This window comes from Pocillopora damicornis, chromosome 3 (assembly GCF_964200805.1).
Source record: "Pocillopora damicornis chromosome 3, jaPocDami1.2, whole genome shotgun sequence".
In the NCBI taxonomy this organism is placed as follows: Eukaryota; Metazoa; Cnidaria; class Anthozoa; order Scleractinia; family Pocilloporidae; genus Pocillopora; species Pocillopora damicornis.
In genome coordinates this window covers 9901262-9962209 of record NC_142672.1, presented here as the reverse complement: position 1 = coordinate 9962209, position 60948 = coordinate 9901262, and the positions used below count along the sequence as shown (strand labels likewise).

General features: G+C 37.1%; 6 protein-coding genes across 9 annotated transcripts in view; 4 read left to right on the top strand and 2 right to left on the bottom strand.

Moving 5' to 3' along the window:
* Nucleotides 1-1434: 1434 nt before the first annotated feature.
* LOC113667563 (ras-related protein Rap-2a) lies at nucleotides 1435-3537 on the bottom strand. Of its 2 annotated transcripts, none has more exons than XM_027183408.2 (2): nucleotides 3341-3537; nucleotides 1435-2834 (listed from the first exon to the last, which is right to left on the bottom strand). In XM_027183408.2, the coding sequence occupies exons 1-2, from the start codon at nucleotides 3343-3345 to the stop codon at nucleotides 2111-2113; spliced, it is 729 nt and encodes a 242-aa protein (XP_027039209.2). In that variant the 5' UTR covers nucleotides 3346-3537; the 3' UTR covers nucleotides 1435-2110. The 2 variants fall into 2 exon arrangements, with proteins under 2 accessions (XP_027039209.2, XP_027039210.2); XM_027183409.2 differs by lacking the exon at nucleotides 3341-3537 and adding an exon at nucleotides 3033-3313.
* Nucleotides 3538-8247: 4710 nt separating this feature from the next.
* On the top strand, nucleotides 8248-17525 carry LOC113667569 (ankyrin repeat domain-containing protein SOWAHC). The gene is made up of 10 exons (XM_089201778.1): nucleotides 8248-8485; nucleotides 8586-8647; nucleotides 9951-10253; nucleotides 10657-10782; nucleotides 12121-12145; nucleotides 14575-14609; nucleotides 14997-15098; nucleotides 15363-16395; nucleotides 16806-16892; nucleotides 17320-17525. Exons 1-8 carry the CDS (start codon nucleotides 8359-8361, stop codon nucleotides 15399-15401), a joined length of 819 nt encoding a protein of 272 aa, XP_089057904.1. The 5' UTR covers nucleotides 8248-8358; the 3' UTR covers nucleotides 15402-16395; nucleotides 16806-16892; nucleotides 17320-17525.
* Nucleotides 17526-17752: 227 nt separating this feature from the next.
* Nucleotides 17753-30341, top strand: LOC113667541 (uncharacterized). Of its 2 annotated transcripts, none has more exons than XM_089201780.1 (6): nucleotides 17753-17904; nucleotides 18026-18109; nucleotides 18689-18721; nucleotides 22525-22676; nucleotides 26819-26910; nucleotides 28832-30341. In XM_089201780.1, the coding sequence occupies exons 1-6, from the start codon at nucleotides 17859-17861 to the stop codon at nucleotides 28944-28946; spliced, it is 522 nt and encodes a 173-aa protein (XP_089057906.1). In that variant the 5' UTR covers nucleotides 17753-17858; the 3' UTR covers nucleotides 28947-30341. The 2 variants fall into 2 exon arrangements, with proteins under 2 accessions (XP_089057906.1, XP_089057905.1); XM_089201779.1 differs by lacking the exon at nucleotides 28832-30341 and adding an exon at nucleotides 27376-28164 and having other exon boundaries at nucleotides 17811-17904.
* A 7612-nt stretch (nucleotides 30342-37953) lies between these two features.
* LOC113667568 (interferon regulatory factor 1) lies at nucleotides 37954-47134 on the top strand. Its single transcript, XM_027183413.2, has 6 exons — nucleotides 37954-38598; nucleotides 43342-43493; nucleotides 44099-44144; nucleotides 45103-45155; nucleotides 45721-45873; nucleotides 46418-47134. The coding sequence occupies exons 1-6, from the start codon at nucleotides 38181-38183 to the stop codon at nucleotides 46427-46429; spliced, it is 834 nt and encodes a 277-aa protein (XP_027039214.2). The 5' UTR covers nucleotides 37954-38180; the 3' UTR covers nucleotides 46430-47134.
* Nucleotides 47135-48991: 1857 nt separating this feature from the next.
* On the bottom strand, nucleotides 48992-55134 carry LOC149048154 (uncharacterized). The gene is made up of 11 exons (XM_089199422.1): nucleotides 54829-55134; nucleotides 54701-54742; nucleotides 54284-54361; nucleotides 53807-53854; nucleotides 53575-53678; nucleotides 52930-53012; nucleotides 52698-52725; nucleotides 50029-50067; nucleotides 49821-49853; nucleotides 49635-49679; nucleotides 48992-49125 (listed from the first exon to the last, which is right to left on the bottom strand). Exons 1-11 carry the CDS (start codon nucleotides 55031-55033, stop codon nucleotides 49105-49107), a joined length of 726 nt encoding a protein of 241 aa, XP_089055548.1. The 5' UTR covers nucleotides 55034-55134; the 3' UTR covers nucleotides 48992-49104.
* A 3095-nt stretch (nucleotides 55135-58229) lies between these two features.
* LOC113667555 (galactose-3-O-sulfotransferase 2) overlaps nucleotides 58230-60948 on the top strand; it is a 6971-nt gene continuing 4252 nt past the window's right edge. Inside the window, exon 1 of one of the 2 annotated variants that reach the window (XM_027183401.2) lies at nucleotides 58230-58579. In XM_027183401.2, coding sequence (XP_027039202.2) covers nucleotides 58440-58579 — 140 coding nt within the window. In that variant the 5' untranslated portion in view covers nucleotides 58230-58439. The remainder of the gene's footprint in view (nucleotides 58580-60948) is intronic. The other variant, XM_027183399.2, reaches the window with a different exon arrangement.

Sequence of the window (60948 nt, the reverse complement as noted above, 5' to 3'; positions counted from 1 at the left end):
ACTCCTCTATTGGTACCGAACAGCTTCCCATACTATGGCGCTTCCATTTACCAACTGAACGCTTAGAACATGCTATTTTCTACACGATCTGACAGGAACAATCTCCTTGTGTTAAAATAGGTGGTGAATATCAAAACTGTCCTTATAATGCATTAGATCCATCGTTTAGTCCGCAGATTTAACTTCGGTGGGCTGACTACCCCTGCAAGGTTTTTTTTCCCCTCGAGATCAGATGTAAGGAATTTTACAACTTCCCAACAGTCCCTGGAAACATTGACCTGCGAGCTAGCTCTCCTGGGGGGTACTGTCCCGCAAACAAACGCCCTTCACGGAGGGGGCACGGTGCTACTTTTGTCTTTTCGTGGTCTCTCGCGCGTCGTGTTCGTTCCTCGAGATCTGAGAAACGCGCGAGGAGACGGCGGCTTTCTTATTCCCATCGACACTTTTCCACACCTTTTTAAGTGTATTTCATTTTTTCTGCGTAAATTTAACTGCGACCTCTCGACTTGGTCACCCCTAGCCAGGAGAAAAGCCACCCATAGTTGATGTACGTTAGAAGAAGTACCTCCGTCGAACCCTCTTGATCTCTTCTAGCCTGCAGTGCAGACGTCTTATTGGGGTGAGTTAACTTTAAGAAGCTCGCAGTCGTTCATTAAACCAGCCATGCTTGATTCGGAAATAGAGGCAGTAGCAGTAGGGGGAGGGGGGGGAAGGCGAGATTTTCACCCCCACCCTAACACTTCTCCTTATTTTTAACCGTCGCTCACCCCCTTGACATAAATTTCTCTCTCTCCCCAGCCTACCGCTGCCATTAAAATCAAATAAGGCGGCCATAATTGTCGTTAAGAAAATATTGAGCACTCGCTCGCCAAAATTACGCCTAGGCTAATTTGGGCTAACCCTCTTATGGCTTTGGAGCTGGAGCGACGCACGCGACCCTCGCCTTCGCGTGCGTTCTCAAATTGCGCGTGTTATTTTCTCGCTCTGTCATGCAGTGCGTTATCACTATGGATTAGCGCAATGCTATAATGACCCTCGACTGCAAGGCTCAACTTTGACGGAAAATGGGGCTAAGAGAAGATATGAAATCACGGCATCAGAAAGCTCTTTTTGAACGTGCATATTCACCATACCATTCTCCATAAATCCCCTTAGGTGCTGACAGTTAGTGTTCGTTTTACAATCAATGGCTTCTTCAGTTGGTGATCATTTCCCTTTGTTCCTCGTGACCTTAATGAGTAACTCTGGAACGATATTGTCAGAAGATATGAGATGCTAGTTACTCGTAAGGGCCAATTGGCGAAACTAGCTATTGGCCGAATAAAAACAACCGGTAGGGCAAAGTATGCTCTCGTGCGCGGGTCTCAGCATGGAACCTCTGATATCAGATTAGATAAAAATACCTCTAAAAACATACCACGAGGACAATGTCCATCACTATAAAAAGCTTATCTTTAATTTCAGTATAATTCATATAAACAACTGTCGTTCAAATTATATTATTTTCAGTCATAATTTGCATCAATTTCGGGGAAAATAAACTTCTGAGAAATTGATGATTCAATATTGTTAATTGATTAACACACTAAGATGGCTAGGATAGTATTTGGCTTGTTATTTGAAATATGCTTCTGAAAACTGCCTTGATTAGGATAATGACATTTTATGAAAAGAGCGAGTAGATTTTCAAACGAATCAGGGTAATTTGAAACTCTAGATAGTCAACAATGATTTGTCTTGAAAGCATTTGAAAAAGCAACAAATAGCTTAATTTCTGTGCATCCACGAATGCAGCAAACCTTAGGGTTATGATTAGGGTTATGACATTTTATGAAAAGAGCGAGTAGATTTTCAAACGAATCAGAATTATTTGAAACTCTAGATAGTCAACAATGATTTGTCTTGAAAGCATTTGAAAAAACAACAAATGGCTTAAATTCTGTGCATCCACGAATGCAGCAAAGCGTGAAGCCAAAAACAAAAATATCATGCATCGTGAACGACGCTCCACGCAAGGAAAACAAACATTTTAGCGACGGAAATTCATATCATACAGTTGTTGAAAGCCTACTCGCAGAAACTAAGTGAGACCGGCAGTCATTTCAAAATTTTACTTGGATTTCCGCCGTAAGCTGTTAAGTATAGGACTCCTTCTTAACCATGAGCTACCTTTAGTTGGCAATGTTTGTGCTCTTCGGGCGTAGAATGCATCAATGAGTCCATGGACCATGTCCTCGATACCCCACGCCATTTTGGCTGAAGTTATCGTCCACAATACGTTCCATTCCTTCTCAGCGACATATTTAGTGTTCACCAAAGATCCATCATTCATTTTCATTTCTAAAGCATGTCCATCTATGACGACGTCTGATTTGTTCGCTACAACCATAACAGGCAAACCAATGCCTCGTTCTTGAAAGACTTCCTCTCTTAGCTCACGAAGCCGCTCAAAAGAGCGCGGATTGTCCAGAGAATACACAAGCAAAATGGCGTCTGCCTTGTTGATATCCACTTTCCGCATGGCCGGGAAATTCTCTGTACCACAAGTGTCTATGATATCCACTTGGTAATTTTTGTCGTTGTAGACAATCTGCTTGGAGTAAAAGTCTTCTATGGTCGGTTCATAGTCATTTTTAAATGTCTCTCCAAGGAAGGTCCGAATTAAGGATGATTTTCCTGTCCTAGCTTCCCCGAAAACTGCTACGGTGAATTTTTTCAAGTACGTTGAACTACGTTTCTTGACTGCGGCTATTCTCTCTTCTTTAACTTGTTTCTTCATTCTCAGTAACGTTCGTGGAGCGTTATTCTGTTCCTCTGGATAGGCTTGAGCTCGCCTTGAATAAGCAAACAGGCGATGCAACAGTTTAGAATATTATGATTTTGATTACACAACACTTGTCCTATTCGACCGCGCGATAATCCTCTTAAATCAGCTGCCAACAATTTCGTCACGTGCAATACTACTCAACGGGGGCAATCTTAACTTGGTAAATCCTGATTGAACTGTACTGCTGTATCAACAGAGCATTTACCTTTATGTAGGAAATACGGCGACGACTGCGCCAGATATACAGGACGTGAAGATAGTGACGACAATAGGGTTAAAATTTCATGGCATTCTAGAATAACACGAAGGAGATTATTTTTCATTTCTGCGCCCACAATTTGTAGACCTCATGCATTGCAGGAAGTAGGAGCGGTTTTGGACCTGACAAGACTGTTTGTGTAACGGCTTGTCAATCTAAACCACCTAAACTGACATGTCAATTCAATATATACTTTCAAAGGAGGCGAAAAAAAAAACAAAACGAAACAAAAAAAAAACTGATAACAAATTTACCACATACTGCCGCTCCCTCCACTTAAGACCGGTGTCTAAAACACGCGCGACCTTATCTTAACTACCTACAAAGATAATGGAGCTGTTAAAGCTTTCGAAACGCACTCAATTCGATGAGTCATGATGGAGTTGGTAAAAATTTGAAAAAATTTCCATAATTCCAGCCTGATCTAATGGCATATCTCTATAGTTACGTCTGTCTGTGTTTTTGAAGATTATTTCCTCAAGCGTGACGTATGAATGTAGTCGATATATGGAAAACAACCAACGATGTTATTTCAACCATTTCACCCTTGTGAAATCTCCGTAAGAGGTAAATGCGGTTAAGCTTTGGAGCAGCCCAAATCAATTACAGTTAATTGACGCTAATTTCGAAATATCCTGGTTAAAATTGCTGAAGAGTAATGAGTTACAAACTCTCGGAATCTGTCAGCTATTCGCAGAATTTTAAGAATCTTATCATGAGGCCATCACTTGAGAGGCGAATAGTGCTTTTTGGGTTTAATTTTGACCGTGAAGTCAGGCATAGTGTGTTTATTTTTAAACATCATTTTCAGTCATGTACAGTTCATTCCAGAGAGCAGATTATGTTGACAACTTTACTCTTGATTGGAACTCGTGGTCGGAAAACGGAAAAATTGTTTTCAATAACTGTTAAAACGTTTTTAAAAATCCCACAAACACGGCATACGGAAATCCTTGAATTCTAGTCTTCCTATACCGAGCCCTCGGTAATTCTTCGGTCGTAACGTTCGGTGTTCGATAAATTATTGCAATTTCCGATCCGAAACATGCCGAAGCTGAGCCTTCTCCACGCGAAGTGTTTAGTAAATTGGACAAATTTTCGAAACCACATTAATGACTGAAAATAATGCCCAAAGTCTCTCCGGGAAATGTTTTGAAATTCTGGACTGATTGATTACGACAACACCCTCATGCGATAAACTTTATTTCAAAATAAACTTGGTACACAAACGGTGATCAAGTTTCTAAATTTACAGGAATCCAGGATTGATTTTACAACTAATAAGGTTACTATGAGAGCAAAGTTTTACTCAATTTTTGGTAGAAAAACGAGATTTAATCAAGTTTGGTGTTTTTGCTTCATAATATGGATCAGACATGAATTGAAAAAAAAAAAAAAAAAAGTAAAATTGAATCAAGCTCCTATTGATATTTTTAGGGTTTTCAAGAGTAATTAACCTAGGTCAACTTCTCTCGGGAAACGACATTGAATTCCGAAATAAGCAACAAACAACCACGTCCCGGCCAGCTTCCTGTAAACATCTTTCTTAAATTTGCTGACGGGCTTTTCGAGGTAGGCCCCAGTCTTGCGCCGAAGACTCAAAGTACGCAAAAAGCCAATTGTGTGGCCATGATCGTAAACAAACTTGATGAATTTTTTTACAAGTGACTATCGTCCTCTGAGACACACGATCTGGTTCCAATATTTGGAGGTTTTTGTTGAGGACCTATGCTAAATTTGATATCTACTGTTTTCAAAAAATATACTAGTCGACTCCGGACCCTAAATATGGTCCACAGACCCCACAAACAAAATAGGAAGCGTGTGGGAGATCCTTTGACTGTTGAGGCAAAGAGCGTGTCATAAATAACTGAAATAGAACTTAAAAAGGATTTACATTTAAGTATTTCAGATCAATATCTAAATAATAGAAAGCAGATTTAGATCAAAGCTCCTGCGACATGCACAGCTGACTAAAGGTCTCGTTAACCTGACTTCCTGACGCCACGTTCTATTACTTATGAAATACCGTCCTTGTCCAAGAGAGCGAAGAAAAACTTTAGATGTAAAGAATTGATTAAAACAATTTTTGCCTAAGATATATGGTTTTCGGAGCTCGCCGGGTGACGATGATCACCAATTACCTTGTTAACAAAACATCTGTCATGCATACGTGTCCCGAGTGTGTCAAGGTATCGATAGATAATCCTGTCAGGCAATAACGAAAGTCACGTTACGTAACTAGTAACAAAATTCAGGTTGAGTGGAACTATAAGACTTCGTTTTTTTAAAATCTAATTTCCATTTTTTCTAAGTGGGTTAACTTTGTAACAAGATTCTAAGATATTGATTCTTCATGTTGTTATCGATAACAACAATAACGAAAGTCACGTTACGTAACCAGTAACAAAATGTAGGTTGAGTGGAACTTTAAGGCTTCGTTTCTTTTAAATATAATTTCCATTTTCTCTAAGTGTGTTAACTTTGTAACATGATACTACGATATTGATACTTCTTGTTGTTATCGTTTTTGAATTCACTGCAGTCAGAATTGAATTACCAGTAAGACGTTAATTATAAGGATTTAAATGTGGAGAAATTTGTGTTTTGAAAATACTAATCTAAAACTGGAAAAGGTTTGTCATGAGGATTTACATCTCAGTACACAGTACAAAAAGACAATCTCTTAAAAACGCGCTGAAACGAAACCCTCGCGTCACTTGTTAAGCGGTTTAAATTTATGATATTTGAACGGAAAAAAATAATGATACAGAATTATAGGTGTGCATTCATGATAAATTCGATTACCTTAAATGCCTTTTAGGCCAGTTTTGAGTTCTATACTTTCATTAAAACTTCATTATCATACGTTATAAAACTTCGATCTTAGTGTAAGGAAAACAAGCCAACATTTAGCCAACCTAATAAACTATTGCACCGACTGACTTAATTTTGTTTTTCTTTTTTCGACTTTACAGGTTGACGCTTGGTTTGATCGCCCATGATGTGAGTACACTGGCGCGTTTTCCGATGTTCCTCTTGGTTGTGCGTGCCCTCCAGTCCATACTCATGCCACCCATCACGCTTGCATACGCCTGGCCGAGAGCTAATAATCATTGAAAGATTAATCGTTTGGCATCGTTCGGGCATGAGGAATAAAAGGTTAACTGCATGAGTAATTTGTTAAAAAAAAAGGAAAAAAAATCGAGATTCCTGACTTAATGATGGAGGCAAAATGAATCACAGATGGCACAAAGACTTTTCCTGTCATAGCCTCGTGTCATTAGTCACCTTGTGTTTGTTTCGTTTTCATACCATTCAGGCTTAGTTTCTGATTTATTTTTAGCGAGAGGATCCAGTTATCACTCACTTTTTTGTGTCTTCATTCATTTTGATTCGATCTAATGCCTGATTTCAAGTTATAAGATCTTATTTTCCCTGAGTATTTCAATGAAAAAATGAAACAAAAACAAAAAAGAAAAAAAAAAAGATCCTGAAGCAAAGTGTTTCTGCTGACTTATTCCGCAATCCCGGATAAAATTGCACTGATCATGTTACGATCGTGTATAACGATGATGCAACAATTTGTTTGCCTCGCAGCGCAAATTCTCAGCCCGGCCAAAAGTGTACCCCTTGAGTTGAGATCGCCAACTCATGTATGTATGCGGTGATTGAAAGAGGTAAAAATTCCAGCTGTCAGGTTATGAATTATATCTTAAACATTTCCTGGCGTCTTCCTTCAAGATAGCGTGAGTTACATTTTTTACGCATTTGGATCAGCTGTTCTATAGATAGAACCACCCACGGGCTCACGAAAATAAATTCCGTTGATGGGCGAGTTCAGCCGACAGACTATCGATTCACGCGCACCTTTCCGAAATGGTTTCCGACTCTCTGCTCGGAACCGAAATCGTGAAGTGTTTAAATTTTGGCGGAAATCAAAGGGAAAAAGATCGAGTAAAAATTTTGTTATTCCTGTGATTTGTTCATTTTCGTCATGTTTGGTATTTTTGGACGGGAAAAGCGAAAGCTTGCTTGCAGAGAAGTTTCAGCTAAATCAGACTTTCGTGCGAAACATCACGTAGTAGTTTGTCCTGGCTACTGCCCCCTTCTAATGAAATATAACAAAGGTCCTGTTCGCGGTTTAGTTATCGCATTTATCATTTGACCCTTTGGCACTAGGAAGAACTTTTGGTTAAGTTTATTTCCAAACGTGCGAGCCTTTAGACATCTGTTTTCAGTTGAGCTGATCCACGTACAAGTTTTGTCTTAGATTTGGACACGTAGGTGATCTTGGGCATCGATCCCAAATCAGGCGTCTGCGGTCACGTTTTGGGGAGATTTTTTCTTTTTTGCATTTATGTCAAATAAGTTGAATATTGTGTTAACCTCTGAAGGCGAATGCAATCGTATTGATCAGTATTCTTACCGTCTCCGAGATATAAAAATTCCTCTTTATTGATCGAGAATATCTTATACGAAACATCTTGCATATTACTCAACATGAACCGTAATCAAGGAGATTTATAGAAGGGTTGATTCACTGAAAAGACTTGAGCGTGATACAGTAACTGCGTCACAAACCGAATTTTCTCGAAAAGGCGCCAAGAGGGCCTTTCGGTCAACATTTGTTATCTGAGCTCGATACGTCTGAAAGGAACCGAACTCAGGTTCACGTGAGTTGTTCATAAAGAAGTACTTAAAGATATCGCTATGTACTTTATAGACCGAGGAAAATGTGTTTCAAAGCTCCAATAAAGCAAGATTCGAGTTTCCGAATTCTAACAGTCTTAGTGCTATTTCGAACTCAAGGCCATGCACTCCCCTTATCAGTTAAAAATGCATGCCATAGTTGGGCTGCAATAAAGGAAGCTAAGGGAATGATGATGGTGTAGATGTTCATGATCATGATTTACCGCTTGGTACGGGAAGGTAGGTGGGAGAAAAGCGTCAACCGTGTAGTACCCTTCTCGCACAAGGATTCTCTTGTCCAGTGTGCGCTAGTGTCAAAAGATCTTCCCCCCTTTGATGCTTGGATCTCTGGAACTCGGAAAAGAACAACCATCCCCTCCGAAAAGGTACACCAAGCTTCTCAAGATCGAATGTATCGCGCGAGTAAACGCGCGAGGCAACTAGGAGAATCGTGAGCTCCCAGTATACCCTTCGGCATGCAAAAGTTATGATGGCGGAAAATATTATAGATATTTGGCATTCATCGGTATTTATAATGACACTCGCGAAATAATCTTTCCTTGCTTCGAACAATTTAACCATGTCCACTAACGAAGGAATATCTCTCGCCTCGGTGCGGGATTTTTTAGTTAAGAACGACGGAAAAGTGAAAAACACAGATTTAGTCCATCATTTTCGACAACAGCTGAACGATTCAGCAAACAAAAGTGAGTCGAATAATTTGTTGTTTTCCGTTTCGATTCGACGGAATATGTATTTTTTCGTTATGTATGTCTCATTATAACTGAAACTGATACTTTCTTTCAGGTAAAGTGCGAGTTGAATTTAAGGAAATTGTGCATACTATCGCGACGGTACAAACTATAGATGTAAGTGCGGAATCGAAGTTGTTGACTGCGGCGTACTTGTGAATAATTATGTTACCCGTTAATGTAAAGATTGATCGGTGTATTTATTTCTTCGAACAATTCAAGGGAGAATTAAAATTTTAATCCTAAATTTGCATTACTAGTTTCATTACCTTAGTAATTAGAAAGTGTCTTCAATTTTATTGTCGCATATTGTTAACATTGGAGCTAATTCGAGCTATTAAAGCTTTCTTTACTTTGTAATCGTTATTTTATACGTGATAAATGTAAACTATTATTTTTGGGCTTCATATAAAGGCCTATATCGACTCAGTTAGTTAACATACTCGCTGAAACCACTTTTGCTAAATTATGGAAACCATTTTTAAGAGTACTTCAATATCAGAGGCATTTTAAGAACTTGCAATGGGAATTAAATACAGAAATTATACCATTTAATGATGTTGAAACTTTCAGTTCTCGTTTATTGCTTATATGTAGTTTGTTTTGCCATTAGCTTTTAACAATTATTACTCTTGCTAGTTGTCATTTCGATGTTGGTTAATACGATTTCAAGTCAAAACAAGTTCAAATCAGTACTATTTGTGTTTTCATCGGGGATAGTACATGTCTAAACAGAGCAAAATGAAGAATAATCGAACCTATTTAGTCCATTTAGTCTAACTGCAACAAGTACAATTAGGTGATAGTGAAACTAATCAAAAGCAGATATAGGGCTGAGTAACTGACTCTATCTAGAGGAGAAGTTTGAGTGGTCTGTAAATGAAGATGTAAATAACACTGGCAGTTGGAAGGTAAAACTTGGCCCTATAGAGAAGGTATTCACATCTCTGACGACATCCTAAGAGTTGGTTTTAATACATTGTTATTTGGTAAACAGCTATATGTACACACCTTTCCACAATATCCTGAGCTTATCAGGCCTATAGTAAAATGACACAGAGCTTTTATTATTCTTAAATTAATAATAATAGTAATAATAGTTTATGATTACAGCTTCACCTGGGAGACATAATGTTTGATTTAGGAAATGAGATAATTTAACCATTAATGATTCATTCTCCAGACCTGTTTCTTTGGTGAATTGGATATAATTTTTATATATTTAAGAATTATTTTTTCAAAACAAACCCTGAACTGAAATCAATTTGTTTGATAAAGTTGAAATAACATTATTTCTCTAAACATTTGTTAATTTTGAATTTGCAGGCATCATCCTGTTTGATTAGATTCTTTAAGATTAAGTCAAAATTTTGTAAAATGCTTGACAAAGATTATCCTTTTTTTCTCTGCACAATAACAGGGAGAAAAGTACTTTGTACTCAAGAAGCCTAAGGAAGCTCCTGCAGTGCTCCGTAAACCGCCTAGGCCAGCTAAGGCACGACCTGTATCTGGTCCCCCTGTTTTCCGAGGAGCAAAGCTGGAAGAAGTGCCATTAGGCTCAGGGGCACAATCAAATCCTAGAAGACAGTCAACAACAGAGGATGAATTGCCAGCCCTTAGTCATCCAAATAAAGAAAACAGACCCCTAGAGAAAAGAGAGGGAACAGATGGTATAGGGCATTTGGTGAGCGTAGAATCTGTGGACAGTGGTCTGGAGTCCAATGTGAGTCCAATCACATTTTTTTTCTAAATGGTTCTCTTTTGTGAATTATTTGGGTCAAATTGTATTATTTAAATTTTATGCATTTAATTGTATGATTAAATGTTTTAATACATCACATGGTTGTAAAAGGAAACTGAGGCTATGGAGATTGCAGTCAATTCTCCAGTGAGGAGTTTAGAGTTTAAACAAGTGTTAAGGTGGAATTTGTTGTGTCCATTAATTTTCTAAAATGTGCCTGTTTATTTATTGTTTCAATATACTATATGCATCATACATTTATGTAATTTGCACTATACAAATTATTATTGTTATCATAATATTATTAGCTGTTGTATTATCATTTCAAAGACTGGAAACTGAAGTTGTGAATACTGAATTACATGTATGTAATACTTGTTTTTAGGGAGGTTCAGTGGGAAGTGTATCTACATCAACTTTCAAAATGCTGCAAAATCAGTTTCTAAATGGTGGGAGTGGATCCACTACTAATGTTCAGCCAGAAAGATTGTCACGAAGCAATGATGACCTGGTGAGTAGTCAGTAGTTGGTAGTTGTCACAGAGTAATTGAAAATTTACATTTACAGTGTACCAGTTACTTAATAATTTTACACACTGTTTTAGTCAAGAGCTGTAAGCCAGCAAAGGCTTCACCAGTTACCAAATTGGATTTCAAAATTTAATGATTTTGACTGTATAAAAGCAGCTTAATGCATCCAAGTAATGTCAAAGTTTGACAGCCGAAAGTACTAGGAAATGCATTTTCCAGCATTCTATTTTCAAAAATTTTCTGGGTGAGCATGCTCCCACACCCTCTTGGAGAAGAAGGGCTAAAAGGCCCACAACAGTACACTTTTCAGAAAACTCCAGCTACTAAAAACCTTAAAGAAAACCCTGCTTACATGTATGTATACTTTTACATGTAGTTGATGAAACAAAGCTTTAGTAAGTAATTTACAGAAATTGTGATAGGCAGCATAACTATGAAGGTGTAGTAGTTTGAAAGCAATTTCCAAGAATTTTTGCCAAACAATATAATTATGGATATGATGCAATAACAATTATAACATGGTAAACTGATATTTGTTGACTACAAATCCTTGTTAAAAATAATCTCCAATGTATTTGCAGAACAATAAATGTTAACAAATAATTGTTTTTTTTTTCAAGGACAAATTCAACCATTATTGTTGAGAAATCAATGAAAAAACAATACAAAAAGAGTTGCTTTCTTAACATCCCTAATTGTACTCTGCACTTTATTAAGGGCTTTTCGCATCTTGCCAAAATTGTTATGAGAGGTCATGTACCAAGAGTGCTATGAGTCATGCTGAGGGTGTTTCAGACTTATTTCCTGTGCCTCCAATTCTTTCTTTGAAGCCATCTTTATGTACTTATAAAATAAGTTCTAAAATTTTTTCATGTGAATACTTTTGCATGCATAATTATGTACATGTGCAGTGTTCTCCCTTATTTTCAGCATGACAGGTAAAATAAATTTTCAAACCGGTAAAGCAGTCCTTTTACCTGTTGAATTTTCAAGAATTCCAAGCAATTTTAAATGGTGATGAGAGGTACTACAGGTGGTAAATGTTACCGGTTACTGCCTGAAAAGGAGAACACTGCATGTGAGTTGACTCTGTTGTGGTTCAAATATTTCCTTCAAGTGTTATACATTTGTAAAAGCAGTTTTTTTGTTGTCTTCAGTCATGATTGTCACAGTGAGCACTTCACAAATAAAACAATAGATCAAAGTGGTATAAAATGATTTTGAACAAAGGATTAATTTGAACCACAACAACTAAATGAAGTATATCATAATACACAACCTTGTGATGAATTTGATATATAAAATCATCTTTTCCTTAGGATCGAATGGATGATGACGCAGAAGGTTAGTGTCACACAGTGTATTATTTATAAAAAAAGATTGTTGATTCTAGCTACTTTGTTAAGCACTCCCTGAGGTGTACATGTCTATAATCTTCATGTTTCTTGGAGCTGATGTTGAATTTTAAGTTTTGTCAAGACAATAAGTATGGTACTTTACTCTGATGAAGACTGCTTCCTGGGCTGTCAAAATGTCACTGCTACTGACTAAAATCCTTCCAGGACTCCTTTCACTGAGACAATCAGACTACATGTTCAACTTAAGCTGTATTCCTGAGCAAAAAATTAAAACAAATGAACAAGCCAACAAACTAACCAACCTACATAGTATATAAACAAAGGAAAAAAACATGAAAAAAATTCAAACCAAAGAAGTTATGTTGACAAAAACTCAACTTTCTAGTGGTGACATGTTGAGACCAACAAATTTGAGAAAATAAATGAAAGATATTAATAGCTCTGCTACATTAGATTATTTGTCTATTTTGACATTTTTAATCAAAGAAGGATAAATACATCATTAGTACCATAACACTACATGCAAATGTGGTATACATGAAAGAGTCATCTGTATTTTTTGTGGGGTCATTACCCCCTTTAAACTGATATTTTGTGTTAGTGAATATTAATTTTGAATTGTTTATTAATATCTAAAAAATCCTTCATGAAGATGTTGTGTATTTATTTTACACTTAAGTTCAGGCAGTTGATTAATTTACAATGAAAATATGTAATGTTAATCTTCGCAAGAAGCTTCTCTGTCACTAGATCATGAAGTTTAGATCCACAGACTTTGAATTCTGTTAATCTTTTATTTGAAATGGATTTTGTGGCATGTTTGATCCTGTCTTTTAGGTACTGCAATAACACTACAGCTTTACAGAATTTTGATATATTTTGTACTCCTTCTAAGTTTAATGAACCCAGTCATTTTTTTTTTTGTGTGGCAAATTTCATGAGTCAATGAATTGCAAAATTTTCAATTTCTAATTATGCTAATGGAAGTGTTTCATAAACTGGGTATATTGATTTCTTTCCTGTTTCAATAATTGATCATGTATTCTTGGCACCTGCTATGACTGCTGCTACAAATGGATTGAGGCTCACAACAAGGGTTTTGAGGTTTCGTTAAAAGATTTGAATGCATTTACTACTGCAATAAATCACAGTGGGACCCTAGGCACATGTGCTGTATTGAGATCAAAAGCAATTGTTGAATTTAAAGGCTTTAAATCTGTTAGTTATGGTGGTTCTTTCACATGGCCAAACATTTGAGGAGAAAAACTAGTGAGTGGTTAATATTTATATATTAACTTTGAAATAAGACTTTTTCCTATGAAAACTTTTCATAAAAATGTCAAATCTATCTCAGATTTCCCTCTTTCTTGGGTATTTGCCCAAATATATTTATTTCTTGCTGCTAATCTGTGCAGAAACTTCAATTTAGATGTAGAATTTCTTGTAATTTTGAATTTTAATGCTTTGAACTCTCTCTTGATTATTTGTTTGGTGAGCAAGCATGATTATTTCTGGACTGTTTACTTCATGTGAATTATAAAGATTACTGGATTAGAGTCAGTAATAACATAGAAAAATGTAAAATGTGTTGGCAGCCGTGTGAAGATGACCCAGTTTTCTTATGTGAAATCATTTTTCCCAGCTGTGAAATACATTTATAGACAATCAACTGCCGTTATTAGAGTGGCCATTCATTTTATAATTTATAGAACAAGAACTTCTCAATGAGCACTCTTTGCATGCTGTTCAGCTCCCCTTTAAGTCTACGAGTAGATAAAAAATAGAAAGAATTGTAGGAAATAATCAACAAAGTTCAAATTTTAGTTTTTATGTGTATTTCATGTGTATATATTAATTTTGCTGGTGGCTATCACTTATAGTAGATAATGAGTATATGAGTGTCAGGACACGGAATTCTGGCACCAAATGCTGTTATGGAATAATGAAAATGGGCTTCTGTGACCTACAGTGTAGTCTTACTGTCTGATGCATTCAATTTCCATCACTCCTTTCTCTTCTCAAAAGGGAAAAATAAAACAATTTTTTGTAACATTTATAAAAAATTCTGGTGAGATTGTTTTGTTGATCAGTATTTTATTAAATAACCTTACCTCTCTGCAGATTTAGGTGACAAAGGGTTTTTTAATTCTCCATGTTGGGTAAACCTGAGGATTTGGTGTCAAATGAAACGTTATCCTCAAGGTGATATTTTTTGTATCACATATTCCTTGCACTTGGAATTGCATTGATGTTGGAAGTATATTGTTTGTTTTGGTCATTCCTGGGGGTTCAAAGGGTACACTATTTGTGCATATTGAAAAATATTTATTTTGAGCTATTTGCATGAAGTATGATGTTGTTAAGGTGGCACTCTAAATATTTTGCATAATTATAATGTCTTTTTGTATCTAATAGGGGATGACTTTTTAATGGGAGGACCAACAGCACATGTAAGGTTTCATTGTACTTATTACATGTATGTTGTAGTAAGTTATACTCTGATGAGTATAAGCCTTGTAGCCTGTTTCAGGATCTCAGCAGTTTGTGGAGATGAGCAAAGGGAGGGATCAAAAGATACATGAGAGAAATGATTGGGAATCAATGTAAAGAATAATGCAAAGCCTGAAATAATTGCTGTAAATGGCTCATTCTGCCCTCTGATCCACCCACTACCACAAGAAACTTAATACATGTATCAATGTACACTGCTGAGTCTTAGTTGTTTGAGTATTACTGCAATTTTTGTATTTCACAAACAGGTACTTTCTCGATACCTGATTTATTTTTCGTATCTGGAATTTAGTTGATAGTGATTCTTTGGACTTAATATTTTGTAGCTGGAACCTCTAGAGAAAGAGTGGCTTGTATCAGCAGCTAAAGGAAATAGGGCACAGATCATGTGTCTCTTGGAACAGGATCCTAACTTAGCAACTAAAAAAGTAAGTTTCACCTGAATCACAATTTGATATGGTTATGTATGTGTAAAGGTTCTTATGGCTGCAAAAAGATTGATACAATATTACAACAATACTACACTGTAATTTCTCACACTTTTTGGCGGAGTTGGGTTCAATATTTTCTAGTCCTTAAAAATATTGAAGCTGAATTATTTCTGACATGACAACAGAATGGAAGAAGTAGTTCTTCATGGATGTATTTTATTGTCAAACTCTGAAAGTATGCTATTTTCTTTATTGTTTTAGGACTTTATGCAGGTATGTAAATATATTTGTTTATTATAAGTATGATTTTTGTTCTTTATTTATTAGAATTTTATTGTGAAAATATAATTATGACATGTACAATACTTTGTTACAACATAGCTAGTAAATCTGTCTAATCAAATTCAATTGTGCGAGCATGCTTCGTATTCCTATTTTGTAAGCTCATGACATCAGAAAACAAATCCCTTGAGAAAAAAATTTTCCATTGGGTTGAAAATGTTATAAAACAATTGGTTCATACACCAGCTGTGTGTTCATTGAGATATGAAGCACTTGGGAAGTTAGGAGAAAACTGAAGAAGCTAGAGTTGCTTGAGGTGTAGCCTCAAGCAACTCTTATGCATCTTTCGTGCTCTCCAAACTTCCCGCATGCTTCATATCTCAATGAACGCATGCTGATGTATGAACCAATTGTTAATTATTGTTGTTTTTAGATGATGTTTGTCCCCTTTGCCAATTTGTAATGTATAGCTGAGTGATATTTATCTTAATGCTAAAGTCAGGCACTAACTCTTCTCTGTTTTCTCTTTTCATCGCATGTTTAAAGGGGGTGAGTACAATGCAAATTTGTATTTTGGAAATTTTTGTGTGTGGAATACAAAGTCTGAACAGTGGTGTTTCACATACAGGTTTTGATCAAAGTGCACTTTTTTGAAGGATATGTAAAGGATTATATGAAGGATATTTAAAGTCAAATGTAGCTCATTGTGAGAAAGAATTCATTGCACATGCATTGAAACGAAATGATGGAAATATCTGATTAAGATAAATGTCAATCAATTAAAATGTGCTAATATTACTGAATATTCACTTCAAAGTATTTTTATAAATCATAATCATCAAATTGAAGAAAATTCTTTGCTAGCCAAATCATGAAGCTGTCAATGAACTGAGGCTATTGTGTTATTTGTACATGAATTAATTATAACCTTTTTTTTTTTCTCTTTCGTATGTACATCTCTCTTTAAAAATTACTTGGATCCTTCCCTTGCTGGTTCATTAAACTATAGTATGTAAGTACATTACATATTTGATATAAATTTTGAGCATTTACATTAGTTAAAGAATAGTAACAAAACCTCTCCTTAAGATGTACTGGTACATGTCACAAATGTAATGGCAAAAAAAAGTAAAAAAAATTTGGGAACATTATTTTTACATGTTTGTGATATTTGTATTTGTGGGGCATCACTTTTTCTTTGTGACTTCTCTCTTTATACCAGCTCTCATTGTAATAATTATTTCCATCTCTATTAATATATATATTTTTAAAACTGATTATGATTATTTTCAAACTTCGCTTCAAGTTAATAAAGCTTTACGGGTGTACGTTCTCATAGCAAGGTTCTGGTAACTTTATAAGTGTGGGATTGGACAAAAGAGTGAGGGGAAATGCTGATGGAAATTACTCGACTCTCTATAGAGTGCAATCCACTGGGCAGCCAAGCATGGAAGAGCCGACATTGTGAAGCTTCTCGCTAGTACAGGAATTGATGTGAATGTTAGAACGGTATGGAAGTTTTTTCTCTCTTTTGGTCTTCTATATCGAAATGATATCAATTTTTATAAAATGACACGATCCTCAATCAACCAAGGTGAAGCAACGCTTTTTTCTGATTGGTTACCTTACTAGATAAGATTAAGCAAATGCAGTGTTCTGATTCGTTACTCAACCGGGCAAGGATTGCCCGCAAAAAATTTTAGTTTGTAACTTGTTGGTAAAATTTTTTGTTAAGGAAAAACCTTTGAACGATATCTTTGTTTTTTTTTTTTTTATCATTTGGAAGAGTAGTCAAACTAAACATTGTGGAAAAAAACGATTTTTATTAATCCTGTGTTATGCGTATTTTAACGTTGCCTGAATGGTTGCATGAATAACCGGGATTTTTTCTTTTGATATTTTCTTTCATAATCCTGGTTATTATCCTGTTGAACAGAACGTAAGTGACAGTCGAGTTATTCTTAACCATCTATTGTTGATTTCCTAGCTTAATGATACTTTATATCTTAATCTTTTTTATAGTGTAGAAGTTTGATTTAGTAGAAATTGTAATTGAGATGTTCCACGAATACTGATGTGGTGCTGTTTCTCTCTCTCTTTTTTTGTTTACTCCATGGATTACTTCAACATATCTCTCAGGGGGTAAGTCATTCTCTTCTAACTGTTAATCTATATTTATTAAAAAAAGGCTTCAGTTTTTGTCTTCCTCTTGAACCTGGAACCAAAATGTCTTATTGTGTGATTTACATTCTTTTCTTTGATCCTCGTCATCCTTCAGTATTATCCTTAGTCTTAGTGAATTTTGTCCACTTAAGTGTTTCTATCGCACCAAACAAACTATTGGGTAGCTTCTTTTACTTAAAGGTGATTTCGCCCTTTATTCGAAATCGCGCGGCGAATTTTCCAGTACAGTAGCCAATTTTGTGATCATTGTTCCTCCTTACTCAGGGATACACTCCACTTCATCTCGCTGCCATGCACGGACGCGACGCTGTCATAAAAATGCTTGTCTCTGAGTATGGTGAGTTAAAAACTTTTTATTTTTATTCTACCGCAATAGTAGTATAAGCATTGAAACTTTCACATTATCCGCAAGGTTACGACATTTGACTGACGGTGATTTTGAATTTGTTATCGCACAGAAGCGGATATAAACTGTCGTGACTTCAGTGGCAAGAAACCGAAACAAGTGGCCAGAGTCGAAAACCTGACGATTGAAGCACAAGGTACATAAAGATAGAATTGCAATAAATTCAAATCAGAAGCAGTAAGGATGATATGCACAAATATAGGATAGGAATAACAGAAACGGTAAATTTTGATAACGGTCTTCGAGTAAAGAAAGCTGTTATTCGTGTTCAGTGAGCGCGGGACAGAGAAGAAATCCGAATCCCAACATGAAAAGAGTTATCCATCTACCGTCGCATTATTAAGAAAGGCTGCCGTTTGCAATTCGTTGAAAGGATTGGCATTAAGTCACTCTGTAATAGCGGAGCTCGCAGAGCGTAGCCCCCTAGTTATACAAAATAGTAAGAACCCATCAAGCCGAAAAAATTGGATGTACGACCGTACAAGGTGCTACTTTTAACATGCGTGGTCAGCTGTACCGCCAACGCCACGGCTTTGTTCAGTAGTCCAGTGGTCAGTGCACTGGGCTCCGAGTCGGACGACCCGGGTTCTAGTCCTGACCGGGGCAAGGCGTTCTGCCCTTGAGACGTGCGGGGAAAAAATGCGAGCTCCGCTTTTAGGCTTGGCTGTAATCAATGTATCTAATGACTCATCTTGCTAGTATGCTTTATTTTTAGCGCTCCTAGAGGATCAATTTCGAAATTATTCAGGTAACTATATGAAAAAAAGCATCTTTTTTAATGTATATTTGAACGTCGATAATTTTAAGAGAGATGTTTGATTGAGTGTGGTTAAACCGAAACCAAAATGCGACACAACACAAAGGCCTTCAGGATCTCTAGAGGCCTGTGAGTTATCAAAGAAAATGACTATAATCACCCATTTCTGAAACGCGGCAAAATACGGGTAACCAGACTGCATTGAGCATCTGATTGGTTGAGTCGAAGGTGCGAGTTGTTTTTTTTAATAAATCACAAAACTTAGAAGAGCAAAAATGAGGGTATCCCGACAAGTCTCGACACTCGATCAGAAATCTCTCACATTGTGGCCACTAAGTATCAGTGGTCAAAATGTGAATCCTTACTTTTCTTGTAGTGTGCCTTTTTTTGAGAGGTTTTACAGGCAGCAGTAGTGCTCATTTAGAAATTAAGTCTCACACAGTCATGTTATGGCACCGTTAACAATTCGTGGTAATGGCGTGTCCTTTTTGTGAGGGGCTGGCCATAAAATATGTTTTGGAAGTCTTGATACAGTGTATCAGCTACAGGTGAGACAAAAGGAGTAACAGTCCTCTACACACTGAGCGTTTGAAGTTGCATTTCTTTTTCTTTTTCTTTTTTGGGTCCTAATAGGAAGTTCATGTAGACATGGTACTGAATGATGGACAGGAATAGGAAAGGGGGGGAGGGAGGGGAAATGTGGGTGGAGGGACGTTAGGGGGGAGGGAGGGGGAATGTGGGTGGAGGGACGAAAGGAGGGTTACTCTGGCTCAGATAAACGGGGTAAGTTTCTAAAGAAACTGTGGTGCTGCGTCGGTGGGAGAGTACAACAGGGTAATTTAGTATTATCAACTGATTTGATAGCGTAAATTGGCCACCGTAAAGAGTTCCAAAGCTGACGTTTCGAGCGTTAGCCCTTCTTCAGAGCGAATGACGAAGGTCTGACGCTCAAAACGTCAGCTTTGAAACTCTTTACGGTAGCCAACTTACGTTATCAACTCTGCTGATAATACTAAATTACCTTGTTGCTCTGGCTTGGTTTGCTTGCTTGGTTGATTTGAATTAGATGATACATTATGGAAGTTGTCAGGTAATTATGAAATAACGATGGAAGGAACAGAGTACAAACAACTTTAGTATTGTGTTTTTTGAGAGTCTTTTTATCCAATGCTACTCCTGAACTCAGATGAGGTTACAAGTTCAAGTATAGTCAGAAGGTATAGCGAGATCTTCCTGGCTGGAATACTGCGACTGAGCGGACGGGGCAAGAAGGACAGCAACAATAACTCAGATAAAGCTACCAAATAACTTTATTGAATATCTTCATGCTAGCCTTTGCAAACTGATCGCTAACTTAAGGCTTGGAGAAGCAACGTGTACGCATTTGAATTTGTAGAGTTATAGTTAGGCTTTATGCGAGATATCTTTGCGTACTGCAAGCTGCTTGTGAAAAGTAGGGATAGTAGATTTTTTCAAGGATATAACATTCAACTTAAGAAGGACATGTTATTAAAGCGGATATGTGCAAAGTAAGGTAACATGCTATTTCTAAGAAGATGCCATCGAGGTGGAAGATATATGATAATTTAAAGCATTTTTTAGTGACGTACTCTCCTTTTCCGAGGGTGAAGATGCTCTGCGTAAGCAAGAACTTATTTTAGATCTTTGTGCAAATATTTACAATTGTACTAAAAGGTTTGGCCAGTTTTTTACTTATATCCGATAGATATCATTTGTTATTTTGAACTGTACCGTTGTAACGACGATGAGTGGTTATATCTCCATCTTCTACAAAAGCAAGGAAAACTATTTGACATTCAAAAGCCTAGATTTTAAAAAGTTTTGTCTCTCCCGTTATAAGGTTAAACAGAGTAAATAATTTAAAATACTAAATGTAATCAGATTGTTTTGTTCTGCAACCTTCCAGTGACTCTCGCGATCGATTTCATCCTGTCACAGTTTCGTGGTTGTGTCTTAAATCCTATTTCAATTCTCGTTTTCGCTTGTTTCTATGTGTTAAAACTTATTTTGTGAAAATATACCTCTGCTAGTTTGTTCGTTTCATAGGAGTTCGTCTCTATCTCAAAAAGCATCTCAATTTGTGAAACATTGTTTGGAGGAGACGTACATGAAATGCGTAATTATAGCAATGAGAAAGGTACTCTCCTCTCCGCCGGTACTAGATATGTCCAAGCAAGTTTAAAATCTATTGAGCTTCTCTTTTTAACAACATTTTAAACAGCATCTTCGATATTCACTAGTCTATCAAGAATTCAAATGTGGTTTTTTCATTTTTTTTTTAAGTTTTTGGCGGCAGTTATAGCAGAGTGGACATGATATTGTTGATGTTTTATCTCTTAATATTCCAGTATTCTCGGTATTGATTTACTTGCCTTGTGAAAAAGCCTCACCTCCTTGCTGTTGGAGCTGAAACTTTTTAAGCACTCAGGTGTCTGGACAAGCTAATACTTAAATTTTTACCAAGGTAGTTTCTGAGTAATGCGACTTTGGCTTGACTTGACACATTCACGTGAAAACATCTCGCACTTGCTGTTTTTCTTTAGATAGCATGGAATAGGTCAGTGTTGCTGCTTAAGTGTGCTTCTCGTTAAAATTAGCAAGTACTACCACAGCACGTTGCTGGTTTCAATAATTTGCGTTCCATGTGGAAGGTAATTTTTGTATATGTTGCTGGACTTGGAACCTTGTAATGATTATTGTAGCCCTCTGATGACATATTTAAACTTATGTAATTAACATAGATCTCTACTTACCTTGAGATGGTGTGACATGTAAACGTGATGGTGTAACGTAGACATTTCAGCAAAGCGGAAAGTACCTACCGTCTTACCAGGGAAGAATTCGCTATATCCGGCTTGTCTCTCATAGCATCGCGTTTGATTTTACTTGATCGTCACTGATTATTTTTTATTTTGTTTTTGTGTTGGTGTAGTTATATGTTATTTTATTCTGCCTGAAGAGGCGAAGGCAGCGTGGAGAAGGGGGTTTTGTACGTTATTGACCAAGAAAATTCTGGCTCTTTAGTCAGTTGTGGGAAAGAGGTTTTGCGAAATTATTGAAACCGTCCTCACAGTGAAAAAGCGCATCGCAATTCATTGCTCGCGTAGGGCAGTGTGTCCTATTCAGTCTTTTGAGGTAGCTTAGTTTGATGGATAGATGGAGAGAGGGATGGGAGTAGACGGTTTGAGACTTCAGTCGGTTGTCAACGCCCTGGTTTATGGTTTTTTCTTGAATTTGTACTTTTAAGCCTTGGAGTTATTTTGCATTAAAGATACACAGCTAGGCATTTGTTTTCTAGGTTTTGTCCTCGTGAATGTCTTTATCACGATCGTCATTACTGGCTCGTTCTTGCGCTGTTAGTTAGACGCATGTGTGATGTACGACTGGATTTTTTACGCAGACTCAGTGATGCTTACAACGTTTACTTCGCCCATCAGAGCCTCACTGACTTTTATGTTTTCGCAAGGATTATTGCTCACTTTCTCTCAACCAGGGTGTCTAGAAATGCATGGAGAGTAGTTTGCAGTTCTCGAAAAGTTTTTGCTAGACAAGTACCTTAAGTTCACAAAACTGATATGCTTGTTGTCAATGTTAAATTTGCTCGTGTGGATGTTTTGGTTAGGACAACTGCAGAGCAAATTTTAGAGGGGTGTTTGGGAAATTTTTATTCCAGCAAGGCTTCAGGGAAAAGTGTATCTACCAAGGAAAAAAACTTAAAGCGTAGAGAAAGCAAAGCAGTTGTGTAAATGGACCTGTTTGTGCTTGTTTTGCAGATACATCATCTGAGTCATCAGGCTACGGCTCGCTCAGTAAATACGGCTCCCTAAACTCCAATCCGGGAGTGGTGATGTCCAGTCACCACAGCAACAGCGAGAAGGGCAGTGGTAAAAACGAAGTGTCCGATGATAAATCCAGGTCAAGATCGGTAAGATGTGTTCTTTTCCTTTCACAATTGTACAGGCCTCGGTCAAAGGGTGGATAACGCTGTCCACTTGATAAATCGCTATCAGTTGTTCGAAGTTCGAATAAAACTATCCGCTCGATACATCTCTATCCGGTGGATAACGCCATACCTTTTGCTATCACTTATTCACTGGATAGCGATTTATCTGTTGGATAACGTTAGTCGACTTTTACACAACTGGACCCAGGCGGATAGCGCCGTACGTTCTGTAACAGCTGCCTTGGATTCATGCGTAAGATAGCGTTATCCGTCCTTTGAGCACCTGGGCCCAGATCCTTCCCCCAACCTTTCCTTTCCCACTTCGACCGCTTCAGTCACCCACGTTCCCGTTAAGGTTTTCAAAGATTATGTCGCAGTCGGACTGTTGAGTCTGGTACAGTCGCTGTTATTTCAGATTTCTTTTTAAGCCCGTTAATAATTTTAACTCGCAGATGTTACAAAAATTCCATCAAAAACAACAAACAGTCAAACAAAACAGATCAAAAAAGAAAACAGCAACAACAATCACAACAATGGTTTTGAAAAATTCCCGCGGATTTGTGGGACGCTACTCAATCCCTCTTTCTTTTTTCTGTCGCTTTCTGATTTCTTGAAAATCAGCTAGGCCCAATAGTACATGCTGTAAAACATTTCACACACTCAGTCAAACCTAGGATTGGAAAACCACGTGGAGCGATGTTTGGGCCTTTTGCAGTTAGGAGAGGAGAGTTTTAGGATGTTACATGTGTGAATGTTACAGCAGAAAGACTGGACGTTGTGTAAACGATGTCTGTTTTCTCTTTTTACATCTCTTATATCAACACCCATAGCCCCGGTCTAGACATATCTAATCAAATGGCTGCTGCTTCCCGCTCATTTCTTCCTGGTGTAACATTATGTCAACCGGTCACCATTGGCGCGTCAAAACTACTTGCGCGTGGAAAGGACTCGCGCGTCACGAGCTGCTGCGGTAACTCATGACTCGCTCGATTGTGGACTGTTTGCGTGCATGTAAACAATCGTGGAAGAATCACGTGGATGCGTGCAAACCCAAGTCTAGACCGTTTTCATTTTTTTTTTTTCATTCGGGTTTTACGTGCACGCGTGGACGTATGCATGGATAGAAAAAACAATCTCCTCCCGCTTAAAGCGCTAGACCCATATCCAAAAAATAAGAAAAACAAGAAAAAGAAAAAAAGAAAAGCATTTTACCCTACGATTGATAGCCATGTTCCAGAAAACCCGAGTGTATGCGTTCGCGAGGAAGCGAAAAGATAATTGACATCGAGTAAAATCGCTTGGGCTTAGAGAAGAATAAGCTGAATATTTAGGCATTTATGTTTAAAAAATCTGCCCTGGTTAACTGTGATGTAAACTTTCGGTCTCCCTATTGCGAATGTCTCCATCCGTTGTAGTTTAGGTTAAAATGGTACCTTTTTTCTATTTGGTGCCCCTATTCAACGTAACAATCACTGGAGAAATAAGACATCGCTGATAGTAAGTTGCTTTTGAGCAGATGTTCTATTTATGCCTGTGACTTGGAAAGGGAATTTTAGTTTTAGATGGCTTTGCCGAGAAAAGTTATCTTACAAAGTCTAAAAGAGCACTTGGCAATGCTATAAAGTTATTTTGGTGATAGGTGTTTACGGTTGGCTGCTCGAAGTGTAAAACGCCCTGTCTTGAGAAAACATCTATGAATACAAATACATGCCCTTTCTATCTACATGTACCTACGTGTTTCGCGTTTAAGTATCGAAAATCTATGAGAAGTGCTGTTATTTTTAGGAGAACTTTTCTTCAGTCATGTCTGTGGGTTATTCTATCACATGCGTGAGATATTTTTAGAAATAACCGTTGTTTGCAATATTGCCTTAGAATATTATGCAACATTGCCTTATTGCCTTAAAATATTCCCGAAGGTGTATTGCATACACCTTCGGAAATATTTTAAAGCTGCTCTTAGACATTAATTTAGAAACATGCCTCTCGGCTGTGAGAATTCTGAGAACATTTGCGATCTGCGAGTTTTCATTGGTAAAATGAATTCCATACTTAACGTTTTGTCAGGTGTTTTTTCTTTGACTCTTTTAACCTTAGACTGCTTTAGTTTTGAAAGCTTTTAGGAGCGAAAACAATTTTTGTTTTTCCCATGTTATTGCGCGGATGTTTTGAATTTTTGTAAACACTTAATTCATAGCTGTACCATGATAACATGCTGGATATCAGTGTTTTTAGAATCAATGAATTAATTCCTGTCATTTTTTTTTTAACCTCCTTCTAAAATAAGAAAAGGGCATGTTTTTTTGGCGATTTGGAGGCCTTTGATGCATCTAAAAGTCGTTCATTTAACCGGAACAGATAAGCGTATTTGATAATATCGAAAAGCGATTATCGACACAAAATGTGTGTTTGTTATTATGATCGAAAATGACAACCCACTTTTCAGACTTCCTATTTAAACTCGTTGGTTTTCCAAGCCGTACTTACTTGTATCTCTGTAGCACATGTTCAGTGTAGTAGCAAAAAGGCTTGTCCTTTACAGCGCGGAACAATTATTCATGGATTCAGTATCGGTAAACTGGATTCTTCCTCCGAAAAATTTCTTTTGTTTTTCAAAGGAAACCTTTCCTGTTTCCTCCAGCAGTTTGGCCTCGAAGGCATGATCGCGCGCTTTGTCGCGAAGCGTCCACCGTGCGATGATGCTTGTGAAAATCTTGATGTTACCAGCCCATAATGGTCGTTATGTCTAGATTTCACACAACTCTAGACCAATATACTTAGTATGGGAACGATTGTGGAAAAAAGCGTGGCACGATTTAACATGTTTTTATCCCCTTTGGAGTAATTTGTTCGAAGGTCATATTATGACAGACGTGTCAAAGTCCATTGGCAATTAAGATAATGTTATTGACTGGGTAAGATTTTCGCGAGGAAATGTCTCTAATGTAGAAACCGTGTGTGCATTTTCGAAGCTATATCGCGAGATGCTGCTGATATTGGAATTTGCTATCGATGTTTTTACAATGATCTTCGACATTGTTCCGAAAAATACGCAGGATTATGTGGCCGTGATTTAGCGAATGTGATACCACTTGATATCCAGTTTATCATGAGAAAATGGGAATTTGATGTTTCTCAAGGAAATTGAGCAAATTTACCTTGGTTGATGTAATATTGATGCTAAATGCCTCGAAACTCTTACCGATTCGTTGGTTGTCCGCGGTCACGAGAAATGAAGTTTGCAGAAAGAGTATATTTTAAATGTCAACCACACAGTTGGGGTAATATGAATGGACTTTGTGTGAATAATTTCCTTGTGGTAAATATGTAATTAGCTCTGTCTAATGTTGTTTTGATTTTGACGTTGTCTTCGTCTGCTCGCTTTCCCAAGTCAGTTAGAGACAATGAACGATTTAAGCATTAATTTAAATGTTTGAGTACTTTTGCGGCTCAAAGCGTTTGGTCAATAAAAACAAGGAAAAAAACAGGACTTGTATCCTTATATCAAATTCCTTACGAACCGATATAATATTTCGTTTAATATATCTCGTCTTAAGTGTGATTTCAGAATATCTGTAAAATCTCACGCATTGATTTCACCTCGTCACTAAATAATAATAACAAAAACTTACTTTAACAAGCGGATTCAGTTTATGTTGCTATCGATGAAAAGTTTGAACGGGGTACAATAATTTTTGTCTCTTTCAGCCGGTGCCCTATCAAATTGTTTATAAAAACCTACATCTGCCCTCAAGGTATTCGCCTTTAACAAGTTTGTTGTTGCGAGGATCGTGAAGGTTTCTTTTGCGGTCTTGCCTTACATTTGATTCTCGCGCGGTTAACACGCGTGTTAGACACGCGCTCTAACTCTCTATTATATCGTAAACCTTTACTGGCCTATCGTTGGGGTTTCTCTAGTGGGGCAATCCACTCAAACCCAGACCTCATAAATGCTTCCGTCTGAACTCCTCTCTCCCCTCACCCCCCTCCCCCTTCCTTCCCACCTCGTTTTCCAGACTCAAAAACGCTGCCTGTTGTCTCCAGAAATGACTCAGTCCCATTCTTCTTGGTCTAGAAGTGTTCATTATCTAAGCAACTATCTCCATTTTTTTTTTCCTATTTAGTCATCCATAGGTAAATTTTTGATGAAAAAGAGACAGAAGCAGAAAGAACGCGCACCGGTGCCGCACTTTCCTCCAAGTAGCACCAGTGCCGGGTAAGTGTTACCTGATTCAAATTTGAGTTAAATTTGTGCCAGGGTCTCTGTCGGTGGAGAGGAATGTAGAGCGAACGGAAACCGCGATAGGACTTGGAAAGAGTTTGAGTAAAAGCCATTTTCCTACCCGCAATTCCCCCGCTCGCCTTATTCTTCTCTCGTCTGTACTTGCCAAGAGCCCTTTAATAGAAATATAAATGTAGATAAACATTTGAAAGTGAAAGGAAAACAAAGGTCATAAACAAATAAATAAATAAATAAAATTATAAGTGAATGAATGTACAATAAAAGGATTAAAAATGAATAAATAAATGATAAGATAAATGAAAAAAAAAACAGACAAATACATGAACATATAAACAAATAAATGAACGAATAAACACGGCGGATTAGGGGCAATTTAAATAAATTCATCACTAACAAACTAGAAAATAAAACTCGGTAAACTGTTGTTTTAATTCTCAGCTCTCAAAGTGTGATGATGTACCGTCGAACATCTGACACTCAGCCTTTTCAAACCACAGTTCTTCAGAGCAGTTTTCGCAGAATCCTGAGCTCAAGTTTAGAGACCAGACACAGAGTGCGACCATATAATTACACTATATAGCCAATAAAGTGGAATAGAATGAAGAATAAAATATCAACTCAAAATAATAATTATAACTTAAATTAAGCATTTTATAATTTTTTTTATAAACATGGTTTTTAAAAAAATACCCTTTTTTCGTAAGTTTCTGAAAAAAAAAACATGCGAGTATAAATAAAGATTAAGTAATATTCCCTATTCCTCGTGGGAAAAAAAGAAAAAAAATCTTTTGTAACGTTTTTTTTTTGCAAATATATTCTTCAATTGATACTATATGGTAACTAACTTGGAAGGAGATAAAACAGTCAACTTTACAGTCAACCAATTCGTTGGTTATTTTATAACATGACTAAAATAGTTAACATCTTTAATAAAAACTTGATAAAATTTAACAAACATTCCCTATACCTTTGTAACGAATGTGACTTGAACAGCTTTTCATGTAAGATATTACCGCGTAACTTATTGTTTGTGACCGCCGCAGTTGATATTTATCTCGCAGACTAGTATTTTGTTATTATTAATGTGGTAAATTGTGGCCTCTTAGTAAAGTATAATACTTTTTGCCAAGTGATCAGGTAGACTACTGCAGAGTATTTTCATTCCTGTGCAATGATTTTCTTCCAGAGATGTATTTATATGCATATTACATAAGCGTTGTATTTGAAGTCATGTCTAGTTTGGTCATTTAAGTTATGTTGACCTCGACGGTGAAGCCTTAGTTGACGCTTACCGCTGATAAGAAACGAAAATGTAGTTGAGATGCCCGGCAGTTCGAGTCAGCTGAGACGGAAGATGTTATTTTCTTGATGGGAATTCATGCGGATTAGCAAGAAGTTGATGATAACTTAGTTCGAAAAGGGGGCTCTAACGCTTTTAGTGAACGTGGCCGGTAATGAAGGTCATGTAGAGTCGGTTTTGTTTGCACAATTTAGTTGGAACATGTTAAAAACTCAGGGAATTTAACGTACGCTTTAACTTTTCAATGCAGCGAGTCTATGGACTTCTTAACACAATATGCTAGTCAAAAAACCCCCAATTTCTGGCGTAATTTGTCGTATGTTGTATACTCTTAGAATTATGAAGTTCTTATGCATTTTTCAGCCTAGTTCAAAACGCGTCTGAAATTATTTTTTAGCTTCGCTCGTCACCATTCGATATTAGGCACATACCTTGTACTCCTTGTGAACACTTACAAAACCTAGAAGAAATTCGACGATTTTTTGAGCCAAATTAAGAGCAGAGTATAGCAAAACCAATGCAAGCCTTGATTGCCCATGACAATCGATTGAAAATTGCTCCCAATATGACGAAAATTGGTACTTTTGTTTACAGATTATTGATAAGCACCCCATTATCAGTTGAATCTGGGTCGTTTGAGGGGAGCCCTGGACTCATATCTCAGCGAACCTACTCAGACTCTAATCTCCTCAAGTCGACTGGTGTTTAGCATCCACATAAACGATCACAGCAAAGAAGAGTTGTTCCACGAACTGTACTTATTTTCCTGTAAGAAGCCATGCCCTGTTGGAGTCACACTTGTTACCTCAACGCTCTTACTCTAGAAATTAGTCATAAAACCTTCCTGCAGCAAAGGATTGAGATTCGAGAAAATTAGGAAAGATAGGATGCTATTTTGTTAGAAGTCCAAACTCTCCTACCAAAGTAGAAGAAAGTGTATGGTAGCTAGAAGAGAATGCTCGACTAAAGATCAGCCATCCCACCGTTACTTACTGTGTGGGACTGAAAATATACGAGAATACAATGCTAAGAGCTAAATTGGCCAACTTAGTTTTTATTTACGTCGTGTGCACGGTTGTCTTTTGTGCTGTCTATGTAAAAAGAGACGATGTTTTCATTATTTTATAATGTTTATATTTATGTTGGCCCAGGTTTTCAAAGTACAGCCATCTCTGTACGGCACGTTTACATAAGGAACCTTTCCCGCAGCCGGCAGAACTTACATTCATCTGCCTAAATTTTTGAGTGAAACGTTCCAATTTGGCTACATTACTTTATAACCCAGTGTGCTAAATTAAGGTGATTCCTCAGTTTTGCACCGCGCATCCTGTATTGCACATAATAATCACGTCATTAGGGGAATGGGCGCGCGCGCATTCCGAGAATACGGTATTGTTTTTCAATCCATGGACCGATAAAAAGGTACGATGGTCTTTCGTTCTTAAAAGAGCACAGTGACATATATATATTCTTTTGCATAATTTTGGCGTACAATTTATCCCCCTTAAATTGAGAAAATTATGATCTTGAAAGGAATGACCTGAGGAACATTAAGTCGGTGTTATTTGAATTTGCGTGATTTTCCCAAATGATAAATCAAATTATTCCATACGCTCGAGACTTTCTACCTATCAAGTTTTTCAAGTGTTTCTTTAAATACCCTTGCTTCTAGCTGCAGTAAAATGTACTGTGAACCGATGAAATGACGCACGTGATTAGTGCTAGTACAGGCATAAATGGGGTAAGTTTGGCCCAATATATCTCGTAAACAAGCAGGGTGACGTATCTTTTTTATTGTATTTTTCGAACAGACAATGGTAGGGAACATTTTAGGATAATTAAAAAATTGTTCGATAACTTTTTTTTCTGAGGAATCACCTTAAGTCTGAGTGGAGACTTTGTGCAGATAAAAAGACGTTATTTACATTTTTAACCTCGCCGCCCCCCCCTCACTCCCCTTCTTTTACTGATCCTCCCCCCCTTGTTTTTCTTCTGTTAATCTCCACGTTTTACTAAATTCAACTGAATCCTATTGAATTCTTGTTTTGATTAAAATTTGTAGATAAGATGTTGCTACATGCATTAAAAAGGTTTTTTAGTCACACTTGCTTCTTCCAAGTCTGATGTTATTTATAATCCATCAAATGTATTTGTTTTCGCGCGGTTGGTCTTAATCAATCTCATCACGTGACCGAATATGCCCCAGCCAAAACTGAGAAATATCCGATGATATATCCCAAGTGATGGTCCCCAATTTTCAAACCTTGTGTCCATTACGAGAAGTTTTCCTCTAAAATTTAACTCAAGATGAGAGAGCGTTTTGTGTTTGTTGCAGAAAAAGGGACATGTTCAATATTGTTCATAAATTTTAAGCAAATGAAGATCATCGCAGTATATACTCAACTTAAGCAGTTGAGAAATAAGGCCTGAAAAAAATTCAGGCCTGAACGGGAATCGAACCCATGACCTCTGCGATACCGGTGCAGCGCTCTAACCAACTGAGCTATCAAGCCAACTGGGAGCTGGTCAATTGTGAGTTCGTTATATACCCGTAGATGGAGAAGGTGTGATAAGAATACATGAAAGTCATATATTTGTACTGCGGAAAATACATTTTAAGCAAATGAAGATCATCGCAGTATATACTCAACTTAAGCAGTTGAGAAATAAGGCCTGAAAAAAATTCAGGCCTGAACGGGAATCGAACCCATGACCTTATTTCTCAACTGCTTAAGTTGAGTATATACTGCGATGATCTTCATTTGCTTAAAATGTATTTTCCGCAGTACAAATATATGACTTTCATGTATTCTTATCACACCTTCTCCATCTACGGGTATATAACGAACTCACAATTGACCAGCTCCCAGTTGGCTTGATAGCTCAGTTGGTTAGAGCGCTGCACCGGTATCGCAGAGGTCATGGGTTCGATTCCCGTTCAGGCCTGAATTTTTTTCAGGCCTTATTTCTCAACTGCTTAAGTTGAGTATATACTGCGATGATCTTCATTTGCTTAAAATGTATTTTCCGCAGTACAAATATATGACTCTCATGTATTCTTATCACATTGTTCATAAAGTCGTACCAGAACATCCCGCGAAGTAAACGCAAAGAAGCTTGCAGTTCTCCTTAAGTTTCGCTCTCGGAAATGTAAAACTTGGAACAAGTTAGGTCTGCGCAGAAGTATCCATACATATTTTTGCGCCAAATCATGTGGAGACTATTGTTCTCTATTGTTAGTTTGACCACATGCTCAATGGCCTCAACCCTGCAACCGTACGGAGACGCAAGTACGGTTTGACTATCAACTTGCTGCGATGAGCGATGTACGATCTGTAGGAAATCAAACTGACTTAAAATCGAAAGCGGCATATCGAAACCGCTTTTGACGCCGTCGTCTCTGATGCAGTGAAAACTACATGAGCAGCTTTGGCCCCGAAAAAATTCGCAGCATGCATTCTGCGAAGGTGCTATATTTCTGTCATCAGTGTAGAGAATTGCATGAACGCTTGCGGTCGGTAGGTGTCTGTGCGGTTACTTAAACCTGCTGATTATAAGTTAAAAGTTCACCAAATAATTAGTACTTCATCTATGCTCGAATGTCAATTACGAAACAATAAATCTTGCATTGGAATTACTTGTCGCGATCTCATCGTCTCATCATGGAGGCTGAAGTCTTCGATCGATCAGCTGAGCTTTCTATAGTTACGGGATCCAATCTCGACCCCGAAAAGTAGTGGTATGTGCTAACGAAAAGTTAATGTAAAATCAGGCTGATTGCTTTTGCAAAGAACGAATTGTTTCGTCGATTCCGCGATAACTACAATACGTTCTTTCACGCTAGCAGGTCTCAAGCGCACCAACAAAGGCTCTTCGTTCAAAGCCAGGTAACCAAACAACATGTATGTTATATCTTCAATTGGTCTCTGTTCTGGACTAATCAGACAAGGAGAATTCCAGCAGATGGATTCGCGAGGTCTCAAAATATAATCGTGCTGTTGATGCGGTAAATCAAATCGCTCTCGACCGTATACTTTAGGCGGGAAATGCCTCCAGTCGAAAAATCATGGGAAATTGCAAAGATGTCAGTCAAGAATAGCCGAGCTTGACAACGACATTCGGGAACTAGTAAAGGATAATAATTATATAAGTTAACGGTGGATGCCTCAAAGAAAGACTCCAGACAAAGCGCGGTGTCCTGATAAAAATTGGTGTGAATTCAATTTTTCGTGCCCTCTTGGGTATTGTATACCTGAGGGTTATTTTTAATCTGTAGCATACCCTCTTGGGTAGTGTATACCTGAGGGCTATTTTTAATCTTTTGCATACCCTCTTGGATAGTGTATACCTGAGGGTTACTTTTTATCTCTCCTATACCCTCTTGGGTAGTGTATAGTTGAGGGTTGTTTTTAATCTCTCCTATACCCTCTTGTGTAGTGTATACCTAAGGGTTATTTTTAATGTCTTCTATACCCTCTTGGGTAGTGTATACCTGAGGGTTATTTTCAATCTCTTCTATACCCTCTTGGGTAGTGTATACCTAAGGGTTATTTTTAATCTCTTCTATACCCTCTTGGGTAGTGTATACCTGAAGGTTGTTTTTAATCTCTTTTATACCCTCTTGGGTAGTGTACACCTGAGGGTTAATTTTAATCTCTCCTATACCCTCTTGGGTAGTATATACCTGAGGGTTATTTTTAATCTGTTCTATACCCTCTTCGGTAGTGTGTACCTGAGTGTTATTTTTAACCTCTTCTTTACCTTCCTTACATGGTAGACGCGTAAGACGATTTTCATACGAGTGAATTTGTTCACAATGACCTAAAATGCAATAACGGTGTTTTAGACCAGCTTCTCCCCTGGTATAATCGTTTTAGCGATGGTGTCTTCGGAAAAGCTAAAAATGCCGTGCCAAAACCTTCGCACATAAAAGGTCATTATAAGAATAGGTGCATTGCGCCGAAGCTTGTAGGCCAAACGGGGAGACCATCAGTTGAAAGCGATGTGTATTCTCTGGATTATCTAATCAACACAGTTTCTGTGTAAAGAAGGGTTTGTTGGGGTTAACCTTAAATAGGCTTAGGTCTTCGATCTTAGAGGTGAAATCAGCTTTACCGGTGCCGCTTTTTAGGCTATTTTTGAGTTTCTTCTTTTTACGTGTTTTAAAGTGTTCCTGTTATATGTCTCTGTAACATTTGGTCAGGACTATTTGGGAACCTCGTGTCAACGATTTACTGTTGTCTTTTTTAAGACATTTATTGTCTCTTACAGAGAAAATAAGCTTAGCGTAACACTTTTTTTTTTCGAATTTGACCCGTTAAGTTTGTATACAGCATTTCTCTGGACTCTTGTTTCTGGAAAGTGAGCGAACAAAGTAGAGTTTATGAAATGTAATCATCGGAAGTTGCGTTTTTTCCCATTTCCTTCGAGGGGAGCTTTATTAATGTTATTATTCGGATGTCCTGGAATGTTCATCGAACACCTCATGCCACTAAGAGGCGTCAAACCTTGGCTTGAGTTACTTATGCAAATTAGCTAGCTGCACATTTAATGTGTAGCCAACTAATTTGCATAAAAATTTTTTCCGACGCATAGCTCGTCATGCTGTAGAATTCGTGTGCACTCGAAGGGCCTGAGAACTGGCAATGTGATTGGATGATTCTATGAAATGTTATCTTGCAAAAGTAGAGCTTTCTTTAGATTATAAACGTCGGAGTCATTGACGAAATCGGGACCAATCTGTTCTACCGGCTAATCAATATGATTCTTATTTCCCGACGAGGGAGTTACGTAACGTGGTAGATCCCGAGACTTAAGCATCGAGAATATAACGAGAGACAAACGCGGTTGGTGCGCCTTCCCTTTTTAGATTGTTGATCGCGACAACCCTCTACTCAGCATAAAAATCAGAAATCTTGTAATTCATCTCTTATAGGATAATTTCAAGCCTTCCCTTCCTTTAGACAGTGTTAACTGAAATTTGAGACCATTTTGTAACATCACGCAACATTAATGAATTCCGAAAGTAGCAGGGAATGCCAAGACTTTTACCACGTCATGGTAGCTAGCAAATTGTCGGAATGACGAGCGACGTTGAGTTATTTTTATTCCCGCTCTATATAGCGAGTGCTCAAACTAGCCGAATTCCACTTATGAGACTTGTTTCGGGGGCAAAATGTTTACTTTTGAACAGAACTGTGATAGAAGTATAGTGCTGGAGGTCTGACGAGTGTTAGACGCGATGATTTGTCAAGTTCATAGCAACCTTTAAACTGCGGAAGGAAATGGAGGATCGCATGCTTTTTTGATCTTGAACAAATAATAAAATTTCTAAATATAAATATTTGTGCTATTAAAAACTTTTGCTATCTAAACCACTCATATCAGCTGTGCTCCACGTCATTTTTAAGTCAATTATTTTGCAATTTTGAGGTTACACTTCTGTCGGTTCGTAGCATCCAATTGTACACTAGAAGCTTTCCTTAGGAAAACAACTCATTCGAAAAGATCAGTATTTTAAAATACGCCACATACAACATTGAAATCAAGTGATCATTCTCTGATGTTTAATCTGACGTAACTTGGCGCAATTAGCTGGTGTATATTTCCTTCCAGCAACAGGATCAAAGTACCAGTTCGTTCTCCAATCATATTTCATTTCCTGTGTGAAACTACAAACGTTCTTCCGAGTTGTGCTCTCTTGATTGTCGTACTTCCACTTGATACTTAATTTCCACTTTCGAAACTTAAAAGTGGTATCATGTGAACCTAATTAAAATAAGAATTTCGTTTCAAACCAAACATGACTTTCTGTTACTTGTAAACCGAAGACCAAATTGATTCATTGAGTAATTCGTCTTGCACGTTAGAGCTTCGAGGGGTAGACCGTCCCTAAGGCCGGGTTCTTTTTTTTTTTAATTTGTTAAATTAGCTGTAGTTCTAGGTTTCTGCATGTTTAGAAAAATATGGCAGAACATTTTTAAATATTGTCGTCTAAAATCCTCGTCAATCACGTCCATACTTACATGACTTCCTGCCTTAATTTATTTTTGGCTCTTCAGTATCACTTATACCTTCCTAGCTATGAATTTCGCGGTTTACTCCTGCAATTTGATGATAGTGTTGCACAGCACAAATACATGAAGCGACGCTCGTAGTTTTGAAGAAAACATCTGTAAAGTCACCTAAAATTTTGGTCTTAACTCCCCGCGCTACCCGCAAAAAATTGCCTTTTCTCGAATTGACGCAGATTCGCTGTCAGAAACGGCTCTGGCTTAGGAGAAAGCGTTCGAGTTATCTCTACGTGTGATCAAAAACATCACAAATCATTGGGTCAGTTTTGAGATATCCTCGAGTACCCAACTTCTATTATCATATTTGTAGTAAAGGTTTTCTCTTAAAATAACATGCAAGTTTAATTGCATGACCGCAAATGAATAAAGATACAGGCAGCAGAAACGGCAAAGTACAGTACACCAAATAGACTCACAGAAGACGTCAATCGGACGTGTTTTGCATGGCTTGCTCCAAGTAATCTGTAAAATTCAGAAAAATATTGAAAGAATTAAGGAAACTAACGCAAAGATCTGCAGCTAAATAGGCCAGTGGTAAAACCATACTCGCTGCCAATGCAGGTAAACTCTTCGATCTATTTCCAGCTGTCACTCACAATCACCGAAACGGTAATCTATCTAACATCTCTAACAAAATTTACTATTTTACATACACATTTCCTCAAATAGTTAGCTATCATAAATAGTTAAACAGTCAAATAAACGAAAAGGATTATCATGCTTATGATCGCGCTTAAATTACTTCCACTTCAAGTTGTCCCAAGAGTCAGTGATGTTGTGATATTTTTATCGTTGTAAACAAAATGGGACAAGAACATGACATTACCGCTTGCCTCACACTGCTGTCAGTTACGATGTGGATCGCAACCTTTCGACTGCGTATTGCTAGCCTTCTCCAGGCGATGAGCTTGCATATATACAAGTAAATTGTCTTGAAGTGGAGTCATATATTTTTAGTTATCTCATCTGATAATCATAGATTCACAGCTCTTTTCGAAAACTGTGGAAGATTATTTGAAAATATGTAAATTTTAGCATAGCATTGAACGCGGGATGGAAACCGAAAAAAAAATCCAATGAATACACAAATAACTTTTCTTTTCTTTGTACTCGCGATCTTTGGATGAATGAATTTATTTTTTCGTGACTGTCGGCCCACGCAGGTGTTTATCAGTGAAAACCAGCTTTGAAGGTCTTCAACAAATCCTTTCGTTTGACGAGGAAGTTGAACGATAGTACATCTAGATTTACATAGGGAGGGGTGGGGTATTACCCGGGAGTATTAACACCCCCTCTCTACCCCCACCCCCACAACGGCAAGCCTTAATATGTTACTTCCGTATCCAAACATTACTTTTGGCGTCCAAAAATGCTTAGAATTGAGAGTAATTTTCTCCACACAAACTGTCATCTGGGAGTAATGAGAGACGCCATCAAGTCATTAAAGTACCTTGTTATGTAACTCGCAGGTCAGGAGATATTGGGGTTTAAAATATTTATTGCTGATGGGGATGAAAGATTAACAAATCCCATAAATATTTTCTCCTCTAATACCCACTTAACCCTTACTGTGAAGTCTAACTTTCTGACCAACATACATGTACGTGTTATTGAGCTCGGAGAAATGTGCCCTATCACAGACCGACGTATCCTCCACAATTGAATGTGTATCTTTCCATGTATCCCCCCATTGATGTTGTGCTCCTATGACCAATATGCTAATAAAACAATAAATAGATCATGTAAGGGAAGTAATTTGTTAAATACCTCGTGCAAGTTGGGAGGTTGAACAATCTATTTTACAGGTGGACAGTATTTTATCCCTCCTTTTGCGCTCGTGATAGGAGATAAGCGTTAGTTTGTTATCATAATCCCAGCGATGTGGCACGGCCTAATGAAAAGAAATCTCTGAGTTATTTCAACACAGACCAGCTGGCAAAGAAATTAGCTTGAGCCCTGCAAAAATTGTGTATGTTAAAACTAGATCAATTAAAAAACAGATGTAGACAATTTGTTCGAGTGACGTGTCTTTTGTGGTGTATTATCAATTATGATGATCGTGATTTTGGCGAGTAATTTTAGACCGCTGCCCACCAAATTGAAGTTTAGAACCCAATATTAACGAAAGCGGATATGATTATCTTAAATAAGATGATCTAAGTCCTTTAAAAGCTGCGCTTCTTTGGCTTAATTTTGTTGCTAACTTTGCTTGATGCCGCAGGTATATGATACGAGAAAATAAAATTATCAGACTGACAAAACGCGTGCGTAAGCTGTGTAATTATAAATAAATGGAGATAAAGTGTGACCTCTAACAGTTCCAATCGAGGCTACTTCTATGCGAACGTGGGTTTGAAATTTTAATTAACAGAATGATACAAGCTAGAAGAGTCAGCTTCCGCTGCTGCTGTCTGTAACAGGTGGTGGTTAACTCTCCCTTACGACATCGCGATGCAATGCGTGATAAAAATTTTAAGCGGTGCTAATTTTTGTAAAGAACACTTCACGAAACTAGATTTATCTAGCGCGGAAGTTCATTTTGTTATTCTTAAGGCTGGATTTAATCAGACAGCAGGTTTCATTAATTACGTCGATGCTTGGCAACCAATCAGCGCACAGAGTCTGGCAAAACCTGGGTCTTCCAATACAGGGGCGTTAACACTTTAAAGGGCAACTCAGCAAAAAAACTTTGCTCGTTCCAGGCATCAGATCTTGCAGTTCACGTCTTGTAGTAGAGACAGCTTTCGACGCTAATCAGCCGAATACGCATTAAAATTTTCAATCAAGAAAGTGAAAGCCGTTTAGAAAAGTCAAGGACTGAGTTGTTATTCGGAAATAACCCGTCTCACGAAACTGCAAGAAACCCCAAAATGTTATCTAAGAAGATGCGACTTTCGTCAGTCGGAGTAGATCGATCCTTAGTACGAGGGGTTTCAACCAGAGTACCGAAGGAACGCAAGCGGTTTACACCGTGGCTAGAAGAACAGATCGAAGAAGGAGACATTGACGGCTTGGAATGGATCGAGAAAGATAAAGGTATTTTCAAAGTCCCTTGGGTTCGCGTCGATAAACCGGAGTTCGTCCTTGAAACTCATGCAGAGCTTTTCAAACGCTGGGCTGAGCATACCGGAAAATACCGTAAAGGAGATCAGCCTGATCCGTCCACATGGAAGACCAGATTTCGCTGTGCCCTGCGAAAAATGCAAGAAATTGTCGAGATCAGAGAACTGGGAAGTTTGGAAGGAAGCAAGCCGTACAGAGCCTTTAAGTTTGAGCCGAAACTGAAAGGTGAAGTACGACACAATTGTCATATTTTTTCAATCCACCTCGCACGCTTCTTATAGTTTTGCTTTTATCATCAGGTGATGTTCTCGTTACTTCGTGTTTTTGCATACAATATGTCCCTGTTGTCTCCAGAGTTACCATGTGTTCATACAAAAGCGTCTAGCTTTAAATCATTAAATGTCACTGCTTTGTTAAATGAACTTTAGATAGGAACGTTTCAAAACAATCTTGTTTAGTTTATGTTGCGTATTCAGTTCATACCGTCATGAAATCAATCAATCGTTTGCCTTTTTTAACGGTCCACCTGTTGGGGCTTAGCGTTCGAAATTTAGCTACTAATCATCACAGGGCCCACGAGGATTTTGCCAAAAAGTCTGCCCAACGCGCGAGCATTTCCAGACAAAAAATAACTCTTCCAGAGCAACTGCTCTTGAGCGATAAATGTTTGCCATGCGATAAGTTGGGGTCTTTTATCAGGGGAGGATAAGCAATAAGCTTTTGATAAAAGAAAAAGTTCAATTGAACGAACACCTTGGAAGCAGTTTAACTACAGAATATTTTTATGGCCATTTTCTTTTCCCATGACACCTTTTAAGTTTGGGAGCCCTCTAAATAAAGTCTCCTTGAGACATCTAGCTCTATACAATGGAATTTTGTAACTTTTCTTTCACTTGCTTTACAAAGAAAACAAAACATTGTCAAAGGTACAAAGCTCTCGACCGATTACAATAGCTTTTGAAGACTCCGTTTACTATTCTCCGTCTTCTTCTGTAATTTTCCCTCTGAATTCCGTTCAATTTGCGAATTCTGAGGTCAGCCTTTAACACTCTCAGTTCAAGTCTATAACTAAACGCGAAATTGCTATCTCGTGTTTGTCGGCGTGGTCTTGCAGTTTTAAGCGAAAAATACGTGTGAGATGTCATGATAAGTGCTTTCTAACAAAGCTTAATGAGCAGCAAAAGAGACCGAAACTATTCTTTTTAATCGCAGACTCGCTTTTTGATGAAAGTTAGACGAGAAAAGAAACGCCTAGGCACGGGTATGCGAATTTACACCGGAAACCATAAACACTGAACGCGGAAATTCACTTTTCATCTGTTTCTTCCAAATCGAACAAAACGTGTGGGTAGCTGTTTTAAAACCCAGCACCAGCCGTCTAGGATGGGTAATGTAATGAGAAGATCATGTTTTGAATTTAAAAATAAAAGAGTTTCAGATTTTCGAGTTGAATTTGTTTCGCTTTGGACGCGTGCTCTAATGACTCGCAAACACAGTATGTAACGTTAGAATTTGGGGGCTATTCCCTTACTGTCATTAGAAAGTTTTCAGTGTGTATGATTAAAACATTAATCTCGTAATCCAATTTGCACCTTTTGCTATTCGTATCAATATTTCAACGCTTCCATCCATTTAGCGATAAATGGCCCCGATATCGCTTATCACAGAGCGCTGGTCCCACCTAAAAAGACGCGTTATTTTCAGCTAATACTTTTGGAAGATGCCTCAAGTTATTGTTCGTTAGTAACGAACACTTTTGTCTTTCCACAAGGAAGATTTGATAAACTTCCAGCTCATCGGAATATTCTAGAATTTGCACAGGAAGTCGAACTTAAAAAAAATATGTGGCAATAAAAATTTATTTAGATCATTACTCGTTGCCATGGGTTTGAATATTCATTTTCTTATTGATAAGGTAACACGTGTTAAAAGCGCACGCCAGACGCCATTGTTTTAAAGGGGGGTTTATCAACACCGCAAGCATCCCTCTTTTGTTTCGCACAATAAGAATGTTGCTCACTTGCCTAGCTGTAATGAAACTATCCCAAATTGTTTCTGCCATGTATGACATCTCTGGAAAAAGACAATCAAAATTTTCCTAATTCGTTCGCGTCATGACAGCTTCTCTATGGGGTTTTTCTTGAACATAGCATATTTCAACCTAATGAAAGCAAACTGGCTTACTCGAAAACAATACGGAAACTTTAACTCTTCGTTTAACTTAATCTTGAAATCGGAATGCTTGGCGAATTTTTTGCATTCCTCAAAATCATCCGGAGACAAACAGAGCAGGTAAGAGCAGGTACCCTACAGAAAGCGGACAGTCAAACAGCATTCTATCTTGGCCTCAATTATTTTTGGACTTGATTTCAAGTTCCTTCCAGTTGGCGGTGCGCCAAAGCAAACAGGAAGACAAATCTAGCAAGGCACCGGCCGAATAAGTTTCTCGTTTGCTTTAGAAATGTCTTTGTGTTGGTGACAATACTATTTGAGTGTTAAATCACGCTTCGCCGCAATTTGCTTTGCAACCTGTTGATTTTCAAAAACACTTGAATGGCAACGTGTCTCTCTGTACTCTTGTTTGCTTTGAAATGAAAAGGAAAAAGAAAGAAAACACAACCATTAAAGAAAAAACATTATTTTTATTAAAAGATCGTGATCACGTACAGGCCCTGGAAAAACTCCAACCTCAAGACGGCAAATTTGAAAGTTTTATTACATAGATCTACTGATTAGAAAATAATTATGATCAAATCATAATTCATGTAGCTTTTCTCTATTTTGTTAGAGATAAAAAATTTAAATGCGGAAAAGGAAATTATTTATTGTTTCAAGTTTTTTGAAGAACGTTCCAACGCGGAAATTGAAAGGTTCATGCACCAAGATAAATCTGAATTAATCGTGCTCCCCATTAACAATAGTCATATAACAATTCATGCTGAACTAACTGCATGGCCGTCTTTTATGTTAGCTATGCCGGTGGCGCATTTGTTAAAGATAATTTTGGGACAGTAAGTCTGATTACCAAGCGAGAGTGACCGCAATGAGCTAGGATTTTTGTACGAATCTGGCAAATGCGTCGTAGACATATTCATGCTCAATATCATACACGTGGAATCAAGAGAGACATCTAATGAATGAAATGATAATGAAAATTGCCCAGTTAACATGATAGAATCGTCAGTGTAACTCTGTAGCGCTTGTGGCTATCCTGAAGTATAGGTTCGAAATCCCTCTCCAGGACTGAAATTTCTTTGTTTGTCTCCACTCGCGACAATTAACTTTTTTTTTTATAATATTTTAATGAAAATAAACGCTATTGTTTTCATTCTTCTTTTTTATGTAATTTTTAATAGACATTGGAAAACGGAATAAGAGCGAGATCTTCTCTATGAGTGCAATGCAAGGCTAAAGACATTTTAAATATTTTACTTCTTCTGGTCGAGAAAATAAGTGTTATTTGAGTGCATGGTTTTCCAAAAGAATGCATTGACGCAGGTTGGATTGAATAGCTCTGACCCAGCCAATATCAGTCGAATATTTATCCTTGTTTACGTGAAAATTACTAGCTCCGGCGTAATTTCATTCATCTTGATATTTGAAAAGTTTAAAGGGCCTCGTGGTAAAAGATACGTAGAAATCCGTTTAATCTGTTTCTTTTTATTTTGGTAGAGGCTGTCGTATTTTTCGCATAGTACTTTACTTATGCGAGAAGTTACGATTAAAGCAGGAAATTTATCTCAAGGGCAGATTTAAAACATAAATTTTGATTTCTCTTGTTGAATACAAATTTTGTAAGAGATCGTGGTTAAAAGGACCATCATGAACAGGGTAATAAAATTTGAATATAAATCGAAGGTTCTCGTTACAATCGAATTTGATCGCAACTATCGGCCGGTGCCGCACTGCTGAGAAAAATTTTTCTATTCCATTCAGATGCGACTGTCCCTTTTGTTAGTTTTTAAATTAAAATTTTCATGGTTAATTTTTATAAATTTACAATTGAAGTGGTAAAACAGACCAACCACTTCCTTATCTTCACAGAGATGACTTTCGATCCTTTTTTTTAATTCATGAATTCTCGCATCTCTTTAGTATCAGTGATGACTAATTGCCACGAGGTCTTGGATACAGACGATTTTTTCAGCTAAGTTTTTAAAATATGTTAGCCAAATTAGGTTTTTTGTTTCGAATACTCAGTCGAAAGTACACGCAACATAAAAATATGCGTGTTGTATTTTAAGTATCAGCTTTCTTGTATTCATAACAAGCGAAGAAAACTGTCATTCAAGGGCGGAGCATAGGACATATTCGAAAGATCACGAATGAAGAGTAGAGTTTCCCTATGGCACCTTCCGCAACCCTCGTTAGCTTTGTGAAGATCGAATAATAAAACTCACGCACAGGAAAAAGTTGCTTTTCATCACTAAAAACGCAACATTGATCATAAAGAACATTTGACTTCCTTGTAGTATGTGGTGCCATTCGTGGCCACAATTCTCAGAGTCTTTCATTACTTTTTTTTCCAAGTGGCAGCCAGTGGAAGAAGGGGTAGTGAACACATCCACAATTTGTTAAATTTAAAATGTTTTATCGATGGCGGTATGAGGTCTTTTCAGGGGCCTTTTTGACGGCTTTTCGATAACTGGCTTTTTTCGAAAAGCTTGCCAATAACTCGAGAACTGATCTCGAACAATCTTGTGGAAGCTTTAACAGTATTTCGCCTCATCTTCCTGATTTAAATGATGTAGTTTAATTAACATAGATAAGCGGCCTCACGCAACGGCTAGATCAGGGCTTTAAATGCGCAAAAATCTAACTCGCATGAAAAAAACAGTTTTGCCTAAATTTAACTCGAATGAAGAAAGCACAGTTTTCTACTCAAACCTAAGCAACAGCTTTCGTTGCGTTTTAAAAACTGTGCAAAACTAAATTTCAAACGAATGATTGATTGTTTTCAAATTTCAGACCGTAGCAATGCCTGCAAGCGTTCGCCTGGGAAAAGAAACAGCAGACCCCCGTCTCTGGATTCAGTGGAGTCTGATAATCTCTCTCCGATGGAACCGATAAGGGGACCTCCAGATCCCTTGGGAGTCGGAAGAATGCTGAATCCTCTACAGGTATAGAATGCAGAATGTTTTAAGTGATTATATCAAAGAGGCATTCCTGCGACTACATAAAAACGCAACCAGGCTACTTATATAGCGCATTGGGTTAATGTGTTTTAATTTTTTAATTTTGTTAATACTACTGTTTTAATTGATCTAAATTTCGTTGTGATTTTGTGCCAAACAAGACTATCTTGAATCTTGAAAAATACGACTAACATAGATTTTTTTGTATATTTTTGCTAGTTATTTTTAAAAATCTACAGAATTAACTTTGTGCTTTAATTTCCTTTCCCCTACTATTTTTTTTATTGAAAGCAAATTCGGAAATGTGTTTCTCCTCATTAACAGAAGAAGTAGATCGATGTCTGTCATTCACTCTTGAATAGATGTCTCCGTTCGGTTGAATGAGAAATTTCAGTTCTCTCGAAGACATTAGACCTCTCTGTGCAATTTTTCAACATTCCTCTTTTTTATGATTTGTTCGAAAGTGTGGTCATGCGGCGATTACGTATTGAAGTATTCACCACATAACTACAAATTTGTATTGGCACAATTACTTCTGTCAATGGCTACGCAGTGTTTTCAATATGTGGGCTCTACAATTGTATTTGTAGGTTTGCGACGAGTATTACAGGAGTCCAGAAGGAAACATTATAGGTGGTAAGTACGGTCTGATCAAATACAGGCAGATACTCGTAAGAACTAATCCTCCCAACTATATAACTGTGTATTTCATTTTGCTTGCTAGAGTTGAGATTCAGGTGCATCATGAAGACAAAGTCTCTCGGTCAATGCCGTTCTCAAGTTATTTTCTTATCTTCTTGAAATTGTATTAAAATCATAAAAGGGATTTTTGAAACCAATCATTTATTACTAGAACTAAAATGATTAACATGTGATACACTCTGGAGCTAACTTATTTGTGTATGAAAACTACACTTGCGCGGGAAGACATCACAATACAAGAAATTCGATAAAAATGAAGCTTTATAAATAGATAAAATCGTATTTTCGCAGTGCATTTGTTATTTTCAACTTTTCTTGTCATAAGCTATTTGATTTAGATAAAGGAATGGACCGGCAATTTATTACAAAATAAGAGATGAACAAATTCGACGCACAACAATGTTCACTTTGTTTTGTAACCTTCATTTTCTCCGATTTTAATCTACTCGTGCTCTAGTCATTCTTATAAACAAGACCTGTTGTTCCAAAACCAAATTTTATCTCTAAAAGAAAGTGAAATACTTAAACCCACATTGTGTTGGTTTTGTTTACTTTGAAACTAATCAAATAGCTAAAATTACACTCATTGTGCTGAATGTAGATTGCTGAGTAACAGGTAGTCTTTCGATTTCTTTGTTTGAGACAGAACTATATTAAATTGCACAGTTCCATATACAGCCCAAGGATTCCGTCCTGAGGAGTTTGAAAACAGGATTCGATTAATTTGTATAGAAGAGAGCTATCTGCCGTATTGATGTGTTTTAATCACAATTTGGTCTCGTCCTTTTTGGTAACTGTGCGCCGAAAAGTATCCCCCGTCAGATTGGTTTGCTTTTGAAGGACTGCCCAGTTTCATTATGCAGAAAACTGATCCACAATTTTTTATTACTAGACTTCGTCGGACCAGTCGTGATGCCAGAGTACAATGGACCAACGTATAATGGGGTACAATTTTATTACATTAAACTCACTCATTAAAAACAAGATCAACATTGTCCTTTATTTACATTTGAGGGATAATTCTGCAAATTTTTTTTTTTGCTTTTTGTCGATACACTTTAAGAAGTATTATAGCCTCAAAACTACAATATCGGTCCTATCAAGAAGGATTTTTCCGACATAAGTATTTCGGACCAATACTCCTAAATAAACCATAGGGAATGAGTTGGTTGCAAGGCACTTCCCTAAATTCGATTGGATTACAACAGAGTCATTTAAACTTAAAATAAATACCTTAAAAATCCATGGGTTGAGCGAAGTATGTTCTTGAACATGAAAAATTCGTTTATTCCTCTACTCTGTGCAAGACAATGAATGGTGTAAATTGTGGCATATCAACCTCAATTCTGGCATATTAAATCAAAATTTCAGAATTTCACAGGGAATGGGTGACCACAGGGAAGGAGCTTATAACTTTGTTACATTAGGCCAAGTTATTTCTTGTGAAATCAGGCTTTATTTTTTTTTATTAGAACCCTCTAACATCTGGGTATTTTATATCTGTTCGCAGCACTTTCCAATAGTTGATTGGCGTGATTTTGTAGAGCCAATTATGTCAGAAGACTGGGACCGATATTTTCCGGATGGTATTAGAAATCAGTTCGGTCTGTCCGGCGGATCAAATTATGGAATGAGGGATCAAGAAGCTAGCTATTACTATCAGGTATCCACTTACGCAGATATAGGTATATTAGCCTATTCCAGGCTTTAAGTTAGTACGACGGAGCGAGATCGTAGCGGTGTCACAGCGGCAGAGCGAAAACAAAGGAGGTTTGGGTCGGGTCGCATTACGTGACTCGATCTAAACTTCCCTCGTTTTTCACCCATCCGCTATTGCCACGCCGTTTGCGATAGCGCTGTGTTTTACTGACTGAATTCCTGGAGCAGGTTATGGGCATTTAAGCGCTATAGAATATTATCAGGCTTCCGAAAATTGACAAAGAAAAAAAATGGGAGGGGGACGTATTTTCATTTGCTTTTTCGTGAGAGATCTGGTATCTTGGTTTTATGTTGTTACTAGGTCGGTCTTTGGGAATGAGATTTTAGAGGTCTTGCGGAGATTGGGCACCAAGCTTTTCTCATATCGATGAAATACATTTAATTTGCACTCAAACATTTTGGCCAAGAAGAAATACAAGGCAAAGAAAAGCCCGAGATATACATAGAAACATCTGTTCTGTTCGTAACTTATTGACTATTTTTTCCAGGTCTGCCAGTGATCATTCAGAAGCCTCAGCCAAAAAAGAAATCAACTTTAATCTCCCGTTATCTGATTCGTAATTCTCAGGCCAAACAGCCTTACGTTTCATTTAAAATTAGTTAGGAGAATCGCGTGATATATAAAGTAAGCACCCTCGATAGGTTTGTCTTTTACCTGATAAGGTAATAGACAATTTAACTTTGTAAATTCTGAGCTAAGGGATTAATGAACCATTACTTATGTAGCCAATAATAGTTTTAGCCATAGGGATACAGTAAATTCAAAACCTCTCTCGTGTGAAGATCTTAAGGGGACAGATAATTTAGCCTGAGGTTACACTACAGAGGAATCAAGCCTGAAACGAGGAAAAAGGGGACAGACTGAAGTCCGCTCGCAAATTAATTTTCAACCTCCTGTTTGGCAGAAACACCCTGAGCTGATCATAAGCTAAGAAGATATATGGTGAAAAGCATCGAGTTCTGCAATTATAGGAGAAGAGATTATAATTTCTCGAATTGTATGATTATGTTATCGGTGCAGAACAAATTAAACCCACAGGAGAATTGGATTTGATAAGGAGCTGCACTTAAAAAAAGTTGCCCTTTGGCTAGAATGTTTGGGATAGGATTTGAACTAGTGCTCCGTTAAAGTTATAGTGAAATTTCAATTTTCCAAAGTTTCTTCAAAGTTTGAAGTTAATAAAGTATGTCTATTTACCAGTCTACTGCCCGCGTTTGCAGTTGTTAGGATATAGAATTTCGGGATCAATATCAGTATCTGGGAAACATTAACCCTTACTTGTTATCAATTGACTGTTATATAGTAAGCTCAGTTATGCACGCATTCTGATTGGTTCTCACTTATGATCTATTGGAGGACAGACCTATAGATGACACGGATCAATATCAGTATCTGGCCGAAGGCGCTATGTAACAGAGCCATTTAAATTTACGACAAAACAGCCTATATAAAACAGTACTAGTAAACAACCCTTATGTAATTAAGGTCAAATGAATAGCCTTATGTAATAAATGTTTTTAAAATGTACGACCTTAAAGTTTGTAAAAAGCACCCGTTAAATGTTCGTAAAATGCGACTGTTAAATGTTCGTAAAATGCAGCTGTTAAATGTTAGTAAAATGCGACAGTTAAATGTTCGTAAAAATACGTTAAATGTTCGTAAAATGCGACTAAAATGTTCGTAAAATGCGACCGTTAAATATTTGTAAAATGCGACTCTTAAATGTTCGTAAAAATACGTAAAATATTCCTAAAATGCGACTTAAATGTTCGTAAAATGCGACTGTTAAATGTACGTAAAAATACGTAAAATATTCCTAAAATGCGACTGTTAAATGTTCGTAAAAATACGTAAAATATTCCTAAAATGCGACTGTTAAATGTTCGTAAAATGTGACTGTTAAATGTTCGTAAAATGCGACTCTTAAATGTTCGTAAAAATACGTTAAATGTTCGTAAAATGCGACTCTTAAATGTTCGTAAAAATACGCTAAATGTTCGTAAAAATACGTTAAATGTTCGTAAAATGCGACCTTTAAATGTTCGTAAAATGCAGCTGTGAAATGTTCGTAAATATACGCCCTTTAAATGTTTATAAAATGCGACGGTTAAAAGTTCGTAAAATGCGACTAAATGTTCGTAAAATGCGATCGTTAAATGTTCGTAAAATGCGATAGTTAAATGTTCGTAAAATACAACAGTTAAATGTTCGTAAAAATACGTTAAATGTTCGTAAAATGCGACTAAAATGTTCGTAAAATGCGACCGTTAAATATTTGTAAAATGCGACTAAATTTCGTAAAATACGCCCGTTAAATGTTCGTAAACTGCGACTTTTAAATGTGCTTAAATTGCGACTGCTACGTGTTCGTAAAATTCGCCCGTTAAGTGTTCGTAAAATTTTCAAATTGAGTGTTCGTAAAACGAGCCTGTTCAGTGTTTGTGAAATTCGATTGTGAAGTTTTCGTATAGGTTTTTTTAGAGTGCGACTACTAAGTGCTTGCAAAGTGCGGCAGTTTCGTTTTTGTAAAATGCACAACCGTAGATTGTTAGTAAAATGCACGCCTTAAGAAGCATCTGGTAGAATGCACGACAACAAAAAGGCCTTCAGATTCAAGAGTTTGAATTACTCTTAAAATGCCGAATGTAAAGGGTTCTGGATATAAGTTGCTGAGAGAAAACAACTGAGGGATTGTCGTTGGATTTAGGATTGCAAACTTTCTTGGGTGGCAATTAAAATATGTCAGTTAAGTGTTTTTAAAATTCACGGCATTCAGTTACTTGTAACCCTAGTATTTAAGACCTCAGGAAGAGATTTAAGGCGGTCTAAAACATGATAATTTGAGGTCAATGAATTGATTTAGGAATCTTACACTTAGAGTGCCAGGGAATAATAAACAATGGGAAATAATTTGAAGATTGCCTATATTGTTAGGGGGTAGGGTATCAACTGGGTTTGGCCATCATCACTGAATTTCTGAGACACGAAACACTTTTTTCGGCTCGTCTTATCACGCACCCAACACCTGTTTACTTAAAGTGGATGTAATTTAATTATTAGGTCATAGAGAAAGAGATAACAAATTTCATTTTCTTTACGTTTTTAATAACTACAACAAAGAATAAATTTGAAAAAACGACTTTTCTTGGACTGTTTTCTTTTCTTGGACTGTTCCTATTCTGTTCTGAAAGTCACCTGCGAACAAAAGCAGAGTACGAGATTTCAATTCTGAATCAAATCCCCAAACTTACGGTAATAATCGTTCAGGACAAACCCCATGAAGTCGGCACCATTCGTGCCTTGGTTTCAAGTACCCCATTGTGTTCTCATCCCTAATCGCTTCTGTACCTCGTTGAAATGGTGCTGGCCACCACGTGTTTCTTTTTGTAAATCACTTGTTTAAAGCGAATGCTATGGAAGTACTACTTAAAACCTAACGACTTAGTACTATCGGAAAATCAAAGGGGTTAAACCACCATGCTGAAAAACCAGAAAAAACAAACAAACAAAAAATGAACATGATCGATCTAAAAACAAAAATATCAAAACAAAACTATTGGAGCTAAAGAGAAAAAAACCCAAAACTTCCAAATGCAACGAAACTGAAAATTTGGAATTAGGATTGATTTTTTGTATCATGCGAACACTTCTTACCGTTCCACTATCATTGAGATCGAGATTTATACAATGCAAGCACATCTTACCGTTCCACTATCATCGCTGTCATCTTGAATGCCATATGCCACTCCCTAAATGTGGCAGCATGTATTTAGAATATGCTGAACACATTTAAAAATAATATGAAAAACAATAATAACATAAAAAAAATTAAATCTCTGTAAAATGAAGTGTCTATAATTCTCTCCAGAGTCATAGACAATTATACTTACTTCATCAAAATTTGTTGCGGGTTCTGCCGGCGGCTGTTGGAATATAAGCATAATGAGAGATATGATGGTCACGTTGACGCCAATGAATTAACTAATTCAGGTAAAACTACCTAGGAGGTCCAATGTTTTCCTGATCAAAGGTGTATTTAAATGATCGTAATTCCATCAATTTAACCATCAGTTTTTAAAAGATATAAATACATCTAACCTCATTGCGGGTCAGCGCCTGGATTCTTTTTTGACGAACCTAGGATTTAATATTGTTCAAAGTTAACAGCCGTCCTCTCCAGCAAGCTCCAAGGAAAGACAGTCCTTTTCCCCTCAGCTTCACGTGTGAAGTAAAACTAAACTTTCGTTGTATTTTTGCCCGACGCAAGCAAAGTTCAAAAGTACTATTAAATCAATTTAGTCGTGTAATTTTAGCTATGCTCTAAAAGGTCCAGACTGTTGAATTAAGGGTTTAGTTATGACTTTACATTCCCCTTACTGTGATCAATTTGCCATATCAACTCTGTTGATAGAACCAGATGATCAAGATTCAATAGGCAAGGAATTGGTAGATTATATCTACTCTCTATTATTTAGCAACTGGCAGGGCGTGAAATTAACTTTTTTTTTTCTGATAGCCACTTGGCTCCTAAATTCTTCAAAGTGGTGGCCAATTCAAAAAAAGTTGGTCGCCATTTTCAAAGACAAACAAAATCTTTCTTTACGCTGTCAGCGTGCTAGATAGACCCTCAAAAATTAACGTGCTACAAAGTGGACACTAGGATGGATGATATACAACGTTCAGGCTCATCTAAATCCAAGATGGCGTCTAGTTATCCATCGAGATGCATGTGCTACGTTTCGGAAACAAACTTAACGAGGAAGTTTTCCGCCGATTTATCTTTGCAAATCTTTTTAATTCACTATATCTCTTAGTAAGGTTATGATGAAACGTTCTAGTCGCCAATTTGGCGACTAACTTTCAGGATTTGGTCGCCAAAGTGAAAAATTTAGGCGCATTGCTGCATGTATTAGGCGCAATTTCACGCCCTGAACTGGTCGTGTAAAAAATTAAAAATTCCAAATGACGGAGTGCGTTTAATTGAAAAGTAATTATGTAATTATCGTGGTTAGATCCCGGGGGAAATTAGTAACAACGTTAATGACTATTGAGAGCGCCGAAAAGGAATGCAAGCTGTTATCTCATACCACCAAACACTCCAAAGATTTTGCTATCGTCATAAAGAGTGGACTTTCAGTCGATATGTTAAGTATGGGGCGCATTTGTCGATTCTATTATCAATTTTTAAACCAGAACATTACACCATCCTCATATACACCAGGGATATCCCGACACCTTACAAAGCACAAGCTCTCAATAATTTTTTTAAAAATGTGAGCTTTCAAATGTCTTAAAACGCGCGATGTATCAATTGTCTTACAAAGCACGCTGTCTTAAATGACTTGAAAAGCACGTTGTCTCAAATGTCTTAAAAAGCACGATGTCTCAAACGTCGTAAAATGCGCGATGTGCTATATGTCTTATAAAGCACGATGTCTCAAATGTCATAAAAAGCACGATGTGCCAAAGGTCTTAAAGAGCACGATGTGTCAAAGGTCTTAAAAAGCACGATGTGTCAAAGGTCTCAAAAAGCACGATGTCTTAAATGAGCTAAAAAGCACGATGACTCAAGTGTCTTAAAAAGCACGATGTCTTAAATGTCTTAAAAAGCACGATGTCTCAAACGTCGTAAAATGCACGATGTGCTATGTCTTATAAAGCACGTGTGACAAATGTCTTATAAAGCACGCTGTCTCAAATGTCTTAAAAAGCACATCTCAAGTGTCTTAAAAAGCACGATGTCTCGAATGTCATAAAAGCACGATGTGTCAAAGGTCTTAAAAAGCACGATGTGTCAAAGGTCTCAAAAAGCACGATGTCTTAAATGAGCTAAAAAAGCACGATGACTCAAGTGTCTTAAAAAGCTCGATGTCCCAGAAGTCGTAAAATGCACGATGTCCCACAAGTTTTAAAATCCACGATGTCTCCAAGGTCTTAAAAAGCATGATGTCTCAAAGGTCTTATAAAGTACGATGTCTTATATGTCTTATAAAGCACGATGTCTCAAATATCTTATAAAGCACGATGTCTTATGTCTTATAAAGCACGATGTCTTATATGTCTTATAAAGCACGATGTCTCAAATGTCTTACAAAGCACGATGTCTCATATGTCCTATAAAGCATGATGTCTTATATGTCTTATAAAGCACGATGTCTCATATGTATTATAAAGCACGATGTCTTAAATGTATTATAAAGCACGATGAGTCAAAGGTCTTATAGAGCACGAGGTCTCATATGTATTATAAAGCACGAGGTCTCATATATCTTGTAAAGCACGAGGTCTCAAATGTATTATAAAGCACGATGTCTCAAAGGTGTTATAAAGCACGAGGTCTCATATGTCTTATATAGCACGAGGTCTCAAATGTATTATAAAGCACGAGGTCTCATATGTCTTATAAAGCACGATGTCTCAAATGTCTTATAAAGCATGATGTCTCATATGTCTTATAAAGCACGAGGTCTCCAATGTATTATGAAGCACGATGTCTTATATGTCTTATAAAGCACGCTTTCTCAAATGTCTTATAACTAACACTGAACAGGCTCGTTTTACGAGCACTCAATTTGAAAATTTTACAAACACTTTAACGGGCGCATTTTACGAACACGTGGCAGTCGTAGTTTACGCAATTTTAAAAATTTTACGAACATTTCACGGTTGCAGTTTACGAACATTTAACGGGCGTATTTTACGAAATTTAGTCGCATTTTACAAACATTTCACGGTCGCATTTTACGAACATTTTAGTCGCATTTTGCGAACATCTCAGTACTATCCATAAGTTGCCTACAAGAAGATTTAAACTTATTAGTCCTTATAACAAATAGAAAAATAATGTACATGTATTTAGATTAATAATTGTATAACTGTATTCTGTATGTTAGGCCATGTTCTATGCGTTAATTTAAATCAAATTATGAAATCAATCAATGTTTTTTTCCTCCCTTCTTCCTTCTACATGACCCAAAGTATGGTCAGGAACATACTCACCTAAGCATACCTGCCGCCTTATCTGTTAGTTTAAAACGTATCAGGCACACCGGCTTCCCATCAAAATGAGCCTGCAGCTGCATCTGTGTGCAAAACATTTAGAATCAAGTCAATATTACTGAATTGGGCTATCATCAAGAAGTTGAACTGATGAGAATTGAAACTTAACAATATAGGATTAAAACAGAAAAATAAGAGTGCAATCTCTAAAATGTGATCTAACATGTTGATAGGAGGTTTTTGGTAGAAAGCGATGATCTGCAAGCTTTCAGTAAAGCCTTGTTTCCAATCAAAAGTGGTGTATAATGAGGAAAAAGGTTATATTTAATGATTATTACTTTCTTTGATTGAAGTAATGAGTAATGGACTTATTCCCCCAGCCTAAAGTCTTGGAACTACTGAGCATAGTTTTGACAGTCATTCATGCTGCAGCACTACAGAGTTCATCTTTAGTAAGCTTATTCCCTTGAAGTAAATTTTAAGTCAAACTAAAGTAAAAGTGAGGAGATGTATACAAATTTATTTTGAGATATGCAAATATACTATGTCAGAATGGCTCAAACTTGAAATCTGTTATTCAAGCCCAGTTTGCTGAGCATTAATGGTGAAACCCCTTAAATGTGGACTTCACTGAACACAGTATACCTGCAAAGCAGACAAGCAGATGATGGGAAGTCTTGGAGGGATTTTATGTGCCTTCAAAAATTTGCGGAAAAGTGCCACATCATAGGCTGGTCCACTAGCAGGATCTGTATATTTTTAATCGACAATAGCATAATAAAACATCAGCAACACACATGGAAAATACATGGTACAGTCTACATACATTATTATTCATAATAAACATTTGGTCTCTCTAAAGAACTTATGTACTAACCAAGTTCTGCTAGTACTGTGGTGTCCTCCATCTCTTCTACTTCACCAGCTTCACAAACAAAACAAAAGTTGAGATTACAGTATTCAAATGTAAAAAGATGCAAAACCTGATTAATGAGCTGATGCATTTCAAGGGTGAGGACATAACCCACCCAGGCTTGTGTACATGACACAACATACATATACATGGCTTTTAAAGAACATTTGCTAATTGGAGATTTAAATCCATTTTATGAGCTTATGCTAATGCCATCAGTTTGTTCTTTCCAATTTTTTTTCTTGTGACTTTTTAGTGTAGAACCAAATGAAAAAAAGGTTCCTGAAAGCTTACTAACTCAGATTCTATTTAAAAGGTGAAATCTGAAATCCCACCCACATTTGCAGTAAAAAAAATGCTAATTAATACTAAAAATAACATGCAACTTCCCCCTTAACTCACTCATCTCAGGATATTATTAATTATGCATGACTGGCTCACCTTCTAATACATGAGCAGCAGATGGCCCTCCAAAATGCACACATTCTACCACACCCATTGAAACCTTCTCTACTTTATCTGAAAAAAAATTAAAGTATGCATTTTTTATAAGAAACAGAATGTTTTTCATTACATTAATGACGAGATTAAATTTTCATCATGTAAAAAATCTAGACCTTCCAAAGAAAGTATTAAAAGTCATTTTCTTCCACTTTTTAATGTTCCAACGCAGGACTATCCAGCACAAACTCCCACTGGTTCTTTGTGTTAAACTTTTAGAGAAAATATTGTGCTAAGAAGAGGATATTTGTGTACAAAACAAAAGACTGGAACATTTAATTGCTTTAATTATCAGGTCTTGTGTTTTGTCTAGTTTTTCAAAACAACACAGTAATGTGTATGCCATTCACTACTTGCCATAAAATTGTCTTGTAAAATGTTCCGCAGTATTGTGAGGATCTATAATGATAAAGAAAAGATGTTATAGGGCCATTTCAACACTTGAAAACTTTCTGATAATGAGTTACATTCATTGCAATTCATACCAGTGGATATGGCATTTCTAGGTGTTGATGAGGATTGAGGTTCCATCATTTCATCATCACTGCTAAGATACACTAGGAAATCAAAATTAAGAAAGTGAGTAAGTTCTAAAAGAAAAGGCAGATCAATAAGCAAGCAGTTATTATTTAAATAAGACCAACATTGATGAAATCTTACTGCCCCATACAAATTCACAGTCCTTACCATTCAGATTGTTCAGAAGGAGGGGCTTATTAGAAGCTGTATATAGGGTTTTCCAAAGAACTGGACTCACCAGAGAATTAACAATACGTTTCTCCTTTACTTCCCAGCCACAATGAAAAATGAAGTAAGGAAAAAAGTGTCCTCAATTCCTCCCTTACTAATTCAGCCCCCTGTTCATTAGTGCAAAAAATGTTCCCTTTGACATAATTTCATGGTTTACTTGTGTCTGAGTTCATGTTCTACTTCTGGTATTTGGAAATGCTCAAAGAGTGGCTCATAAAACCTTTTAGTAGAAACTTGGTTATGTTGTGTCTTGGAAACTAGTTAATCGCAATACCCTAAAAAAATCCTAGGTCACTGGATGCCTCATAACGCATAGCGGCACAGTTGTTCAACGTTCCAAAAAGTAATGAATTAAAGTAAATATTGTTTTCTTTCTTCAACAGCTTCGCTGTCGTTACTGCTGAACAGAAAATCGAGGCTTATATGGAGATTGCTCCCTGGAGGATTCATCTTAAAGAGGGCGAACACTTTGTTGTTTCCTTGACCGGAGGAAAATCGGTGGAAGCAATCACCATAAAAATGGAAAGAGTGAAGCCACATGTCGGTAATAGGCGTTAATTAAGGCAGTTGCGGGAACCGGCATTATTCTACTTTTTGCTGTTCGCTTGATTATACTTGTAAATAAAAAAAAACCAATAATGTTGCTGTTTATTCACGGGGCCAAATCTTTTGTACATTTATGTTTTGTTCTAGTAATTCATCAATAAATTTTGATGAACATGTTACTTTTGCCTTTGAGTGATTAATCAGTTTGATTTATTTTAGCCTGTTTCAGGCTCTAACTCACTGGGCGGGCGAGCGATGAACTACTGTTGCGGGTGCATGAACCCGCCATTTCGTTCTTTTGCTCATTTCCATTAACCGAGAGCCTTGCAGAGGTTAGAGTTATTTAGCTCCCTCTCGCTTTGACTGAAGAGCTTTTTGTGTTTTATCGCCACCCATGAACTGTTGCAATCTTAATTCCAACGACAATCTTTCAGCTGTTCTGTCCCTGCAACTTACATCCAGAACCCTTTACATTTGGCATTTTAAGAGTAATTCAAACTCGTGCGTCTGAAGGATAGTTGTGCATTCAACCAGACGCTTCTCAAATCATGCATGTTACGAACAGTCTACGGTCGTGCACTTTAGAGCACTAAACTGTCGCATTTTACGAACGCTTAATGGTCCCATTTTTGAGAACACTTCACGGTCGCATTTTACAAAAACATAACGGGTGCACTTTTGGCAAATTTTAAGAAAACTTTACAGTCACATTTTACGAATTCTAATCAATCGCATTTCATAAACACTTAACGGGCGCATTTTACGAACACTCAACTAGCAAATTTTACGAACACTTAATGGGCACATTTTACGAACACGTTATAGTCGCAAATTAACAACATACGAAATTTTAACGGGCGCTTTTTATGAACAATCAACAGTTGCATTTTAATCGCTTTTTACGAACATTTAAAAATCACTTTTTACGAACATTTAAAGATCGCTTTTCACGAAAATTTAACAGACGCATTTAACCGATAAGACCCAGTTAACAGTCACATTTTACGAACATTTCACAGCTGCATTTTACGAACATTTAACGGTCGTATTTTTACGAACATTTAACACCAACATTTTACGAACATTTACTCGCATTTTACGAACATTTAACGTATTTTTACGAACATTTAAGAGTCGCATTTTACGAACATTTAACGGTCGTATTTTACGAACATTTAGTCGCATTTTACAAACATTTAACGTATTTTTACGAACATTTAAGAGTCGCATTTTACGAACATTTAACGGTCGCATTTTATGAACATTTAAGAGTCGCATTTTACGAACATTTAAGAGTCGCATTTTACGAACATTTAAGAGTCGCATTTACGAACATTTCACAGCTGCATTTTACGAACATTTAACGGTCGTATTTTTACGAACATTTAAGAGTCGCATTTTACGAACTTTTAACCGTCGCATTTAACAAATATTTAACAGGCGTATTTTTACGAACATTTAACACCAACATTTTACGAACATTTAACGTATTTTTACGAACATTTAAGAGTCGCATTTTACGAACATTTAACGGTCGTATTTTACGAACATTTAGTCGCATTTTACAAACATTTTACGAACATTTAAGAGTCGCATTTTACGAACATTTAACGGTCGCATTTTAGGAACATTTAAGAGTCGCATTTTACGAACATTTAAGAGTCGCATTTACGAACATTTAAGAGTCGCATTTTACGAACATTTAGTCGCATTTTACGAACATTTAAGAGTCGCATTTTACGAACATTTAAGAGTCGCATTTTACGAACATTTAACGGTCGCATTTTACGAACATTTAGTCGCATTTTACGAGCATTTAACGTATTTTTACGAACATTTAACAGTCGCATTTTACGAGCATTTAACAGTCGCATTTTACGAACATTTAACAGCTGCATTTTACGAACATTTAACAGTCGCATTTTACGAACATTTAACGGGTGCTTTTTACAAACTTTAAGGTCGTACATTTTAAAAACATTTATTACATAAGGCTATTCATTTGACCTTAATTACATAAGGGTTGTTTACTAGTACTGTTTTATATAGGCTGTTTTGTCGTAAATTTAAATGGCTCTGTTACATAGCGCCCTCTGCCCAGATACTGATATTGATCCTCATTTATTTCCACTCTCTCAGTTTTTAGTTCTCATTTCTTAGCGCTCGTTACACACTTCCCATTCCACATTAAACTTTTTTTATAAATGATGTTTAGTAACTTCCGTTTCCAGCGCCATGCAAACGGGTCCTCTTTTACTTAATCAATCACTGTGTGAGTTACCGTCTGCTGTTTTTCTTTTCCTCCATAGTTTTAACTCCGGCTTGCCGGCAATCGAAGTTAATTACTAGAAATGGAATTCTGAAGTGTAATTTCTGAGCAATAATTTTGAAGCTATCCTTTCTCATTTCCTCCTCCTATTCATCGTTTCATTCAGTTCTCAATTAAAGCCAAGCACATCCACTTGTGTAGTTTATTCTTCACTCTATGTAGACTCATATCCGCTTCAAGTGCTATGTAACCAGGTCGCTACCTTGTCTGTTGTTGTCACGCAAACTGATTTAATTCAGAGCTCTGAATGGATTTTAGGTTATTTACAACGAAGCAAACGCCTTGATACTACTTTTTCCGAATTCCCAGCTGGAGTTTTTATCCATCCCATGCTATGCGACTCAGCAAATGCAGTTATTAGATATAAAAACAAAACAACATTGTTTGCACCGACAGTTACAGAAATCGATATGGTTGACAGCCGCTCAATTCACGTGATTCACCGTTCCGTGCTATTCATTTGTAAGCAGCATGTGCGGAATGTTTCGATCACGTAAATGCACTATTCTCCTTGTTTTTGTCCTATTTTTCGCCCTGATTGGAATTGGCCTACGATTTTATGAGAGAAGAGTGTTTAATGTGATATCACCGCCTCAAGACACGGCAAAAAGGTAAGGAACACTAGTCAGTTTGCGAATATTAACACATACAGTTGTTGGTGACCATTCGTCTGATCTGTAGAGGCCTTGAGGACTTAACTGAATAGATTAAGAAGTTGAAATTTGCGATAAAATCATTTCAATCAAGTTCGCTTCTGAATACAACTATTCTCTAAATTTTGAAATATTGAGGAGGCATGGTTGTACATCGTCACACTGAAAGTGAAATATCCCAGATGAGCACTGATTGTTTTGAAAGAAAAATTTGCATTTTTTGCCTTTAAGGCTTTAAAATTGTCGTCTCTCTGCCAATTAGTCATGTTTCTATAAATACGTTGGGTGTTAAGTTGTTTCTATCTCGAAAACACCTCACAAATTCGTCTTCACAGCCGCAGATAACACGGACCGAGATCTGTGAGTGCCTCAATCTGATTATTTCTTTGAACTTAGTTGATATATGTTTTAATTTTTGACATTGTCAGGCTTAACAAATATAATTTGGCTGATGCTTGAGGATATTGCATATGATGAAATTTAACAGAGAGAGCTGTTAGAAATACTGTCAAAATTAGACAAGAAATTGATTTTTTAGCACTCAACAACACGGATTATTTTACTTGAGAGTTTTAATAATTTTCAGAAGTGTTCGTTTTCTTTTAATTTGCCGCTTGTTTGTAGGAGGGCTTTCTTATTCATTCAGAGCCGATCTATTTATATCAACCGAATATACCGCAAAACAAGTAGATTTTCATCAGATATTCTACGGATTTCTACTGACTCACTGTCAATAATATGTCTGTGTCAGGGATTCCACGCTTATATTCGCATATTTAGAACTCGGATTGCGATACTTGTTGTTGTTTTTTTTTCACAATTGTACATGAACGTTTTCATTTAACAACATTGGTTTGGTATAGCAGCTGTCTCTGTCACGCTATATATTGTGACAATCTGGCGTGACATACAAAATTCACCTCGGCTTCTCACAAGGGTGACATTTCGAAAAAATTTAACAAGCGACTGATATTCAGCAATTAATCTTGCCTGACGGAAGGTTAAGTTACTAAGGGATGGTTATGACAACAACTAGAAAGCTGTTACATTTGCTTTGCCCCATTGGTAAATTGCTGATAATAATGCACCGTCTTTACTCTTTCTATTGGTTCAAATTGGAGACTCTCACAGAAATAAGTTAACGCAAAAAAAAGGATTTGATACTTCCTGTTTAAATTCCCCACCCCAACTAGGTAAGGTTCAAATTCCCAAACCCCGGGCACGGACGACGATCAAATCGATCCAATACCTGTAAAAAGGGAAAGGAGAATTTGAGAGCTTCGAATCGATAAAGAGAATAAATCCACCATAAAAATGGAGCTTTTAATGTGGGGGGGGGGGGGGGGAACTTTATCTCAAGTCATTTGTAGACTCTACAGATCTGGTTTCTCGAAAGTAGTGACACAAAACCCTCGTGTGTTGCTTGGATGTCTGTGAAGAATAAAAGGAGCTGCCTGAGCTAATTTCTCAAGAGAAAATTTGGCTATTTTCCAATACTCCGATGTGCTGCGCAATAAATCAAAATAGAAAGAATTATCTTAGGTGGAGGGCCCATGAAGGGGATTCAGTCGTTGCAATTAGTATTTGGAAGAGGTTACTATAGAGATAATGTCGACACATGAACTTGTAAAAGATTATGCGTCGATCAGTTCGAAGCTTCTACATCCCACCCCCGGGTATTTGAACTTTTAATGGTTGGTTCGTTCAAATTCACGCTCCCTCAGACAAAAATTGCGTTCAAATGCACCGCCCAAGCACAATTTTGTAATAAACGATTCTTCGAGTGATAAACGAATTTTGTAGAATTTAGCAAAGTCACTTTATAGTTTTCGGTGCCGCTGTTTGGTTTTTCACTTGTAAGCATCATTCTACCATATGAAAATTTCTTCTAAGCCATTTGTTAACGGAAGCGGACTTTAAACTCCTCTAAATTTAAAATTAAAACTTACGTCTTCCTCTGTCTCAAATTCCCCACCCCACCGAGGCAAGGTTCCAATTGTTCGGCATATGGGGATTTAAAAGCCTCATGTATACGGAAAAAAAGTCTCTTAATTAGATTTTTTCCTCTGTATTCATTACTTGCCAGGACTGGGCTATGGCAAAGAGTACGGATTGTTAGGTAGAAAAATAGAAATGTGCTGTTTGTGGTAAAAGTTTGAACTAAATAGTCAATATTGCAAACTTTAAATGACAACTCTGGGAGCCAGTTAGAGCAGACCACCTGAGATCTATACATAGACATTTTCCAAAATGACAAGCATTGTTGAGAATATTGATGTGTCTAAATTCTTTAGTTCTGCCCGTCGATTAGAAGGTTTTTCTTTCTT

Excerpts from the sequence above, each read along its gene's own strand:
- LOC113667569 (XM_089201778.1), top strand. The coding sequence starts at position 8,359 with ATGTCCACTAACGAAGGAATATCTCTCGCCTCGGTGCGGGATTTTTTA. Across the intron at positions 8,486-8,585 it reads GAACGATTCAGCAAACAAAA|GTAAAGTGCGAGTTGAATTT; the intron begins GTGAGTCGAATA and ends ACTTTCTTTCAG. Across the intron at positions 15,099-15,362 it reads CTAACTTAGCAACTAAAAAA|GACTTTATGCAGGTATGTAA; the intron begins GTAAGTTTCACC and ends TTATTGTTTTAG.
- LOC113667541 (XM_089201779.1), top strand. The coding sequence starts at position 17,859 with ATGCACGGACGCGACGCTGTCATAAAAATGCTTGTCTCTGAGTATG. Across the intron at positions 18,722-22,524 it reads TCAATTTCGAAATTATTCAG|ATACATCATCTGAGTCATCA; the intron begins GTAACTATATGA and ends CTTGTTTTGCAG. Across the intron at positions 26,911-27,375 it reads CCAAGTAGCACCAGTGCCGG|CTCTCAAAGTGTGATGATGT; the intron begins GTAAGTGTTACC and ends TTTAATTCTCAG.
- LOC113667568 (XM_027183413.2), top strand. The coding sequence starts at position 38,181 with ATGTTATCTAAGAAGATGCGACTTTCGTCAGTCGGAGTAGATCGATCC. Across the intron at positions 44,145-45,102 it reads AGAAGGAAACATTATAGGTG|ACTTCGTCGGACCAGTCGTG; the intron begins GTAAGTACGGTC and ends TTTTATTACTAG. Across the intron at positions 45,156-45,720 it reads ATGGACCAACGTATAATGGG|CACTTTCCAATAGTTGATTG; the intron begins GTACAATTTTAT and ends ATCTGTTCGCAG.
- LOC149048154 (XM_089199422.1), bottom strand. The coding sequence starts at position 55,033 with ATGGTAAGGACTGTGAATTTGTATGGGGCAGTAAGATTTCATCAATGT. Across the intron at positions 52,726-52,929 it reads AAGGCGGCAGGTATGCTTAG|GCAACTTATGGATAGTACTG; the intron begins GTGAGTATGTTC and ends ATCTTCTTGTAG. Across the intron at positions 49,680-49,820 it reads CCGCAACAAATTTTGATGAA|GGAGTGGCATATGGCATTCA; the intron begins GTAAGTATAATT and ends TGCCACATTTAG.